Here is a 70,283-nt window from a genome sequence, read left to right as displayed (position 1 = left end):
CGCCAGGGCATTGACCCCGGATCAGTAAACACGGCACAGTGAGGTGAAGGAAGCGACTACCACCGGAGCACATCTGAAGCGATGGCGGGGATCTATCTGCCTGGGCTTCAGCTGAAAAACGAATAGGCACGGAGGCATGAAGACTTCATCTTGCCGGCGCTCGCGTGCTTCCAAGACCGCAGTAAAGTGTGCTTTAATTGTAAGATACATGCAAGATCCAAAAATCTTAATACGGAAATGTTAATTATAATTTTACATTAAATGATACTTTATATATATTGGGTTCTGTAGAATATATTGTTATGTTTACTTTCACTTTTTGCTGAGTAGCGTAGCTACTTGAAATTACTTACGTGATTGGTGTAAAATTTCTATGATCTTAGACTCAAGGGTGAGAGGCTGGCATCTCAGGCCGGAGCTTTAGTGGAACACTGGTAATACCAACTTGTGGCCTTTACTACTGAGAAACATATTCACGACAGCTGTCTCGTGCACTTTTTCTGCTTTTGATATGGTCTTCCTGTTTAACCCAGGCCCTGACTATATTCTCAAGACCCAGACTTCTAGACATATTGAAAGTGGTGTTGGGTTAGCACATGGTGGTTGCAAGAAATTACACTAAGGGACCTTATATGGCTTAGCCCAGTTGTATGCCAGACTTACCCTCAGTACTCAGAGCAGGGTCAATGGCCTAGAGCCCTGTATCTCAACTTTGTTCCCATTCTTTAAGAGTAAAGCCTTCTGCAGCTCCTTTTAGACTGCAGCAGCTACCTGACTCCGCTTTGACTCTGCAGAAAGGGGTGGCACCTGTTCCTCTTTGTTTCCTGCACAGCCGTAGCCTTAGGAACTGAAATAGTCCTTCGTAAATGTTTGCTGCGTGGATGACAATACTGGGCTCTCTAGGAATCCCTTTTGACACAAGCATAGAAACTTCAGGAAATAGCAGGGACAATGTCAACAGGTCCTGGGTGACCCCTTCAGGCACAACTTATGGAACATAGCCTTGGCTTCTCCTTGGAATCCTATTTCTAATAATCCTTAGAATCTGAGAGTCCTGGCAAAACTAAGATTAATAACCATGTCCTAGCACTGCCTCGAGAGCTCTTTGAAATAAAACTTTAGTGGTACATAGCTATGACCCAGCTTCTCAAGAGGCTGAGGCAGGAGAATGGAAATTAAAAATTGGGTGTGCTCACTTCAGTGGTATACCTACTAAAATTGGAATAATACAGAGATTAGCATGGTCCTTACAAAAGGGTGACATACAAACCAGTAATATGTTCGTGTGTGTGTGTGTGTGTGTGTGTGTGTGTGTGTGTGTGTGTGTTAGGCAGCAGCCAGTAGTCAACCCTAGATCTCTATGTAGACATAGTGGGAAATGGCCCTCACAGACAGCACAATCTGCTGACATCTTGGTTTCAGGACCCAAAAAGGGGAAACATTTCCACCTCTTTAGACTACTACAGATGTCACAGGAAACTGACACAATCCTAGTTTCTTCGGTGTGACCCCACATTACCAAAGCCAGCCTTCTTTCCTCTCGGCTTTCTTGCTGGGTTGCATATCAGGCACCTTTGAGAGCAGCTCCCATGTTACAGAGCTGATGAGGAGTCCTGTGACCTGCTGGAGGATGCTGCTGAGGACTGCACAGAGGAGAGGCAGGGCGCTGAAGAGAGCCTGTGCAGCCTCTGTGCTGCGTGCAAGTCCTGTAGCCCTCCCCCAGGGTAGTGTTTCTGGTTTTAGTGACAGTCTGGAAGTCTCCCTGAAGGAGACTGTGCAGAGGTGTGCCCCACTCCTTCCTGAGCTGTTCAGTGTAGGTTTGTCTCACCTACAGCCCCAGATACTTGAGAGGCGGGATGGGAGGATCAGACCAGCCAGGAACACAGCCAGGCTCTGTCTTCCTTTCCACTCAGATGAGAAGTTAGACACAGCAGTCGGGCCACAGCCTCCCGTCTTTGATTCCTGTGGCCTACCAACTTACCTCTTACTCTACCTGCTCTCATCAATTGCCTAGGCTTCTAGGGACTCTCCCTTTCTCTGTCCACCCAGCACAGACGTTCTAGGGCACACCAGGATTCTACATGATGCTAGGGATGCACACCCAGGTCCATATGCTTATGCCACAGACAGACACTTTCTATGAGCCATCTCACCACCCCAGTGCATCATGTTTTTTAAATAAAACCTGAGCATCTTGGCATGGGTGTATAATCCCAGCCATCAGAGGCTGGAGATAAAAGATCCTCAAGTTTAAGATCAGCTTGGGGTTTATAAGAAGACCTCTGAAAAGAATTAAAATATACATATTAAAGGCTGGGGACTTAGTGGTAACAATGCTTACCTAGCATATGTATGTGGTGCCTTGGGGTGAGGAAGTCTTAAAATCCTCCCCTAGTGGAGTTCTAGAAGGCCATAGGGGCCAGGCCTGGTGGCATAAGCCTTTAATACCAGCACTTGGGAGGCAGAGACAGGAGGATCTCAGTAAGTTTAAAACCAACCTGGTCTACATAGACCCTGACTCAAAAAAAAACAAAAAACAAAAACAAAAAGTAGGCTCCAGAGATCACTTCCTAATCTCAGCCATAAGACCTCACCAAGGATAGGGTCCCGTAGCCTCAGGAATCTCCTTCAGGCAATATCAAAGCCAGTCTTCTCCAGCTTAGACTGGTCTATGCAAAGATTGAAAAAGCAAGGAGCCCACAGGAGTAGGAGGAAGAGTAGAGCAGAAAGAAAGAAAATGTTGTGTAAGAGCACAGAGAGAATCCACTGCAGAGACAGGCTAGGTGTGACAATGGTACCCTAAATTCAGCCGTCCGCAGCCGATGTGGGCTTTCCTGCATACTGACTTGGGGGCAAGGAGTGAAGCCAAGATTACGTGTCTGCATCCCAAGGTTATGTCCGGTCTGTGTCATCTCACTCAGACACCATACTAAAGAATGAGACAGACTGGTTGAGAGGCCCGGGGGAAACAACCCCCTAGTGATCGGGGCCAGCACTATCATGACTGACAGTCACCAAGACAAAGCCAAGGTAGGGAGTATTTAGAAATGGCTGTAGGAAGGGCAGAAATGGGATTCAAAAGGAGAATGTCGGAAGATAGGTTTAAAAGTTACAGCAGTGTGGGGTTGGGATTGGGACCTGTGCAAGAACCAGACTGGACAGAGTCCCAAATGGCTAAGGTAAGAAATCTGTTCAGATGGAACTGTTTGGGGAGGAAGACAGAGCCTGGCTGTGTTCCTCAGGCTACTCTGATCCTCCCACTCCGCCTCTCAAGTATCTCGGACTCTAGGTGAGGCAAACAGTTGTTGCTCAGTAGTTGTAAGAGGTGTAGACAAGCAGATGAAAAGCAGGAGTACACTGCTCGACAAGGAAAAGACTGAAGACAACTGCGAAGGCCAAGACGGATGAAAATGTGGGTTTGTAAACAGACAAGCTTCCATGACCTGCAGGAGGGTCGTTCAAGTGCATTCGATAACTTCCGGCCATTTAAAATTCTCTAGTAGATAAGATGCTGTGCAACTCAGCAATTTCCCTCAGGTTATACGCCCTGGAGCAGAGTACCCAGCTCTGCAAGGAAAAGAGTGTTCATTTTCCCTCCAAGTGGAGGTGGGGGTGGGAAGAAAAGCAATCAAAATGTCATCTGCAGAAGAATTGACAAACGAGTTTCCCCACTAGAAAACTCTGGTAATAAAAAATAAATTCACTTTTACAGACATCAACATTAATTTCACACGGTTGAGAGAAAAGGCTATAATGGATGCATGTGGCACAATACCATTTAGTAGTGCTCTGTTTTATTAATACCATTTTTTTAAAAGCATGAGAATGCTAAAAGCCAAATCCAGAGGAGTGTTTGCCCTCTGGGTGTTGGAACAATAATCAGAAAATTGATAGGTTTCCTTGTGCTGTCATGATAGTATCTTAAAGCAGACTACAGTCAGGTGCTTGTGACAGTCTGTGTGGTTTTTCCACATCTATGGTCTTTGCATGTACATTAGCGTGTGTCTGAGCTCCTGCTCTGCTCTGCACTGAGCTGCTGTGAACTTAGGGGTGAGGCAGATTCAAACAATGCAGTCAAGAAACGGCAGGGTTCACTGGGAGGCTGGAGGGACGAGGAGAGAGGTCACACTGGGTCTCTGGTGACCAGGACTTGAGGCTGCATAGGTGAGACAAGACAAAATGCAAGGAACATCATTGGTTAAGGAAAGAGATGAATGAGAACCAGTGGGTAACACAGGTCTCAGTGTAACGGCGGGGAGTCTGAGCTGAATGGTCATCCCAGAGCTCCTTCCCACTCCCCAGCTTTGACGCTGACTCCTTCTTCTCTCTCTCTTTCTTCCCTCTCCTGTGAAGTTCCTTGAGCCTTGAGGACAATAGACTAACTCAGATGTTTCCTTTAGGCCTGAGTACTCAATAGTCTGAGTTGTTCTGAGTCTGAATTGACTGTTGCCTATTGCAAAGAGAAGCTTCTCCTAACAGGGAGATAAACATCTATGTTTAAAAGGCAGTTTGATAACAGGCCCTTTTAGCAAAACAGCCGCAGTAGGTTTTTCCCTTAGGGCCTATGACCTCCCAGGCTATGGACTTTTGACCAGGCATGAATTCCCTCCTGTGTAACAGGCTTCGGATCTCATTTTTAAAGTGGCTGATTAGCCCACACCACTCTTGCACGACTTGCCTGGCAGATGGGTACCATAGCATTCAGGGTCCACCTGTGGCAGAGCCTGGGATGTTCAGCACCGTTCCTCCTTAGCACTGACTGTCGTGTTCTCTGCCCAAGAACTGCAAGCAAGAGCAGAAGCTCTGGTTCACCCAAGGTCCCTCAGAGACGTAGCCACCTACATCTGCTCCACAGGAGCTGGGAAACTTCTGTGGCAGCCACCCAGTAAGAAGATGGTTCTGTTTGGAAGTGAGATGTCCCTCACAGGCTCCTGTATGTAAATCCTTCGTCCCCAGCTGCTGTTGGCTTTAGGGAAATGGGAAACCTTTAGCAAGTGGGGCCTCAGTCGGAGAAGCATATCACTGGGGGTACACTTTAAGGAATGAGCTTGGCCCAAGCTCTCTCTGCTTCCTAGCTGCCTATAAAATGTAATCAGACTGGGACCACTCCTACTGTACCCTCTCAAATCACCAGTCAAGATAAATCCTTCCTCCCTGAAATTACGTGTTCTTCTCACTACAAGAGCAAAGCAGGAAGCATGTGGTGAAGACTGGGTGTGTTAAATGTTTGTCAAAAATTCAGTTGAATGTCTGGCAGTGGTGGCACACGCCTTTAATCCGAGCACTCCCAGCACTCGGGAGGCAGAGGCAGGTGGATTTCTGAGTTCGAGGCCAGCCTGGTCTACAAAGTTATTTCCAGGACAGCCAGGGCTACAGAGAAACCCTGTCTCGAAAAGCAAAAAAAAAAAGAAAAAAAGAAAAGCAAAATTAATCAAGACATTTTAAAAGGAAATACAAATTGTAAACAAATAAAAACAGGACACATGGCACAAACCTGTAATGTCAACACCCAAGAAGCAAAAACAGGAGGATCTGGAGTTCAGGGCCTGCCTGAGCTGCACAAAAGGAGACTTAAAAAATTAATAGAAGGGCCTGGAGAGATGGCTCAGCAGTTAAGAGCACTGACTGTTCTTCCAAAGGTCCTGAGTTCAATTCCCAGCAACCACATGGTGGCTCACAACCATCTGTAATAGGATCTGATGCCCTCTTATGGTGTGTCTAAAGACAGTGACAGTGTGCTTATAATAAATAAATCTTTAAAAAGAATTAATAGAAAATACATGAAATAGCATTCATCTCTAGATTGACAAAGATGAAAAGGAATGAACTATAGCCAGGTACCCCAGAGACTGAGACAAAAGGATTGCAGGATCAAAGCCAGCATGTAAAACTTAGCAAGACCCTGTCTCAAAATTTTAAAGTTTAAACATTAAAAGGACTATGGATATAATTCTAGATAGGCTGATTACCTACCAGGCTTGAGAGCCCAGGTTCAACACCCCCCCCCCAGTAACAGAATAGGTGTGGACATATAATCACAGCACTTGGGGAGGCAGGTGGATTTCTGTGAGTTCAAGGCCAGCCTGCTCTACATAAAGAGTTCCAGGACAGCCAGGGCTACATAACAAGACCCATTCTCCAAACAATCTTCAGTGAAACACATACCCATGCACGCATGTGCTTGCACACACATACACACACACATACACACAACGTGACTGAGAAGCATCAGAGTCAGTGAGAGCGTAAACCAGGTCCACATTTCTACAGTGCCATTTGACAAACCAGATGAGGGCAGAACTCTACAAATGTACAAACTTTTCTCACTTCAGCATCTAGGCATTTACCCTACAGAACTGGGCAAAGAGACACACATCTTTAGTGCCATCTCTACCACTATTGAAAACTGAAAAATGACAGTCATACATCTGACTGTAAAAGCAGTGGGTTAAATGAACTGTGACACAGCTGCCGGTGCAGGGCAGAGTAACCCTCAAAACAAAAACCCTGTCTCAAAAAGTAAAAAGAAGGCTGGGATACAGTTCAGTGGCTGAGCAGGATATCAGTATTCATGAGGGCCTAGGTCACTAGAAGAATAGAAATAATTTATGGGCTACTATTCATTGGAAAGACGCATTTCCATCTTTTGTTAGATTGCATTATACATGTAGGCTGAGAAGATTCTAGAATTCCACTGTATGAGTTAAAATGTTTCCAGATGAACAAAACATACACTGACTTAAACAATTACAGGAAGTTACTGGTTGAGCGATGGGAAAAAAAAAAAAAAAAGTAGGAATAAGTCACACTTTGGATATAGCCAGCCCAGGCTGCAGGTCCACTTAGGAACCAGGCTCTTGCCTCTGGCCTCCTTCTGGTGGTAATAAAAGTCGGAAACTGGATTCCCTCGTTATCATAGGATGGCTGCCAGTACCCAGTGAAGTGGCAGGCATTCTAGTTCAGAGCCACTAGGAGCTTGCCATGTAGTAATGAATCCAGTCCTAAGCCAGGCGTGGTCACACCCAGGTGGATACCTGCACTGCCTGGCTTCAGTTTAGATACCAGTTGTCTCTGTATCTACAGGTTCCAAGTCTGACTTTTGTTATTATCTTTCCCTAAGTAGAACAGTATGACAACTACCTCATAGATTTGCATGGTATTGGGTGTTACGTAAGCTATGACTAAAGTCCATGGGAAGGTAAGTGTAGGCTCTGTGCAAATACTGTACTCTATGTGTGTGTGTGTGTGTGTGTGTGTGCGTGCACACACATACATATGTGTGCTCACACCACATGTAGAGCCCAAGCCAAATATCTTGTCCAGTCCCTCTCCACCTTTTTTTTTTTTTGAAACAGAATCTCTCACTGAACTTAGGCCACACTGATTTGGCTTGGTTTGAGTAACCAGCAAACACTAGGAACCCCGGTCACTACCTCCCCAGCCCTCGAGATACAGACATGGACCACTGTGCCCAGTTTTTTTACTTGTGCAGCAAACACGTTGCTAAGTAAGCCATTTCTCTAGCCACGTTCTTTTATATAACAGATGGACTGACCTGACACATCTGATAATTGAGGGGGGAGGGAATCTATAGTCTCCAAGATTAGCTGAGCTTGCCATCCCTAAGGCAATCACTCTGGCTTATACCACTCACCTCTGGACAAGGCAGAGGGGCAGACCTTTTCTATCCCCCTAGTCCACTAAAATGCAGGGCTTTCTGGGAGATGGATGACCATTCAAATCAACTTCTAAAAGCACCTTAGTGTTAATAGTCCTGCCTGGGCGGAAGGTTAGCTAAGGGCAAGTTATTTATCAGGATACATGTACTATATTGCCAGTATATCTTACAAAGCCTGCCTTGCGTGATCACTCATCAGTTTTACTACGGTGAAGCTTTCCCATAGCAGAAGCTAGCCATGCCTCTATTTATTTATTTTTTTATGTGTACGGGTGCTTTGCCTACATGCATGACTGTGCACCATGAGCATGCAGTTCCTGTGGAGGCCAGAAGAGGGCATTGGATTCCCAGGAAGTGGAGTTACAGACTCTGAGCCACTATGAGGGTGCAGGAAATCCAACAGAAGAACAGCCAGTGCTTTTAACTGCTAGGCTGTCTCTCCAGCTGTCTTAGTTAGGGTTCTATTGCTGTGAAAAAAACACCATGACCAAAACAACTCTTACAAAGGACAACATTTAACTGGGGCTGACTTGCAGTTTCAGAGGTTCAGTCCAGTCTGGCAGGAAGCATGGCAGCATCCAGGCAAACATGGTGCTGGTGAAGCCCAGTTCTACATCTTGATCTGAAGGCAGCCAGGAGGAGACTATCTTACCCACTGAGAGAAGCCTGAACATAGAAACCTCAAAGCCCACCCCAACAATGACACACCTCCTCCAACAAGGCCATGCCTACTGTAACATGGCCACACCTCCTACTAGTGCTGCTCCCCATGGGCCAAGCATTCAAACACTTGAGTCTGGGGGCGGTGGGGGGGGGACCTATTCAAACCACTACACCAGCCCATTGTAATCTCCTCATGTCAGCATCCCCTGTTCCCAGTGAGGTTGGTTCACTGCAATTTCTGCAAGTGGGGTTTGAAGAGTTCCATCCTTTGAGGTGTCTGATGGTTTGTCTATTTTCAACTCGTAAGATATTTAAATTGTCTTATTGCAAAACAAAGCGGGTCCAGGGCAGAGATGCTGGAGGGATGTATCTGATACATTGAACAAGCTGGGACAACCAGGGGACTTTCAGGATGAATGTATCACACAAGTGGACAGGTACGTCAGAAAGAGTTCCCTGGCAGCAGAGAGAGCACTGCGAGAGCGTCTGCCCAGGCGCTGCACACCCTGGCTCTGGTGAGCAAGCCCCTCCGACCCCATGCACATGGCTCCTTAGTGTTATCTCGTTCTCATTGGCCCCAGGGTTTTCCGGAGTGACACCTGGAGAAGCAGTGAGTGTCTGACACTGTGAGTTGTCCCCAAAGGCAGCAACTGTCAAATGGGAGGCTCAGAGTGCAGGAGGGGGTGGGGACTAGGTTCCTCATTTTTGCGCAGAAGGATGTCTACACAGAGGGAGCACACATGCGCGGCAGGAGAAAGGAAAGAAAATGTCAGTGGAGGTTTTGCCACCTGGATCCAATTCTTCCTGAGCCCCTCTCACCTTGCTCTTAATTACAGGAAAATGTTACAATGACCTTGATGACACACAGTGCAGCTGGGAAGAGGACCTGAAGGCCAACCCTGGGCAGGCTCCACCCTCAGCTCTCTCCGGCTTCCTGCTTCCTGCCCCCCCCCCTTCATACTTGAGCTGCTGTGGTCTTCACATCTCTGGGTACTGAAGAAGAGAACAGACTCCTAGCGGGGAAGCACCCAGCCTCCACAGCTTCTGCAACCCCAGGGCTGTCAAGGTGGTGACAGAGGCCATGACCCTGTGACTCGGGCCAGGGTCAGTCCTGCAGCTGTCCCTCTCTTGCTGCTAGATGAAGGATTGGGCTCAGGGCAGCCTACCACCAGGGAAGAACACTATCCAGAAAAAAATGAGTGTCTTAGGCTGCCTGGGGTGGAGCTGCTCAATAAGAAAACGTGTTGGAGAGGAGGAGCCTGGGCAGTGTTAAGGAGCCCCATGGAAGCAGGGCCTCTTATGCCTGCATGGAACCCAAGGTCCTCCCTTAACCAGTTTTCTGGTTCTTAGAGACAGGGTTTCGCTGTAGACCAGGCTGGCCCCGAACTCACAGAGCTCCGCCTGCCTCTGCCTCCTTAAATATATGTGCCACCACCGCCAGGCTCCTAACCATCTTTGCTGCCCTCTCCTGACCCTCACAAGGCAGCGGGAGGGTGGGAGGTTGGGGAAGTTACTGCTAAGCATATCCACTTTGGATGCCAAGCCCTGTGTGGAAGGGATTGGCCAGCAGATAGCCCACTATGGCAGGCAAAGAACTCATCTCCAGCAGGGGACTGGACCCCTTGAGTAGAGGCTGCCGTCCGGTCTGTTATCCTCACTGCTCGTTCTGCATCTAGCAAGTCCTCAGACAGGCTGTGTCTGAAACCCAGCTCCTCGTTCTAGCCTCACCGTTCTGGCTTAGCCGATAGCCCAGCAGGCGACAACCTTCCTCACAGTGTCTCTGGTCAGCAGAAGGCTGGATGTTCAGAACATGCTCATCAGATAAACTAGACCCAGAAGGCTATAGAGCCACAGAAGCCTTGTCCCAAAGCACAGGACACTCTTGGCCCTTCCTCATCCTACCACCCAGTTTACAGTGGAGGGGTGAAAGGGTCAGAGTCAAATCTTCAGGTTCTTCTGGGGTGAGAAGAATGGGCTTAGCTTCAGGGCTGTGTCTTGTCCTTTCTGGTGCAGACTTGATAGTGTTGCGAGAGGGTGGGGAAGTGGCCTGGGCTTCACCTTTCCAGCCTATAAAGTGGGGATTATGGTTTCTGCCCCGCCCATCCCACAGAGCTTCTGTTGAGATCTGGGGGAGGCAGATGAGAGGGGGGAGAACTGGAGTAGAGAGGGGAGAGGTTAAAGGGAACAGAGAGCTGAGTCAGAGCCTCCTCTTTTTTTAAAGCCGAAATTGAGCAACTAGATAGATCCTCAACCCTAGGCTACCCACTGTGGGTTCTCAGCTCAGGGCTCCTTCCTAAGGGCTGTCAGAGCTGGAATGTGGTTTTCGACGCCAGGCAGATGCCAGGGAGGGCGTGGCAGACAGAGCAGGAGCCGGGCTTGAGAGCACGCCCTGCCCACTTCCTTATTTTTCTCTCTGACTCCTGTCAGTCACTGGCCCCAGATGCTGCTATTGCCTGTCCCAGCCACAGCTGGTTTTCCAACGTGCCAAGGGTCCTGCCCATGGCACAGCAGGGACTATGCAAGCCAAGGGAGAGGACCCTGACTCCCACCAGCTTCCCCCAGGAATCTCTCCCCACCATGACGGCCCATTCTTCTCCGGAGACGTGTGGCCCATCACACAATGGTTAGCTCAAGAACCATCAGTAGCTCCGGATGTCTATGGGACACCAGGACTCTGCTGTTAGGTTCAGACTTCTCAGAGTTCCTTCTTTTTCTCCCTCTCCCAGTCCTCTCTGTATTGACTCCAGGATCCTTTCAACCTGTTGCTGAGACCCCTGGAGCCCCACAGCCCCAGGGTTTCCAACCCCCATTTCCAAGGCTCGTTTCTCCAGTTTGTGCTTTCCACCGGACGCTTTCCTGTCCCGAGTGCCATTTGACTTGATGATGTCTTTCAGGGGCATGTGTAAGATCCCAGAGCTGTCTCTTAGGTGGCCCAAGCTTCATGGGACTCAAGCATATCCTAGTCAGCCTCTCTCTGACCCTAACCACGCCCATCTGTAAAAGAGGGAACCTGCTCCATCTTGCATACCTCATCAGTAAAAATCAAAGAAGCAATAACTGGGGAATTGCCCTGGTGAGATGCAGTCTCCTGCCAAGTCCTGGGACTGGAGTTTACTTAGTACAAAGACAACTCAGCAAACATCTCTTCCAAGAAGGATTCTGAGACTCGGTAGGACTGAGGGTCCCCAGTACCAGACAGATCATCCTCAAGTCCGTGAGGGATCCGATGGCACCATGCCAGGCTCAGTCCCACTTCCTTAAGGCGCAATGCACGGGTGAGTGGTCACAGAGGATTCCTGCCCTGGCTGTCAGCTGCTCCTGCTGTCCTAATTCGGAGACTGTTGGCCCCCCGTGGGATGGTGGCAGCCTGGCAAAGGGGTCTCTTTATTTCTCCTTTTTTATTTGACCTTTTTATTGATTCTTTGTGAATGGCACATCATGCGCTCCAATTCCACCCATCTCCCCATCCCTTCGTATCCACCCTCCGCCCCTGCAACCTCCCTCACAAAAGAAACTAAATTAAAATAGAAAACAAAAACAAAGCAAAAAGAACCCCCACACACAAACAAAAGTCTCATCGTGGAAGCTATAGTGTGTCACGGCGTGTCACACAGCATATTCTTTTTTGTCCACACATCTTTACTTGCAAATGTCCATTACAATGAGTCACTGGTTTGGTTAGAGGCCTCTCGCTTCGACTAAGCTATCTACACTGGATCCTCTCCTCTCGGGACTCCTCTCGGATATCCTGTGGTTGCTCTGTGTCATGTAGATCCTGCAGCTTTGGATCTGCCTGACCTGCAGCGGGTCTCTTTCTAATGTCTCCCTATGGCTAGATAGTCACAGTGACACACTCGTGTTTACTTCAGGCTATTTCCTTTTCTAAAGAGGAAGGAGGTGGATTTCTTTCTGTACAAGTTTAGGCAGGAAGCCAAGCAAGCTCTGTGCACCTAACACTTGTCCCTGTGACACAGGCTTGTTGCTCCCAGGACGGTCACAGAATGTACACAACAAACAGTCACAGACGGTGGGGGAATTCCATTGCTCCACCCTGAACTATCCCCTTGCAAGTGGGCAAGCTGGGTACTGGAGGCCAGCGAATCATTCAAGGATGTCACAAACTAGCCCTATGTTGCTAGCCGAGGCTATGGCTGGAGCCCCTCTACTCTGTGTGTGTGTGTGTGTGTGTGTGTGTGTGTGTGTGCATTTACACGTGTGTGCACATGTGGCAGAGGGTATGTATAGAAGGCACAGGTTGATGTCAGGTGTTTGGTGGGTGTGCAGTCAGGTGTGGGGAAAGCGGGTGCCTCTGCAGGCCCATGCTTCCCCCTGAGAGACCAGCCACACCATGGTATAATAGAGAATAGAGTTTATTCAGAGCATAGGGAGGGGAGTCAAGAGGGTAGAAGAGACAGAGAGAGAGAGAGAGAGAGAGAGAGAGAGAGAGAGAGAGAGAGAGAAAGGAGGAGAGGCCGGCCATGAGAGAGAGGGGGAGGGGAATGGGGAGAAAGAGGGTAAGGGACAAGAGGACAGAGCAGGAACAAAAAGGCAAGAGAGAGGAGGGGGCAAGCAGACCCTTTTTATAGAGAGTCAGGCACACCTGGCTGTTGCCAGGTAACCGTGGGGCGGAGCCTAGACAAAATGCCAACATCAGATACCTACCTCCGTTTCTTTTCACCTTGCTTTTTCTTTTCTTTTCTCTTCTTTTCTTTTCTTTTCTTTTCTTTTCCTTTCTTTTCTTTTCGTCTTTTCTTTCTTTCACTGAACCTGGAACCCGAACCTGATCAAACACCAGGGATGTCCCTGTCACCGCCTCCCCAACTCTGGAATTACAAGCTCACGCCAGCTCACCCTACCTCTTTTGAGTGGGTTCTGGGAGTTGAACTTGAACCCTCATGCTTCTGTGACTGGCACTTCATCAACTGGCGCTGCCTCCCCAGCGCGACGCTTTGTTTTTATTTTAAACAATTCGTTAATCATTCATTTGTTCATTTATTTTTCACAGTGGTGGAGATGAAACCCAGAGCTTTGTGACTGCTTTAATCCTGAGCCATGCCCTCCACTCTGCCATCTCTGCCTCTCCACTCCAGCCAGAGTGAGCACCCTCCTCCCTCCAAGGGAGGCAGGACAGAGCAGAAAGGGAGGAGGAGGAGAAGATAATGTGAAGGAACAGATGGGTTAGGGGCTTTCTGAGACTCCCATTCAGTCCAGGGATGGTTTCTGGGGCTGTGACTGGCCACAGGTCGGAAAGGTACTCCTAAAAGAGACTGATCTCCATTCTGACACCACCAGGAACAGTTAGCTACAGGGTGGCCCTGCTCACTGAGAGCCAAGCTTCTGTTTGAGTGTGGGAGCACAGTCCAGGCCCCACAATCAGCACATAGGACCCAGAGAGACCCCCCTGGATTCCTGGATTCCCTTGTTGTCTGCTTTCAGGGGAAACAGAGCCAAACAAGAGAAAGGAAAGGCCAACATCATCTAGCTGGACTACAGAGATCCGATGGCTTCCAGCCAGGGACCTCTTGCACCCACCAGCCCTCCTGTGACAGAGGCCACTGTTTTGAGTAGGTCTGGCTGCTGTGACAACCCTGTAGCCAACTCTAGGTCAAGTCCTACCCAGGCACTGTCCCCCTCAGCTGTCTTTTGAGGAAAGGGCTATAAACAAGTCCATTAGGTCCCTGCCCTTGGGTGGAACAGAATAAGGCCCCCACTGTGTTGTACTGCCCAGTGGGAGGACCAGCTGGGAATGGTCGTGTCACTGAGGATTGTGTGAAATATGCAGGTTCCCTCCTGATCCAGCCCCCAAACCTATGGAATCAGCATCGGTGTATGGGGGAGGGGGCAGGGGGGTGTTATGCCACCTCACCTTAATGCTCTCATGAGTAAGCGGCACAGTTTGATGTGGTCCCCAGGGTGAAGGGACCTCACACTCCTGCCCATCCCCGGAGAAAGAGTGGATGGAATTTTCCACATCCCAGATGCTGAGATGGCTGTGGCCCATTTGCAAGCCCTGCTGATGAGCTAATTAGAGCTGCTGGTCTATTTCTGCTCAATACCTAAATGAGGTCACTAGCCTGGTGTGCCTGTGAGGAGCCTGGTGAGGAGACTAAGGGTGGCTGGGCCAGCAGGCAGGCTTCATCTCTGAGGAGGCTATGGGACCTGGGATTTTGGATTTAGGACTGAATATTCGATATAGGATTTGAAGTGATGAAGCCAGGGTTATCCCAGCAGGATAAGAGGAGTGGTCACCCCAGCCAGCCCAAATTGTCTTCATGTAGCTATCCCTGGTCTTCTCTCTCTCTCTCTCTCTCTCTCTCTCTCTCTCTCTCTCTCTCTCTCTCTCTCTCTCTCTCATTTGTTCATTTTAAGACATAGTTTCTATATGTAGCTCTGGCTGTCCTAGAACTCACACCATAGGCCAGGCTGGCCTCGAACTCAGAGATCCACCTGCCTCTGCCTCCTGAGTGCTGAGATCAAATGCATGCACCACCACCATGTCTTAGGAACTCACCCTTCATGACCCTCAAAAGGCCAGCATCTGGATCCTTGGATTGTTCCTCCTCTCAGTGTCAATAAGCCCTGCTCTCTCCCAGGTGGGACAGGAACCTGCACGTATCCACAAACTGCCATCTCAACCTGGCAGTCACCCCAGAGTCCTTTCTGCTACCCCAACACCAGGCTCAGGGAATCATGATTTTCACGACTCCCAGATGTCTCCACTGTGCCCCAAACTGTGGGCTCTCATTTTGTGAATTCCTTTAGTGAGCTCTACACTGTATCAAGTGCTGTGTAGATACTGACTACCCTGGGCAGCAGCATGGCATCTCATATGGTGGGTTTTAGGGTCTATGTTTACAGAGTATGGAAGCAATGTATGGACACAGTGTTTCTTCAGGGGTGTGTTTGGCAATGTCCGGAGGTGGTTTATTCTTATCATACTGGGAGCCATTACGGGCGTCTAGTGAGTGGAAGCATCCCACAGTTCTAGGGACAGCCCTGCCACAAGGAAGGTAATATTTGCCTGAGAGACCATGGTGAAGGCACTCGGCTACTGACAGGCAGAGCCTGGATTCGAATTCTAGTCTTTGCCCGCTTGGATCTGTGATTTGACTATTAGTTCTCATGCAGAGAAGCTGAGGCTTCAAGGGCTCAGGGCAGACTCTCATCACTAAATACACAAAACTGGGTCCTCAAAGCCACCCCTCCCTCCCCAGACCCCTGCTCTCCTCCTTGCTGTCTTGCCCAGGCCATAGTGTCCTTTGGAGATCCTCGTCTCTGTCAGCTGTCCTTCCATGTTGTGGGTAGCAAGGCCACACTAGTCACCCACAGAGCTGCTTTGGAAAAGAGAGCCTGGAGGAACAGCTGTAATGATGTCGGCACAGTAGGTGCACATCAGGGTTGTCCTGGTAAACTGAGGCATGGGGCTCCCTAGGCAGATTGACTGTCATGTGTTCATTGAACAGCAGTCTCAGATGTGACCTCCAGTCCAGTCATACAACCCCATTAGCTTCTTGGAACACTTTTCTCACCCACCTACCAAGACATGATGCTAGGCAGATGTGGGACTCAGACCCTTATTGCCCACACCCTGTCAATCACTATAGACATCAGTTCTGCTTTGGGACCACCCCCAATCCAGTCTACTCTGACTGGCCTAGAATACCCCAATCTGACACAGAAACTACTTTGTTTTCCTATTTTATTTCTAGTGCTGGGAATCAAACCCAAGGAAGGCAGAGAGGCAGACAGAGTTGGAGCTGGAGAGGAGGCTAAACAAACAGCAGCCCTGTCAATGAAAAGCCAAGTGGGGGGCGGGGGGAAGGTATATAAGTGATACCATTTCTCACAGATAAGCTAAGCCAAACCTAGTGAGGCAATTTACACCAACTATGATATTTCAATGCAAAAGCACCTCTCACCTCAGTGGGGATAGTAGATAAATTTATCCCAAACCTAAATTTAAGTGACCATAGCCCAGGAACACAGGTCTAGGTTACTCCGTGTTTCAACATGAAATCGCTTTTCATAATCTTTTTATAGTCAAAAACGATGAAAGTCACAAATCAAGGTGCCTTCCAAGTATATTGATGAGGAGGTCAGAGAGATAGCTGCAGCCAAGAAATCTCAGCTACAGGCCTCAGATGTTGTCTGATAAATCTTCACTGTGAGGTTGGTAGAAGCTAGTGGTCTGCCAAGTCAACACATTCCAAGAGGGTTTTATCTGTTAGTCTTAGAACGTTAGGTCCGACCCAGAGGTGAGCAAAGAATGGCTATCAGGGGCCTGAAGATAGCCCAAGATAACTGGAATTAGGCTCTGGACCTGCAACATTCCAGGCTGTCCACAGTCGAAGTTCTGATCAGTTCATCTGCTTTGCAGAAGGTTCGGTGGAAGGCACAGCTTTTTTATGTGAACTTTTGTTTCCAGATGGCTACAGCCAACAGGGAGCCATGACCAACAGAGCAGACATGCGAAGAATGGGAGCTTCTGCGCCCTTCTGGGCTTGTCAGGCAGTGAGGCTGAATGGGAATCAAGAGTTAAACAGAGAGGGGCAGAAGACACGACAATCCCAGTCCTCTGTATACCCTCAAACACTCATCCCTGAATGTCCAGAGCCCATTATTCCTACAGCCAAAGAGTGCAAGCAACCAAACGCCCATCAACCCATGAATGAACAAATCAATGCCGCACACCATGACGTAGTACAAGTCAGCCACACTGGAATAGGTGTGATCTTGCTGGAGGAAGTGTGGCACTAAGTAGGCGGGCTTTGAGGTCTCCTATGTTTAGGCTCCGACCAGAGAGGTCTGAGAGAGAGACCCTCCTCCTGGCTGCCCGCAGAAGATAGTCTCTTCCTGGTTACCTTAAGATCAAGATGCGGGCTGGAGAGATGGCTCAGTGGTTAAGAGCACTGCTTTTCCGAAGGTCCTGAGTTCAATCCCCAGCAACAACATGGTGGCTCACAAACCATCCGTAATGGGATCTGATGCCCTCTTCTGGTATGTCCGAAGACAGCTATGGTGTACTTACATATAATAATAAATAAATCTTTAAAAAAAAAATGCTGGGCAGTAGTGGCGCACGCCTTTAATCCCAGCATTTGGGAGGCAGAGGCAGGTGGATTTCTAAGTTTGAGGCCAGCCTGGTCTACAGTGTGAGTTCCAGGACAGCCAGGGCTGCACAGAGAAACCCTGTCTCGATTCCCGCCCCCCCCAAAAAATCAAGATGCACAGGCTGAAGAGATGGCTCAGTGGACTGACTGCTCTTCCAGAGGTTCGGAGTTCAATTCCCAGAAACCACATGGTGGCTTGCAACCACAATGCCCTCTTCTGGTATGTCTGAGGACAGCAACAGTATACTCATATACATAAAATTAATTAATTAATTAACTAATTAAATTTAAAAAGATCGGGCTGGAGAGATGGCTCAGCGGCTAAGAGCACTGATTGCTCTTCCAGAGGTTCTGAGTTCAATTCCCAGCAACCACATGGTGGCTCACAACCATCTATAATGGGATCCGATGCCCCCTTCTGGTGTGTCTGAAGATAGCTACAGTGTGAACATATATAATAAATAAATAAATAAATCTTTTTTTAAAAAAAAAAAAAAGATCAAGATGCAGAACTCTCAGCTCCTTCTCCAGCACTATGTCTGCCTAGATACTGCCATGCTTCCCACCATGATGATAATGGATTGAACCTCCAAACCTGTAAGCCAGCCCCAATTAAATTTTGTCCTTTATAAGAGTTGTCTTGGAAGCCAGGCATGGTGGCGCACTCCCAGCACTCGGGAGGCAGAGGCAGGCAGATTTCTGAGTTTGAGGCCAGCCTGGTCTACAAAGTGAGTTCCAGGACAGCCAAGGCTATAAAGAGAAACCCTGTCTCGAAAAAAAAAAAAAAAAAAGAGTTGTCTTGGTCATGGTGTCTCTTCACAGTAATAAAACCCTAAGACAGATCTTGAAAGTGTCATACTTGATGCTGAAACAGAGTCCCCTGTACATGGGCCTTTGAGGAAGAAGTTGTGACCATTTGAGGTGGACGTCCCTTGTGGATGGATGAGTGGCCCTTCGAGCTTGAGGGAGCTGGTGCAGGGCCTCTCTGCTCCCCTATTTCTCCACCACATGAGAACAGTGTTCATGCCCTTGACCCTTCTGTCCTCTCTGCCCTGACTGAGGACTTCACTGGATGCTGGACCTGCCAGCACTTTGATATTCTACTGCCCAGCCTCCAGACTATGAGCATGATGAATTCCAGTTGTTCATAACTCACTAGGTCCCAGCCAGGCATGGTGGCATGTGCCTGTAATGCCAGCACTTGGGAGGCTGAAGCGAGAAGTTTGCTGCAAGTTTGAGGCTAGCCTGGGCTGCATAATGAGTTTCAGATCAGTCTGGGTTACAACATGAGATGCTGAGTGAATGAACGGAATTATTCAGTCTCCAGTTTTGTGGCAGCAGAAAAGCGCACCGAGATACCAGGTCAGTGGCTCTCAGCCTTCCTGGTGCCTCCATCCTTTAATACTGTACCTCACGGGGTGACCCGACCATAAAGTTCTTATAGCTACTTTGTAACTGTAATTTTGCTACTGTTATGAATCATAATGTAAATATCTGTGTTTTCCTATGGCCTTAGGCCACCCCTATGAAAGGGCCATTTGACCCCGATGGGTTGAGGACCACTGCACTAAGTGGAAGTAACACAGAGAGGCCACTTAGTGGGACTGGAAGTGTAACCTCATGGTAAGGCATTTCTCTCATATGGGCAGGCTCGTTCTGTCCCCAGCAGGGAGAGGTAGCATATGATTCTACTTTAGGACAAATCTAGAACGGGCAAAGCCAGACAGAGACGAGGTTAGTGGTTCCCAGGGCAGGTGCGGGGCAGGGTGCAGAGCCGTGTCTCTGGGATACAGGAATCCTTTACAGGAAATGAAGCTTTTCCTTCCATTGTGAAGGTATTGATAAGTCTTAACTGAGTGTGTAAGACCCCCGAAACTGGGGAAACCTCCGCTCAAGTCCCGGGATGAGCTGGCCGGCACCTCAATAACTCAAGAGAAAACCACACCTGATGCAAACTGCAAGAGGCTTTATTGAGGACAGACGAAGCTGGGCAGGGGAGTTCGACCCCGAGCGGTAACAGTAGGGGGCTTTTAAAGGAAAAGTGAGGAATTGGGAGGAGTTGGGAGGAGTTGTAGCTTTTCTTTGTGGAATTTATATCTCCGAGTCCTTGGCACAGGGAGCCAAGCAAGCGCCTGGCTAGGTCTTTTTGCAATTATCGCATCTCTGGTTGTAAGGTATAGAAACAAAAAGGCTTTTTGCTGGCTANAGAGAACAAAGAGCTTCTTTCTGGCTGTATTTTTAGAGATCAGGGAAAACAAGCTTGGGGGAATGTTTTAGGGGCTTTACTTTTCAGGGAGAAGGGCTTTAAGTCGGGGTCTCACAAGTGAACTATGGGAACATGAGTCATATTGTTCATTGAATCAGAAGTAGGCTGCAGGATGGGACTCTTCTGTTTGTTCCTCCAACCCTGGTACTTTTGCTAATCCCTGACTATCCCCACCCCCTTCCCCCATCAGCACCAGGCTGCAGCTCCCCTGTGGGGTCTGGGTCTCTAGGGTAAACTGGTACCCTGGATTTGAGGGCTGCCTTAAGAGGTTTCCCCTGCTGGCTCCCAGGGATGGGAGGATCCCAGCGCAATCTGTTTGTCCCATCTCACCCAGCCTGTCCACACCCAGCATGTCTTCCACATGCTTCCAGGAGGAGCATCGCTCTGGCTTCTGTATCCTTCCTGTCTGAGCATGTATATACAATACTGTCATGTGCTCATGCATCTCTGCCACCAACCGAATGACCAAATAGTGACCTTTTAAGTCTATCTTAACTCTCTGCTGCTAATCCAGCCATCACAGACTGGCCTCTGGATGCCCCAGCCTATGCTGGGACTTTATCATGCCGCAAAACACTTTCCACTTTAAAACCAAATCCATTACTATTTTAGAGTCACTTATAAGAGTGTCATTTCCTGTCTTCTCTTGAAAACTCTGCCAAGCTAGCCACCAGAGTCCTTGTCCCTAACTGGCAGCAAATGATTGGAGTTGTGCCTCCCGGTCACCTTTTGACAGGCAGATCTCTGCAGAGGAAAGAGTATGGCCCTGCTCCCTATAGAAGCCACAATGGCTGGCCTACGTAGAACTGAGTATCAAGGGCTGATGGGGAACGTCAGAAGTGACAGCCCTGGGAGGAGGATGGTATAGGGAAGTGGGTTTTGTGGGGGAGGGGGAGTGGAGTTACTGGGCCAGCAAAACAGTTCAGCAAGCAAAAAACTCCAAGCCTAATGACCTGAGTTTGATCCCCATGATCCACATGATAGAAGAGAACTGACTCCTGCATGTTGTCCTCTGACCCCCCTGACACATACATGTATGCATGCACTCAAGCAAGCACACACGCACATGCACACACACACAAGCACATGTAGACACTACAGCTTCAGTTTCCCGGTCTGTAGATGAAGGTGGGGTGAGCAGCGTGAGGCTTCCTAATCTCACATGGTCAGCGTTATTCTTAGGGTGCAACACCCCCTTTCAGTTCAGGTTTCCTCACTCCCCACCCCAGGCTTCTGGCAGACTGTTGAGGGTGGTAGAGTTGGTCACCCATCGTCCTGGGTATCCTTGTGACCGCCCATCCTTCTGTGTTGGCACTCCCCAGCAGTTCCTTTAGTGTGGCGTTTTTGGGGGTCACAGTATCATCTTTGCCGCTCCCCCCCCCCCGTGAGTGCTGAGTTTAGTGGTATTCAGTTTCTATTGATCTTTTTCTTTTCTTTTTAGACTTTTAAAATCTCTTCTGGATTTGATTTTGGGTTGGGTCTAGTACTTTAGTCCCTGTGTTACAAAGCCTGTTGCCTGATACAACTTGTATATTCTCTCTGTAATGGTCTTCTTCAGGGGGTGTTGCTTCCAAGACCCTGGGTTTGTCTGAAAGTGAGTTTCTCCTTATATACAAAAAGACACGTAAAACATGCACAGGCTAAAGAAGGTCTCCTGCTCCTTCAAGTACCAATGAAGGGATAGCAATGGCCTCCCGTTCTCGCATCTCTTCCTCCAGATCCCGGTACCCAATGGTTTGAGGCCACCCAAGCAATTACCAATGTGCAAAGGCCACCCGGCTGAGTCTTGGAAGGTCACAGGTACCACGAATGGACACTTTTGGTGGTGACTTTCACCCAACTCCTAAAACTGAACACTGTGGCAGCTTCTATTCGCTGGAATGAGTCAAGGCTACATTGTATCATTTATGGAAGCCTGGGAGAGCCAGGCACACATTCTGTTCTCTCCCTGAGTGTTCTCTGCCAGCACATTGTCAGTCACCTCCCCCTGACATGCTCAAGAACTGTGGGTCCACAAGGCTGTCCATCTCTCCTCCAGCTGCAGGGCAAAGCAGGCAGGAAATTCTCTGTAGCCCTGGCTGTCCTATAACTCACTCTGTAGACTAAACTGGTCTCAGACTCACAGAGACCCAGGCTCTGCCTCCAGAGGGCTGGGATTAAAGGCCTGCGCCACTATATCCAGCTTAAGTTCACTTCCTAAGACGTGGTGCTTTTCCCAAGAGAGGCTGCCACAGAGCAAACGCCCTTCCTTATGGGTTGACATTGTGGGCAACTCACGGGATGCTCCACATCTGGAAAGGAATGCAGACAGTGGCCAACAGGGGAGGCCAGGCTCTGAATCTTGTAGTTGCTTTCCTTCACGGTTCTCTTTTTTTGCTTCATAACCCTGGGCTCGACCCCTAAGCCCACAAAGCTGCTGCCGCCTTGCCCTTTGGGCACAACACCCTGGAACCACATAAGCTTCAGCTGAGCAGAGTACCCACCTCCTGTCCCTGCTCAGGATAGGTCACCCCTGCAGGTCTGATGGACTTGCAGACTCAAAGCAAACCAAAGTCTGATCTCTGCCCCACCCCCATCCTAGGCAGGGTACTCCTCCAGCTCTCCAGGGGAATAAGCACCCCAATCTCTGTCTCCAATACAGAATTATTCTGGCCTGATCTACCCGGAAGCCTTTCCAGGCTCTGGCACACTAAGGGTCACCTGCTCTTCAGCCCAAACCTAGATTTCTTAGATGAGAGAGGACACTTCTGCCAGAATATTCTTCTCCTACCTGCCCTCTTGAAGGAGGACTGGCTGTCCCAGGGAAGTGCCTGAGAGGCTGGCATGGCCACTGACAATGCAGCATTGAGCTTAGCTTATGCTACTTTCTAACTTCTCATCTCTGAGGTGTCGGGGTGGGGACAGGAGAACCTGACTACCCTTCCCCTAACTGCTTTCGTCTGTCACTTGAGAGCCTTAGTTTGGTTTCTAGAGTCTCCGTTTGCCTTCTGTTAAATGGAATAGATAAATGGGTGTTTCCGGTCATAGTCAGGGTCCTGAGGGCAGGTTAGATTGTGCATTTTGTGAATCGTGAGTCTGACTATCGAACACCAACCAGGCTTCTGAGCCTAGGGCATTTCTTCCAGGCAGTCAACTCTGACAGCTAGTGTTTGGAAGGCTCTTCCTCGAGGGTGGAGGGCAGAGGGCAGCATTCCTGGCAGCCTGTGGGTATGGCCTGCCAGATCCCCTGGCCCCGCCCAGCAGTGTTCCAGTTTCTGATGTCAATTAGTCCTGCTGACTTCATCAGGGAGGAAGCTTGGGAAGATAAGCAGGCAGGCCTAGTGTAAACAAGAGTCCAGCCTCCCGGTGGGAGAGGAGCTCAGAAATGACTAAGGTGGAAGGTGCTACCTCCCCAGTGGGTGACCCAATAGGTGGGATGTGCATGTTTAGTGGCAATATGTGGGACTGGACAGAATCTCAGGAGCCAGGCAGCCCGTGTGTGTGAGAGAACCTGGCTCCTAGGAGGGAGGGTGCTGGCTGCACACAGCTAGTCACTGGTCGGAATCCCAGATTTGTATGACCTAGAGCATCAGGTCAGAAACTGAATGGCCTAGCTTGACCTATGACAGGAGGGAAGGGACAGGACAGTGTGTAGCTCATGAGAGCTTCAGGCTGCTGGGGCTGAGCCTACACCCTGGTCTTCCTGTTCATATGGCCCCTCTAAACGGGAGGGGGGGGCAGCTGTGCATACACCAGGCCAACAACAGGCTGGGACATCATTGGCTGTAAGGGAGTCAGGTACTGCTTGAAGTTCTACGACAGCCAGGGGACCTCAACAGCACAAAGAAGTGGCTGTGGATAAGGAGAGTGGGTAGACACTTTCCAGACAGACATGTAAGAAGGTGTTTGGATCAGGGCCTAGCAAGGGAAGGGTATACCAGTCAGGTAAGAGGTGGTCCAGGGAGCTTGGGAAGTCATCAGGGGGATGGATCTGGGTCTGAGTCCCAGCGCAGAGACCCACACAGCCCAGGACTGATTGATCCAGGCTGTGCGGATGTTTCCAAGGCTCTGTCGGCTATTCTGCCATCTGCTTTCACACCCAACAATGGATGAGCCCCAGGGGACTCAGAGGCAGCAAGGGCCTGGCAGCTGCACTGGAGAGAGAGCATCCTCCTTTCCTCCCACCCCCAGTGCTGTGTTCATTATGGTCCCCAGCCTGGAGGGCCCAAGCCTTTGCGTCCTGTCTACCTCAGCTTCTCAGAACACATCCCTCATTAGGCTGCCCTCCCCCTGGCAGAGGTTCCCCAGCCAGTCCTGGCACTGTGGCCTCCCAGGCTGGCAGGCTAATACACCAGCTGGCCAGGGTCACCACAGCACTCTAACACCCAGGAAGCCCAACACCACAGGTCCAATCAGGCTGGTGTCTCCTGAGGCCTGTAGATGGCCATTCCTCGGGTGCTTCTCATAGTTTGTGTCCTATGTACACATCCCTGGATCTGTGTTCAAATCCCCCCTATAATTAAGTACACGGTTGACCTGAATTGAGACTACCTTAATGGTCTAATTTGTTTGTACACATATGTTCATATGTGTGCAGGTGCACATATGTGGATGAGTGTGTTTGGAGAAGTGGCAACCTCTGTCCAGGAACCAAGCTATTGCCCCCCGTACTCCCAAAAGCTCTCATTGAGTCACCTCTTTAAAGGCTCTGTCTCCAAATAAGCAACTATCTATGGCATCAAGCTTGGGGCTTCAGAATTCGAATGGGGGAGGGGGGTACACTTCAGTCTGCGGGTAGCCACTGCGGGATCCTGGTTCTCGCTAGTGAGCTATAATTCACACAGGGGCCCCTCCTCAGGTTCTTTAGTATTTTGTGGACAGTGTGGCTGAGTCTTCCTGGATGGAACTCCTCTAGGACTAAAGTGGAGTCAAGTCCTCTTGGTATTAAACACTTACATATAAACACTGCATTAATTTCCAGGCATGGTGGCTCATATCTTTAGTCTCAGCTCTTGGGAAGCAGAGGGAGGTGGATCTTTTAAGTTTGAGAGTCTACAGAGTGAGCTCCAGGACAATCAGGGCTACCCAGAGAAACCCTGTCAATAATAATAATAATAATAGCCCCTGCTGCCCTTGCCTGACACAACCCCTCACCAGTAACAGAGGCAGCATCATCAGCAATGGCAAGAGGTTTCTGAAGAAGTTTCATGTCCACATCCCCCAAGCCTCATCCCGACAGCCGTGAAAGGAAAGAGCTGGGGCAGCCCTTGCTTCAACTAACTACTGAGCTAGATCAGGTCCAGCTTGCTCCAGGGTGGGGCTAGGATTCTGCCTGGACCTAACGTCAGGGAGCCGGACCATTGGGCTGGCCTTCCAGGAAGCAAGTGATTCACGGCTGTCCCTGCCCTGCAGACGGACACAGGGCACCGACAGGATCAGACCTGTACCTTAGCCCTCTGGTACCAGGCACAGGCAAGGTAGACTTGGCCAGCTCCACCCCAGTCTGCAACAGCAGGAGAGCTGAGGGGGGTGGGGGGCAGGAGGCTCTCCTGTCTTCTTGAAAGCTGACCCTGCTGTGAGGCTTAGCTCCGTCACACCAGAGCCCTGCACTCTTGGACCAGTTAGCATCTCTGAGGAGACTCTTCCTTGGTTAGATGTGAACAGATGCCATCACGAAACCAGTATCTGAGTAACACATTATGCACAGGGACCATTTTAGACACTGGAGACCCAGTAAGGGACAAGCCCACGTGCCCATGGAATTTTCACAAAGATGGGTAGATATGCTTTGAGTGCAGCGCTGAATTTTGCCCTGCTGTGCCTTGGGATGCTTTAGCTGGGGGGAGACGGAGTCCAGGAAGACCTCCCTGAGGTGGACATGTTGAGCTTGTCCCATGTTAAGCTGCATCAAGAACAGCAACTCCGGTTCCCTAGGCCTGTTTGGGAGGGTACAGTCAGGTGACTGACAAGATGACGGCTTCTCCTGTCTCTCTGGTGGCTGTAGACCCACAACCATCCACACATCCAGTTTCCACTCCCCTGGAAGGTAACCCCTGTCCTCTCCCTCCTAGCCTTTCTTTGCCTACTGGGACTAACCTGCAGGACTCTTGCTAGCCGCCAGGAGACCAAGACCTAAAAAGAGACGGATGCCCAAGGTCAAATCGCGCGTGGGCGCACACCAGCAGTTCCACGGCCTCCCATCGCCTGCCCAGGACCGCCCGGGCAACATTTCTGCGCTGCTGGGACTCCGCCCGTCCCTTTGCAGCCCTCCCTACCCCGTCGCTCGTGCAGACCCAGCAGAACCCAGGGGCAGCCAGAGCGACAGACTAGTGTCTTTCAGGGCACCCGGCCGCTCCGACCGCCCTCCCCACAGCCAGGTCCCTCAGTCCCCTCCTCTGACCCCTCCCTCCCGTTCCTTCCTAGGCCTTTTCTGCTCCTCATCCTAGGCTCCCTCGACCTCTCTGTTTCTGATTCTTCTCTGGTCCCAAGTCTAGCTTCTCCTGTCCTCACCCTGGTCGCCTCCTCCCGGGTCCCCGCCACCCTCTCTGCGTACCCGGTGACGCAGCGCCGCCTCCCGCTCCCGCCTCCCCGCGCCACCGCCGGGCAGACTGCAGGGGCCGCTAACGGTCCCGCGCCCCCCCGGCGTCCGCGCGCCCCGCGCCCGGCGGACGAGGCCGCGCCGGCGGCGATGGGGGCGATGGGGGCGGCGGAGCCGCTGCACTCCGTGCTGTGGGTGAAACGGCGACGCTGTGCCGTCAGCCTGGAGCCCGCGCGGGCTCTGCTACGCTGGTGGCGGAGCCCGGAGTCCGGGCCCTCCGCGCCGGGTGCCGGTAAGTGTGGCCATCCCGGGCTGGTGGGGCGGGAGCTGCATCCACCCCGGCCTGCGTAGCCCGAGCGCTCCGGGCAGGCTGGGATGGGGCGGAACTCGGAGGGAGGAGACCCGGGGCACGGGGAGAGGCGCCCGGGATACGGAGGCGCGGGGAATCCGAGACGCAGAGCCCGGGTGCCGGGCGGTCTAAGTACTCCGCGGCCTCTGGCGGGGGAACCGTCTGGGTGCTGAGAGCCCAGATACTCCTGGAACTGGGATGACAAAGCCTCTGGAGGTGCTGGAGGGGGAGGGGAAGAGCGGACGTCCACAGCCTCCCACCCCCCCACCCCCCCACCCCGGAGCATCCGCGGGACCCCGGGGGAGGTGCTGCTGTCGGGATGGCGCTGGCACACCTGGACAGGACTGGTTTCTGGTCATATACTTCCTCCAATACAGTAAACTCAAGTACATACACATGTTTCTCTATGGGAGAAGCCCAGAGGGGCCCTGGCAGGGACTTCCTGCGATTAGGCAGTTGAGCAAGGGCCTTTGACTTTCCGATGGAGTGTACATTCTGCTCAGACGCCCTCAGGGTTGAAAGAGGAGTAGCTTAGGCCGGCACGGGGAAAGACGCAACCCACCCGCAGTGACTGGGATAGTGCAAGGACGCTAGAGCCACTCTCCCGGTGCTTTGCAGCAGGTTGTCTGGTGGCCGACGGATTGGCGGAGATTTTAAAGATGTCATTCAGTCCTCCTTAAAAGGAGGATTACAGAAGATTGTGTGTGGACATCTGGGCTGGGGGGCCTTGTAGACGACCTTGTAGACTAATTCAGTTTCATAAATTCCTTGCTCCTTTTGGTTGTGTTTGTTTGTTTGTTTGCTTTGAGACTGTTTTCCTATGTGGGGCCTTGTAGACGACCTTGTAGACGAATTCAGTTTCATAAATTCCTTGCTCCTTTTGTTTGTTTGTTTGCTTTGAGACTGTTTTCCTATGTGGCTCAGCCTCAAACTAGTATTACAAATGTGTGCCACCAAGCCCAACTTGTTTCTCTCTCTCTCTCTCTCTCTCTCTCTCTCTCTCTCTCTCTCTCTCTCTCTCTCTGCTGGGAATGATAGAATCCAGGGCTTGTGGCTTGCTAAGCACAGTCTTTACCACCAAACAGCAAACATCCCCTGCAAATTTCCCTTGAGAGCCTGGTAGGGATGGACCTGGGGGATTCTAGCCTAGTGGCTGATGGAGTGGGGCCTTTTCCACTTATGGAGGCACAGAGGGATGCGTGGGGATAAGTGCATCTAATGGGCTTGGATCCCAATTAGAACCTCCGAGGGTAGGGCAAGATCTCACTTTATAAGGGTGGCGCTTGCCCAGGGAAGCCTGGAAGGTCTGAGTGTTGATGGCGAACTGATAAAGAACCCGAAGAACCTCGAGACACGGGTACGGTTGGTGGAGAAGAGCTGGAGAATAGGGTCCAGGACTCCCTCAGTCTGGCAGGTTGAAGTGGGCATTGGTCTTTATAGTGGGTATCTCAAAGGGGGCCCCTGGATGGTTGTTTCCAGCTGAATTTTATTTATTTATTTATTTATCTATTTATTACAAAGACCTGGTGATCTCTTCAGGGAGGATAGAGAGGAGAGACAGTGCAGAGTCGAAGGAAGGCAGTTGGCCCAGTCTAGGTGGGGACGATGGAGGTAGGCAAGGTTGGGTGAAGTGGGGCTGACTGTCACCCTGAGAAGGCACCTGTGGGAATGGCGGGAGTCGGGACTCCCTGGAGGACACCCTGAATTTCTGTTGCCATTCATTCGCTCATTCATTCCCTCGCTCATTCTACCCAGAATGGCTGTGTGGGTAGTTAGGGTTGTTCGTACTCTGGCATTGTGCATTGTGCTGAGGCTCTGCAGACTGAGCTGAAGGGAGGCAGGGCTGAGGTAGCCTCAGTCTCACTGGAGACCAACCCGGTTCCTAGCCTTGGAGTCGAAGCAGCCTTGTATTCAGAGTGCCTTTCTGTGGCTCAGTGCCTGGGACTTGATTACCCTGAAGTTCTTCCCATGTGCCCCTGGCACCACCTCCCAGGGCATGTCTCTCTTGTTCTCGGACTTTATTACCACTGTTCTGCCTAGGCATGAGTGGGTTGAATTTCTTTTTTGTTGTTGGTTTTTTGAGACAGGGTTTCTCTGTATAGCCCTGGCTGTCCTGGAACTCACTCTGTAGACCAAGCTGGCCTTGAACTCAGAAATCCGCCTGCCTCTGCCTCCCGAGTGCTGGGAGTGCTCGGATTAAAGGCGTGTGCCACCACGCCGGGCTCTAGTGGGTTGAATTTCAGGTAAGCCTCTAGGGCCTAGAATCCTGGTTTAGGATAAGAATACTGTTGCATGGGGGGTGCTCAGTATGTGTGAGCTGCAGTCCTTTGCTTTGGCTCATACAGACACGGGCCCAGAAAATGTGGAGCTCTACCGACTCAGCTGAGGCTGAGCAAACCTGACTTCATGGGAGAGCACTGCCTCTTCTGGGTCAAGGAGGCCATGAAGACACTGGACAAGACCCACTCTCCTTTTGTGAGATGTGGGGTGGGACATCATCCATCGCCCGTGGTCAGCATTGGCACAGTTAATTAGTCAGCTGCTCCCACGGTTTCCAGCGCCCACACTCTAGGCCAGGTTTGCTGGCAGCGTCTGCTTTTCAACATTGGCGGCGGCTTGTTTTTGCTGGCAGGTGGCTTCCACAGCTGGCCGGCTCTGTTGAGTATTACGTCACCCCTGTGAAGTGTGCAGCCACTTTTGTGTAGACTCACCTATAGCCCCTTGGGGAGCAGCCCCAACAGACCGGGTCTTCTCTAGGACTGGCTGCGAGGGACCAGTTGGTAGGCTGTCTCAGAAAGCACCCTGCTCACTTCCCTTTTCCTGATGCTCTCCCTTGCGGGGGTGGGGTGGGGGTTAGGGGGAGTCATCTTGGTCCCCCTCCCCCGTGTTTTCACCTCCCCCCACCAGAAGTAGACCTATTTTAGAATAAGGTGAGATTTGAGTATGTGGAGTCAGAGAGCATGCTCTAAGCAGTTCATGGCACATTTAATTCAGTTAGCCAGGGCCACTTCCAATCTGCCACTCCCCAGGTGTGTCCGGACACACCTGAATTGCCTGGGTTGGGAATCATGGGCAGAAGATTGTGCAAAACCAGACTGGGAGACCTGTGAGAGGCCGGCTGGCCGGCAGCCCTGGAGCTCGCAGACAGTCCTGAGGGACACTGTGCAAGCAGCTGGGTATTTCATCTCCCCTCCATCCTCTCCTGCTGTAGGCATGAGAACGGGAAGGTGCGGATTACTTACTTGTTCCCTAGGTGCCTAGCGCGCAGCAGAAGGAGGCTCTGAACCCAGACACATATTCTTTCTGGGGCGGTTGCCACGTTTGCTGCCAAGTGCCCAGCAACAGAGATAAGGACTCAATCTTGGTGGGGTGGGGTCAGCACCGGAAGAAGCTGAACCAGCAAGTGCTTCTCCAGGCCACGGGCTGGAGCGGAAGTGGGGCAGACTGAAAACAGGAAATGGTGTGTGTGTGGGGGGGCTTCTCTAAGTGGGTCACTAGTTGAACTTGAGATAGTCTGGAATGATGTCTGGGATTCTCTCCTCTTACCCCCCCACCCCCCCGGGGCAGCAGGGCACACTATCAATTCTGTATTTGTTGCTGTGTTTCAGAGTGTGCTGAAGATTCACGAATGGCATCGGGGCCACTGCCTTTGTGGGGAAAACCTCCTTTGTCTGCTTTTTTGTAATATTCATTTATTTATTTATTTATTTATTTATTTAATGCATATGAGTACACTGTAGCTGTCTTCAGACACACCAGAAGAGGGCATCAGATGCCCATTACAGATGGTTGTGAGCCACCATATGGTTGCTGGGGATTGAACTCAGTACCTCTGGAAGAGCAGTCAGTGCTCTCCTTTGTCTTCTACCAGCCCCCATGTGGGTGCCCCAAAGCTGACAGTGAGCTTACAGGCAAGCCACTGCTGTCTTTTGCCTATACCTTCATCATTTACCACCCTGGGCCATGAATAAACAAGCTCACAAAAAGAAACCATGGGACTGAGGGCATAGCTCAGCTGTAGAGTACATAACACACACACACACAGACACACACACACACACACACACACCATACCCTAGGATGGAGCACCAGCATCCTCTTGCAATATAATAATAATAATAATTTAATAAAATCCTGAAAGCAGGGCTGGAGACATGGCTAAGTGGTTAAGAGCATGCACCGCTCTTGCAGAGGACCCGAGCCAGCCCCCACATTGGGCTGCTCACAACCATCTGTAACTCTAGCTTCATTGGGCTCCTGTACACAGTCTCACAGACAGAGACATTTTATTTAAAATAAAAATAAATCTTAGGGCTGGAGGGATGGCTCAGCGGTTAAAGAGCACTGACTGCTCTTCCAAAGGTCCTGAGTTCAATTCCCAGCAACCACATGGTGGCTCACAACCATCTGTAATGAGATCTGATGCCCTCTTCTGATGTGTCTGAAGACAGCTATTATTGTACTCATACATAAAAATAAATAAATCTTAAAAAAAATATATATATATATCTTTTAAAAATCTAGAAAGCAGAAAAAATATTTTAATATCATACATACAGAGTGCTAAATGTATTTATGTAAATGTGTTTCCGTGTATGTAAAATGCACGGGTGGGGGGGGGAGCTAGGAAATAAACAGTGATTTCCCATATAACTTGCTGCTGTGAAACATGTTTTGTTTTGTTTAAAGAGCAGCTTCGCTGAGATCTGATTCTCCTGCAATAAAATGCTCATATTTTAAGGGCACAGTTCGATGTGTTTTGATAAGTGCACCTGTGTAAGCATTGCCAAGATAGGGCACAGGAGCCATAGCCCAGAACCTCCCCGACCTGCAGTTCTGGGGAAGTTCTCTGCCCAGCTGTCTACAAGGATGGGTTTCATTCTCCGGGTGGTTCACAGAGACACAGCCAAAACTCCTGACATCTCGGTCTCTCTTTACTGGTTTTAAAAAACTATATATCTGTGGATCTGTGGTTAATTCTTTTGGCTTAAAGAGAGTGTGTGCATGTGTGCACAGCTTTTGTTTGCCCCAGTATACACACACACACACACACACACACACAGAGTTTATACATTGTTGTATTCTTGGACATGTTTCCATCTTTGAGTGTGTGTGTAAGAATTCTGGGATCTTTTGCTTTCCTTTCCCTTGGGTGTAACTTTAAAGAAGAAAGCTGGGCCAACCTAGATAAAGGAAAAGGATTGTTTCAAGATAAGCCTTTATTGCATTTTATTATGTGAAAAATCACTACTATCCTTTTGTTGTTGAGGTTTTGAGATTGAGTCTTGCCCTACAGCCCAGCCTGCTCTATGTAGCCCTGGTTGTCCTCACACTTGACAAGGTCCACCTACTTGAGCCTCCCAAATGCTAGAATTAGAGGCATGAACCATACTGGGCTCTCCAATACCTTTGTGAATGATTCGTGAGAGGAAGTTTCTTAAAGTCAGAGCCAGGGGGATTATAGATGTTTATACCAAGCAAATCCTTACAAGAAACCCAAGAAGCTGTGAACGGGGGACCGGCCTTCTTAGCCAAGGAGGAAACAGGAAAGGCTAAACCATATGACTACAAGAGAATGGTAAAACAGCCACAAGATGCCCAGCAGTGGTGGCACACACCATTAGTCTTTTAGTCCCAGCACTCAGGAGACAGGTGGAGCTCTGAGTTCAAGACCAACCTGGTCTACAGAGTGAATATCAGGACAGCCAGGACTACACAGAAGAAACTCTAAAAAACAAAAGAAAAACAAAAAACAAAAAGCCTCCTGTAAGATTACAAAACAAAACAAAACAAACTAACAAAAAAAGGTGTGTGTGGGTGACAGATATAACAATGCTTTAAAAGTTAAAACAGAACAAACAAAAACATCTTAAGCATCTATGAAAATTAAAGGCAGGTCTCATAGCACATATCTATAATCCTGGCATTTGGAAGGTAGGGGGAATCACCCATAGGGCCAGCTTGGACTCTGCAGTGGGTCCCTGTTTCCAAACAAAACAATATTGGTAGGAAAGTGGAACCAGGCATGGACTGCATACCTATAATCCCAGCGCTTGAAAGAAGATGGAGGCAGGGGGACATGAGATCAAAGCCATCCTGGGTTACATAGTAAGACCTTGACTCCGTCACAGCAATGACAGAAAGTGTAAGAGTAGACAATAATAGACAGCTTGATGATCAATAGATTAATTATTGATAGATAAGTAGATGGTAGAAAGATAGATGAGGTAGATGAATGATAGACATATCAATAAAAAGATGGTTGTTAGATACTGATAGACAGGTGAAGATAGATTACTGATAGGTAGGTAGACGATAAATAAGTAGACAATATGTAGATAGAATGATGATTGACAAGAGATGCCATTCACAGAAACAGATCCTGAAGCGGAGGCCACAGAGATGTTGTCCTCTGCCTGTGACTGGGAGGTTAAACCAAAGAGCATCCTTGATAGAGATGCTTCAGGTGCCTCGGGAACGTGAGGAAGGCAGTCATGGTGGAAGGAGGTGCCTCGGGAACGTGAGGAAGGCAGTCATGTTGGAAGGAGGTGCCTCGGGAACGTGAGGAAGGCAGTCATGGTGGAAGGGCCAGAGCAGTAACTACTTTGGTGCTTTGGGGAAAAAAAAAAACAATCTCAATATCTTGAAATTTTGAAACTAGTTTTCTTTGATTCAGCATTTAATTTTTTTTCTTTCTTGGTGCTGAAGATGGAGGGAGGGCCTCACACACGCTACGCGTCGGCTCTGTAAAAGAACTCCACCACGCTCGGCTCTCTAGCACTTTATTAACACAGATTCCTCTGTCTTGGTGTCTTCGTTGGTAGCTGCCACCTGTCCGGATCTGTCCCGGTTCCGTTCTTTTGGCCGCAGACCAGTTCAGATAACCAACCGCTGCCTACCCGTTCATGGTCCTCCTCCCTCTGACTTTGGCCTTGGATCCTTTATGCTCACTGTTTCCTCCCATCAGAACACTCCTGTGTCGGATGAACCCCGGACATCAGGATGGGGAATTAGAAAAACAAACAAACAAACAAACAAACAAAATTACCCAGTTCAGTCCTATCGGTTTGTCAGTGCTGTGGGTGTCTGAGGTGCCTCTGTGCAAACGCAGCTGCCCATCTTCCAAGGTGTGTGTCCTGCACCTTCCCCCGTGACACAGCCCTGACCTTGGCTCACATCCCCACCAACACGTGCTCCCCAGCACAGCTAGGCCATTGGCAGTGCCCTATATCCCTGGCACTTCTCACCGTCGCCCTCTCTAACCTAGGTGTTTTCCTTTTACTTTCCTATGTAAGCCTTAGTCTCTCTTTCCTGACCTTCAGGATTCAAAATGCGCTTTGCCCTCCACAGGGCTTCCCCTCTGTCAGCCATTTCTTTTTGCATCTTGTAACGTGTCCTTCTTATCTCCCTCCTTCTCTGAGGCAGGATCCTTGCCAGAATCCTCTTCTATGTGCCTCCTGACTCTTCCAGGACTCCCCCATCCCCTGAGTAGATGCTTATAGGACAGGGCGTGACAAGGACAAGGACAGCTTGTTGTCCTTGCTCAGCAGTGGGGCCAGATTTCAGGCCGTGTTCAGGACCCCCCTCTCGCCCCCCCCCGGCCCCCGTACTCTCCCATCAGGATCAGAAGTTGCTGTTGGTTGTTAGGTCTCCCAAGGTCATGGAGTATGACACACAGGAGGGAGGAGGGGGCTTTCTTGCTGGGTGACATCACTCACCATTTCTTGCCTCTGAAGGAGTGTAGGTTGGAAGCCATCGGGGTGTGAGTCAGGAGGCTGAAGAGTTTGTGCAAACCCCCTGTACCACCCTGGCATGCAGGGTGCCAGTGTGAAGTGCTGCCCGTGAGGTATCGACCCAACAGGGCTGTGGCAGACATCCATCACCCATTCTCCTTTTGTGAGGTCAGAAGCAACGGAAACAATCAATTCACAGAATGCCGACGGCAGGCAATTTCCTCCTAGTGCCTGTGTAGGAAATAAATGGCGATCAGGTCAACCTACGTTGGGAACAGTCTCCTTCCAGACCAGTCCAGTGGTCATGAGAGCCCTTTGGATTGCAGGCTTCCAAGCTTCCCAGACAGAGGCTGGAAGACGGCACTCAGGCAGCAGCCTCTCTCTCTCTCTGCTGGTGTTTCAGTGGCTCTTGAGAGATGCCAGGGTCTCAGAGGTCCCTGCAGTAGTCATAAACTCGTAATCACTCTGACTGGATTTCCTGGTTAACTTTTGGTAATCTACAAACAGATCAGTAAGTGGATGTGGCTGTCCCAGCTCTGAGACTAAGAGGTTCGAAAGTGGTGGGCCACCTGGGCCAGCTGTGACATAAAAATAGTGTGGCCCTTAAGGCAAGCCTTGTCTAAAAGGGACTAACAGAGGCTTCTTTGGCTCTGTGGGCCATCCAGTTACTGAGCCCTGCCTTTTGAGTGTATAAGCCACCTCAGACACTATGTCATGGCTTGTGTGCCAATAAAGCTTTATTTACAAAGGCAGCTGGCAGCCTGAATTGGGACAGTGGTTGTGGACTGCCAATCCCTGCTCTAAAGTCAGTTATTAGCACAGAGGGACTAACAGGGTATTGTCTTGTAAAAGTAGTGAATCCAGGTAGCTCAAAACAACTTAACTAGAAAAGCCCACCTGATGGAAAATTGCTGCTTCTATTTGGGGAACAGGCTCTCTTGGCAGCTGTGGCAGGTATCTAGGAGGCGAGGAGGGGAACCCATAGGTTCAAGGTAAACTCAGCCCCTCTAAGAAACAGCAGCTGCAGGTGTGGAGCCTCAGGCCCTCTGAGACTTGGATTCTCACCTCTCTGATCAGTTCTGTTCATAGATCAAGGCTTAAGTGCACACAGAACAAGAGTCTGCCCTGGTATGCCTGCCAGGGTGTTGCAAGAATTTTCATCCCAAATCGGCACTAAGCAACATCACCCCCCTCTTCACAAGGTCCTAAGTCCACACTACCAGAGAACCAATGAGTTTAGTAGATTTACTTAGAAAGCATAGGTGAGAGGTTACAGGCAGGAATGTGGGTGACACCCCACCCCCACCCCCGCCAAAGAAGCCATCCTGGAAGTTTTGTACCCAGCATGGATGATGGCCCACTCCTCCTTCCCCTGGCCTTCCCCAACCTATATACACTCTAGCCCTTCCCCAGGACCACCCCACCCACACAATAGCTCCATGAGTTGCAATTAGGGCAGAATTGTATACAGCTGGCTGGAACCTCCAGTGGGGCTCCAGGGACCCTGCCCTCTCCCTCCTTCTCTGAGGAAATTCGGAGGTCCACAGGCCTTCAAGGATAGATCCTTGCCAGCAGGCACAGCTGATCTCACCATGGTGCCCGTTTTGCTCCGAGTATAGCACTGTACAACGCAGGGGCTCCTGGACAGGTAGATGGTTGAGATATATTTGGGGGCAGGAGAGTCTCCTGGTGAGACAGATGGTTTGGGGAGACTAGGAGTCAGACTCCCTGTTGGACCGGCAGCTAGTAGGGAGAGGGTGCCATAGCTAGGTGATAAAGGTGTTGAGTTCCCAAGCTTCTTTCCTCCTGGCCCTCTTGACTCCAAACCAAAGTCTGGCAGCTTAAAACAAAACAAGTCGAAACACTTTGTAGGTCTTTGTCTCTCACCAGAAGGCCTCCTGCTTATGCTCGAGTTCAGGGCCTGCTTAGGGTATGTCACTTGGTAGTTCTGAGCTGATCAACCAACCTAGCTTTCTCCAATCTGACCAAAGTAGGGGAGGCAAACTCTCCTGTGGCTGTAAAACCTACAGGCTTCCAGAAGAGACTGGATTTTGGCTTTCTGAGTCACCCTCTGCAAACAAAGGGTGTTCTCTCTCTCTCTCTCTCTCTCTCTCTTTGTCTGCTTGTGTGTGTATCTGTCCTCACTTCCAATAAACGCTGTTCTTCAATTGCTGATCCTGTTCATGATGCTTGAGGTGACTCTGCCACTGCCCCTCATGCTTCAGATTCCATCCGCTCCCCACCTTTTAATTCTCTGCGTGGCGGAGAAAATGAAACCGATAAATGCCCCTCGACTGTATCTGTTTTGAGGCCTCCCAGGAAGGATGTATCCACCCTTGGAGGCAGTGATGAGTTGTGCACGCTGTCTGCTTTCCAGACCTGTGTGCTGTCTGTTCTTGGGGTGTCCTCGCTGTTCTTGAGATGTTTGGGTACAGTTGGGATTCAGGTTCTATCCGTCTCCACCTTAGTTCTGCAGCTGTTTTTGATGCACATCAGGAGGCTTTGCCACACCTCCTCCCTCTTTATACAACGGGCCCTCCATCTCTGGAGACTTCCTTTGGTTTGGATATCAGCACGGCCACCTCTGCTTTCTTCCCATGAGTGGTTATAATTCTGGAGCTTCTAGCCCCAGTCCTAAAGTAATTACGCCTTGAAGTCTGCAGTGAGTTCCTCAGTGCGGGTAGCTTGGTTGGAAAAGGAGGACTGGCCTTTTCAGTGGGGGCGTGGTCGTTCTTGTTCAAGACTCTCTGTCCACTCCTGCCCTGGCCTGAGGCTGCAGGGAGCTGGCTTGTGTTGACATTCTGTGTCTGTGCGCACTGGCGTTTCCGATAGTGGTTTCTTCCATTCCAGATCAGAGAGCTCTGTGGTGTAAAAAGAAACCCGTGGGTCCCTTGCCCTCCCTCAACCCCCAGGCAGCTGCCTTGTGCCTCTGCCTCTGAAGTCCAAGAAGGAAGAGCGGAGAGGCTCACTCAGGCTATCCCAGGGTGGAAGGTGTCTGTGCTTTCAGACTAAACAGTTCCTACTGACTCATTTCCCAGGCACCTCCTCTCCTCGGTGCTCCATATTCTGCCACTGAACACTGAGAGCAGCTTGCAGTTTTCAGCCTCAGACACAAAGCTTTTCAGCTCCACGGTTGACTCTCTCCTGAGAGCCTCCCTCCCTCTGTGGCTACAGGCGTGCCTCAGCAGGTGTAGAGCCCACAGTCACCTCAGAACTCCCATTTGGTGGTGACTCCTGTGTCTGGTTCACTTTGTTATCTGAACCCTTGAAGATGCACGGGGGCAGAATTTGCATCAGGGTGGAAGAGCCCAGCAGGGAGGGAACAGAAAGGTTAACCATTCTCAAAAGAGAATCATTGCCCAGAGAATCCCGACCTATGTAGTTATTTCTGCACTCCCAGAGGCCTACATACAGTGTTTTAACGGAGGCCAGGTGTTCACATGGCAAATGATACTGAGTGGCTTGTTGCCAGAGAAGCATGTCTGACTCCTTTTTAATTTCAGGGCATGTCCCCCATCCAGCTCTCTTGGGTGCCTCTGTTGCTCAGGTTCCTGTAGGAACGACTTCCTAGTCAACGTTCCCTTGTACGACTGGGTGCGTACAAGCCAAGGTGCTTGGCGCCACTTCATACCTATTTTCCATGGGGGTGTAGCCTCAGCTTTTGCATGACCTGTAAACCTTGCTGGTGGGCACTGGAGGAGTGGCTATCCTGTCCCAACCCCTCTTTTCCTGTCACATCAGACTTCAAGATCTTGGAGCGCCAGATGCAGCAGTTCTTGATAAGAAACCTCTCCTCATCTTGCATGCACTTCCCCAGGCTGGGGTTGTAACTGGGTGCCACTCTGCTCAGTTTGTTGTCTTGATCTTTAATCCCTGGGCTTTTCCAGGTGGCCATCCGAGGCCCAACTGAGTGGCATGTCCCCATCATCTTGGCCCTTGTCCAATGTGCGTGGGCTTACATGTGTATGCACCTGGGTCACTGGTGAACCTTTCCGCCCCGGAGGTATGTGGGAAACTGACAGGCATCCCAGAGCCTCTGACATCACAGTTGAGCAATGGCAGCCACTGGTTTCCTGTCAGTGAGCTGTGGTCACCACACACACACACACACACACACACACAGAGAGAGAGAGAGAGAGAGAGAGAGAGAGAGAGAGAGAGAGAGAGAGAGAACAAAACCAGCAAGTGCTGGAAGCTGTCTGTCTATCCCACGAGGCTATGTGATGACAGCAAGTACCACAACAGGCTGTGGAGAAGGGGCTGGCAATCAACCCGATGACAGGGACCAGCAGGCCAGCCTCACCTGCCAAGGGCAGCTGATTTTTCTGGAATGTGTTGACCTTTTGTTGCAGGGTGAGCTGCAAACTCACACAAGTGGCCCTGGCATGACCAGAAGGGCAGGAGAATTTGTCTGTTGTCAGCAAAAGTGTTTGGAGTTTTAACCAAGATTCACTTCCAGATTTCCAGTCCCAGCTTGGGAAGCCTTATGGAACAGGAGCAGTGTTGAGTTTATAACATTTTGTTTAAACTGTTTTGTTTTGTTTTTAAAACATGGATTGGTTTTCGTTGTTTGTTTGTTTGTGGGGTTTCCCTGTGTAGTCCTGGCTTCCCGGGTACTAACTATGCAGACCAGACTGGACTCGAACTCAGACCTGTCTGCCTCTGCTGCCCCCATCACGGCACCTCCACCCCCCACACCCTGTCCCCAACCCCGAGTGCCGGGATCAAAGCTGGATTTAATGTCAGGAAATGAATGGTGAAGGGGCAGGGGCATTTAGGTTTAGTTCTGCTGGCTGGAAATGAGTTAAGGCCCCCAGCCCATGTCACAGGCAGTGGCTCCATCACAGTGAAGAACATGGCAGGAAAGAGACAGAAGAGCTCTGTGATTGGGGCAGATGCTTCTAACACCTCTGAGCTGAACTCCAAAAATGTGAAAACCATTTAAAATACAGTCTTGTAAGATGTGCCAGGGCAGGTAAGATGAACCTGCCCTGAGGTGTTATCTAAAAGATAGAGGTAGACAGAGACCAGATCTCGTAGCCGTTTGCTATTCTTTGTAACTGGAGTAGTGTTTTTGAAAACAAAGGCTCTGAGCAAGTGTGCGTGGAAGTGCAGGTGCGAGTGTATGCCTGTGTGCATGCGAGCAATGCATGTGTGCGAAAGCACATGTGCATGTGTAGAGGTCAGAGGTTAACATCGAGCATCTTCCTTGTTCACTCTCTGCCTTTATTTTCATTAAAATTTTTTAATATTTATTTTATCCTATGCTCCTGAGTGTTTTGACTGCATGTATGGATGTGTGCCATGTGTTCCTGGTGCCTGCACAGGCCAGGAAAGGGAGTCAGATCTCCTGGAACTGGAGTTACAGATAGCCATGAGCTGCCATGTGGTTGCTGGAAATTAGACCCAGAGCTCTTAATCATTGAGCCATCTCTCCAGCCCCTTCTCCCACACTTAACTCCCCCCCACCACCACCACCACCTCAATTTGTTTTTTGAGGCAGGCTCTCTTTCTCAGACCTGGGACTAGAATGTCTGGCCAGTGAACCTCTGGGGTGTCCTGTCTCTACCCACTCACCCCCAAACCCCTGGGTCACAAACATGCCCCACACGAACTGTAACTAGCTTTCCAAGTAGGTGCTGGGGATCGAACCTGAGCCCCTATGCTTGTTCAGCAAGCATTTTACCTACTAGTCATCTCCTCAGGTCCCGAGAAGACAGTCTTCCTCACTCGGCTTGTGATTTGTTTTGCAATCCATGCCATTGCTTTGCTGGGCTGACGAGAAGCTGGAATGATGGGGGTGGAGGTGGGGTGACTCATGAGGCAAGGGTGTCTGGAAGGGGTCCCTGGGAGGCACTACCAAAGCTCACTTGGCCTGTGCCGGGAAGGTAGGAGGGGGCAGAGGTTACTCTAACCTCTCGATTCTGAAGGAAAAGGGTAAATTTCTCGGGGGGGGGGGGGCAGAAACTCGCTCTGGCTTGAAGGAGAGAGTGACTTCTCAGTGCTCGTGCCACCGGCAAGGAGGTGACACTCCGAGGTGGACCTCACTCCTCCGACTAGGCCCTCTGGACAAGTATGTAGAATGATTTGGAAAACGATGCTGGTAGTAAGGAGTCCAGGGTTGGACCCACGATTGGCTAGGTCCTCATGCAACAGGCTGATGGGGACGCATCCAGAGTCCCAAATGGAGTGGGCAAGGACACCTGTGAGTGCTTACCTCATACTACACAGTGTCGGGGCACCGGGGGTTAGAGTGAACTGGCCCTGTACCCACAACAGGTTGGGGCCCCACTTTGATGGACTCAGGACAGCAACACCATAAACAGGGCCACCTCTCAGAATGGTGGGGGCACCAGGAGCAGCACTCTGTGTCCCCACATCAGGTGTGTGACTGGCACAGTGAGTGGCACTGTAGTCCCTGTGAGGGGACAGGTAGAGACTGCACAATGCGGGTGTGGGCTTGGTCCTTTTGGGCTGTGGGCCCACAGCATCTGTCATCTTTTGTGTCTTGGACACTCACTGCTCCTGCTCTAAGGCTGACCCGCAGTCTGACTGTGAGGTCCTGGAAAAGGAAGTTAAAATCCTTTGTAGCGATCCAGGACATTTGACTCTGAGTCATAGCCAGCCATTATTTTATTAAAGGGAAGGGGACATGCCTAATGACTGTCAGCCACTGCTTTTCTGTGATCAGGAACAGGATCTACAAGAGCCTAGGGTAACATCCACCACTCATAGCAGAGGCTGCCTGGCAAGCTGAGTGTAGAAGCATGAGAAAGTTGGCTGCTCTGGGCACATCCCAGCTGCAGCCTAGACAGCACAGGGCACAGCAAGACAGCATACCATTCTTGGACCAGATGAGCTATGCCTAGCCCTGGCTTTCTTATTCCTTTCCCTTCAAAGCAGAAAGTTCCCTGCAGGGCAGCCCTTTGCCAGTGTCCTCATCACACAAGCTTGGGGCCTGCCTGGTCTGGGAAAAACTGCACTTCTCATCTCTGGTTTCTGTGAACCTTCTAACCTTGCTGGTAGTGTATGAGGATGTGTACCAGAGAAATATAGCATTCTATAGGAAAAGAAAGGGCCCAGAATTCCTGCCTGGCCAGCTGTTTGCCAGGGTCCCCCTCCTATTCTCAGTGGCTGTGGTTGATGTCATCAAGTGTCTATGTGGCCATCCTAGTGTGTGGGCATCTCCCCGTAGGGTCTAGACTACATTATCAGAGAACTTGTTTGAGGGGCATTCCACCCCAAGAGGACCAGATGCCGGCTCCTTCAATACCTCTGAGTCACACAGTTCTCGACACTGACCCCTGTGACTGACAGTCTCAGTTTCCTGGCACAAGGCATTGGATGTAGAGGTGGCCTTGCCTGCTGTGCAGGGATGGGGGCCTGTTGGAAGCACAGCGCCACCTATGATAGCTCAGGTTTCTGATAGGTCATTTTTATCGAGCCCATTCTTCTGTGTCGACAGATCCTCACTTCTTACCTTCCCTTAGCCCCACCCAGTCCCTAGCAGGGAGATGCTACAATCTCCTACACCCTACATGACATTCCCATCATAGAGCCCCTCTCTCCCTGACTCCTTGTCCCTCACCCTCTTCCTACTGTAGTTCTCTCCTGAACTACTAGCTCAATCACAAGATCTCCCCAGCCCCTCCCCCCGACAGGCCTGAGTCCCTCCTGACAGCTCATGTGACTTACCCTAGTTCGATGTTTTTCCGCCTCCCAATTCACCCATCCGGTTATGCTTGTGGGGATCTAAACAGTGCTGGTTTTAGAGCTTTTGTTCCCACCAAGGGACAATGCCAGTATCACATGAGCCATGGTGTGGCTTGTGTGCCACAGCAGCTGTGGAATGTACGTGGGCTGCGTGGCTTTGTGGGGTCCCTGGTGCAGCATGGCCTTTGGGGTCTGGCCAGCAGAGCATGTGACATCAGGGACATTAGGACACTGTTCTCTCATTTCTTGGTCTGAGACTCCCTCTGAATATGTAAGATGAAGCATGATTCATGGGCACAATTTTAAGAGAGTTGTCCAACCGTCACTAGCACACTTTAGTTATTTTGTGATGTAACATGGTTGCCTCTTAGTCTTCTGAATATCAGAAACTTATCTCACTCCACGACTGTGCTTAGCAGCTGTGACTTCTGTCACCTGATTCTTAGGGACAGTCACAGTTATGAATAAGAGACACTGGGAAATGCTTGAAGTCTGCCCTCAGTGGTCCTAGACTCAAAGCACAGGTGGCTTTATCAGAGGGTCACTGCCTCAGGTTTGTTCTGAGTACCTGATGTGAGCCTGGCAGGTGAGCCATAACAGCACAGAGATGTGCCTCTGTCACCTCCTGGTGTTGCAGGAAGGAGGCAGTCAGAGGTCAGGTCGGTACAGGGAGTGGGTGCAGGGTCACAAGCAGGGCAGAATTTGGAGGAGGCTCCATGAGAGCCAGGTCAACATCCCCAGAAATGGGGAAGATGGGTAAGTTGCAGGAGAAGGGAGGAGCCATGTCGGAGAACTGGCTGCTGGTGGCAAGCTACTTGCCATGTAGAAGGTGTTCAGATGTCTGCAACAGGGCCTGTCCAGAGTAGCATCCTTGCAGGAGTAACGAACAAGGAGCTGTGTGGGGTGCGGGGAGGGGAAGACTAGGGAAGGGAGAATTAGAAGCAGCTAAAAACTGAATTTCGGAGGCACAATGGTGTAAAAATGGGAATCCCAGGAAGCAGCCACCCGTGGAATGCTGAGGGTGGCCCCAGACCCAGGGTGGGCACAGGGTCCCACAAGGCAATGGGCTTGATCCTGCTCAGTTCAGCCCCTCCCCAGTGTGTGTGCCTCTGGGGATTCTGGGGGCATGACTACAATCCTTTCATGGCTCAGCTCGTACCTTCCCAGGTTCTGATGACCCAATTTCAATTGCACCAACTCGGGGAAAAATACTACCACAAAGGAATCACAGGTGCCACCACAGCATGGCCTGCTAATTTGGCTGCTGGAAGAGGCGCGGGATTTTTTTTTAGCTAGACTGCAGGGTTGAGAGCCAACCTAGGAAGCCAGCAGGTAGCAATGTTCATCTATACAAAAATACAAGGTGATTCATAAAGAAGCATTCGGAGTCCAGCCTGTGTTCAAAGAGGATGCTGCTGTCTGTAATTGTCTCTGCTCCCCCTGACCGGCACAGCCTCAGCCCACAGCTTCTGTCAGAACCTGTTAATTCCCAAGGCTGCGTGCCCAGCCTAGAACTTCCTTTTGATCCAAGTTAAGTAATTACAGCATGCGTCAAGCAAGTTTAGATCAGTCTGCCTCTCTCTGGGCTACTGGGTTAGAGATTGTTAGTCACCAGGCATGACGGGGTACACCCATAATCCTAGCACTCAAGAGGCTGAGGCGGGAGGATTGAGAGTCCATGGCTAATCTGGGATATCTAGAAAGACTGTACTTCACTCAAAGCAACAGAATCAAACCAAAAGATTGCCTGGAGCTGTGATTCTCTAGGCCAGTGGTTCTCAACCTTCCTAATGCTACAGCCCTTTAATGCAGTTCCTCACGTTGTGGTGACCCCCCACCCCCCCAATCATAGAATTCTTCCATTGCTATTTCATAACTGTAATGTTGCTACTGTTAAGAATTGTAATGTAAGCCGGGCAGTGGTGGTGCATGCCTTTAGTCCCAGCACTCGGAAGGCAGAGGCAGGCGGATTTCTGAGTTTGAGGCCAGCCTGGTCTACACAGTGAGTTCCAGGACAGCCAGGGCTCCACAGAGAAACCCTGTCTTGAAAAACCAAAAATAAATAAATAAATAAATATATATATAAAGAAATGTAATGTAAATATCCAATATCTGAGACATGACCCAAAGAAGTATTGATCCACAGATTGGGAAAACACGCTATTCTGGGCCCAAGTCTTCCCATCTTCTTGCATCCAATCAGAGCCCAGGCTCCCTGGAACACTTCTCCACAGACTGGACCCCGACTCTCACATACTTTGGTGGCCCTGGCATCCTGTATTATGTGTCTTCTATCCCTCTTGGATTTCTGAGCCACTTTAGGCCTCAGAACAGAGAACACGTCCAGAACACGCCTCACATCGTAAAATAGCTGACTCAGCAATCAGCACTTGTGGCTTAAATGGCTGGACAGACCATGTAAGGGTCACAGCTCGAGTCTGCCCTCTGATGACACCAAGCTGCCTCTTGTTCTGAGTGGCATGACCTTCAACCTTCCTGCCTGCTTTCCTCCCTTCTTTAAAAAAAAAAAAAAAAAAAAAAAAAAAGATTGCAGTTTTTTTATTGGGAAAAGGGTGCGTGCCAGGGTGTGCTCGGGGAAGTTAGAGGACAACCAGGAGAAGCTGGTTTCCCCCTTCCACCCTGCAGATCCCAGGATTTCACGCCGGACATCAAGCTTGGTGGCAGGCAGGTTTACCCACGGAGCCATCTTGTCAACCCTTCCTTTGTGTTTGGGGCTATGGAATGAGTGTAGGAACGAGTATGCGCAGCCTTCGGAGTTGGGGGTGGGGGTGGGGGCGGGCAGGGCTTCTGTCTGTCTGTGTAGCTCTGATGGGTCCTCGGATCTAAGTGTGGTGTCTTTGTAGATGCCCGCTCCGTACTGGTGTCGGAGATCATCGCTGTTGAGGAAAAAGACGACTGCGAGAAACATGCCTCCAGTGGCCGATGGCATAAAATGGAAAATCCGTTCGCATTCACAGGTGAGGGGGCCTCAGTGTTTGCCAACTCCCCAGGCCCTCCCCTGTCCCTCCACCCCACCCCCGACCCCAGTTAGCTCCATGAAGACCCTCGGAGAAGGTCTTATCAAAGCCAGTGACTGGCTCATCTTCATAGACTCTGATAGCAATTATTCAAAAATCTACTTTTGGGGCTAGGGAAACGTGAGTGTAAAGGGCTCTCTGTCTCTCCCTGTGTTGCTAAAATTCTACCTCCTCCCAGCGTCTCACGGACAAACCCAGGCAATTTAGCACCGAAGTTCGCTCTTGGGGAAACTGATGAATTTATTGGGCTTCTTTACAGAGCCTAGATGAGGACTTACTTACAAAGGTGTGGTGTCCCTCACCCAACAGGGATCTGGGTTTCTCTTATAACCATATAGCTTGAGCCACAGCTTTAGTTCCCCCCCCCCCTATATACTCTGGCCCCGCCCCCTGACCATGCGCCGCACTGCCCAATGGTACAGGGCAACGGGATATTCAAGTGAGGATCTCTTGCCGTCCTCTGAGCCTCTACAAAGGGGGTGTAAACTGTCAACCAGTCTTGCTGGGGTGATCTTTTGCAAGGGAGCACAGCTGAACTCCTCAAGGTGGTGTGGTTTGGCCATCCGGGCAGTCCTGCAGTGAGATGAGGGGTGGAGAAGAGACTACTATGGGGCTAGCCCAGCCCTGAGGTTTCCCTTCTGTAGCGGTAGACGCTGCTAACCAGTGTTGGTTTTCACACAGTCCACCGTGTGAAGCGAGTACGACATCACCGCTGGAAGTGGGCACGGGTGACCTTCTGGAGCGCCGACGAGCAGCTGTGTCACCTGTGGCTGCAGACCCTCCGTGGGCTGCTGGAGAGCCTGAGTACGTGGGCGAGCTTTCGGATTTGTTGCCAGGCAGCACAGCTGTGGTGGCACGCGGGACTCAGTGACCTGACCCAGGTGGACGTGATGGATCCCTTTGCTTTGTTTTTATGTTTCCAGCTTAGAGAGTCACAGTGGGGGGAGCAGACGCGTGTAGACTCTGCAGCTGCAGTCCTGGCCCAGCCTCTGCTGATGAGTAGCGAAACTGAAGCAAATCCCTTAGGCCCCAGAGCCTCATTATCTTTCTCTTTTCTCTGTAAGTGGGGTGGGTGCCAATATTTTCCAGGTGTAAATGAGGACTGGACAGAATGTGGGAGAACGACTTCTTACTTTCTGGGAGTGTAGCCTCTCAAGTGCCGCAGAGCCCAGTGCCTTGTTTAATATGTGCCAAGGGACCAGTTCTTGTCACTTTAAACATGGTGGCTTGTTCTTTTTGCACCCGTAACGCTGGGTCATGTTATAATTTTACGTACAAAGGCAACAGCTATTCTTTAGACTTGGATAATAGCTTTTTACCTTTTGGGGAATTAAACTAGTATATGATTTTTTTTTAAAAATTTAAATTTTTTTTGAAACAGGGTTTTTCTGTGTATCTCTGGCTATCCTAGAACTCACTTTATAGACCAAGCTGGCCTCGAACTCATAGAGATCTGCCTGCTCCTGCCTCCCAAGTGCTGAGATTAAAGGTTTGTGCCACCACCACCCAGATGATATATGAATTTTAAAAAGTAAATTGTAGGGCCATTGAGATGGCTCCGTGGGTAAAAAACACTTGCCACCCACACAGAGGACATTAGTTCAAGCCCCAAGACCCCTATGTGGTGGAGAGAGAGGGCCAAGACCTTCAAGCTGTGTTCTGAGTCTCACACATCCTGCATGTGCCCTGGAGTGTGTGAACTAGGAATACATGTGCAATCACATGCTGTACACACACACACTAAATATAGGAATAAAAAGGAAACAAAAACAAATTAAAGTGAGTTATAAAAAAAATCAGCATAATGGCACATACCTGAGATCCTAGCACTTGGGAGGGAGGCAGGGCATTTCAATTCCAGGCTGGCCCGTGCTGCATAGTGAGACTATCTCTAAGCACGGGAGGTGGGGGGAAGGTTGCAGAGGGGGAGGGAGCGTGGACAAGAGAAAAGGGGGGCAGCCACTGACAAGTTCACTTCCATCTCCAGAACCCATGCCAGAAAGAGACCACCAGTTCCTTTAAATTGTCTCCTCACTTCCACACATAATATAATATAATGTGACGGGGGAAGGGAAGGGGAGACAGAGGGAGCAGGAGGGAGGGAGGGAGAGAGAGAGAAAGAGAGAAACTGGATTATAAGGTATTTGAAACAACTGAACTCCAGGGCCTCTTCATGAAACACTCCCTCTTTTTTTTTTGTTTTTTTTTTTTTTTTTCCTTCGAGACAGGGTTTCTCTGTGTAACCCTGGCTGTCCTGGAACTCACTGTGTAGACCAGGCTGGCCTCGAATTCAGAAATCCGCCTGCCTCTGCCTCCCAAGTGCTGGGATTAAAGGCGTGCACCATCACGCCCGGCTGAAACACTCCATTATCACCCTAGGGTGGTTAGAACTGGTTTTCTAAAATCTGTTTGTCCTGGGACTGGCTTCCCCACTGCTACCCTCTAAGATCACCCTGAGTTTCTAGACCTTCTGTTGCTAGCTCTGTCCTCTGGCTACTACTCTCTGTGCTGCCCCAGTTTCTCCTGCTTTCTGGTCTCCAGACTCTTCCTCCCTCCTCCCCCCCTTCCCCCCCTGCCCACCACCACCACTGCTTGCCCCTCCACCCAGTCTTGTTTCCACAAGCTTCAGTCAGGCTTGAGTCTGTAGGCTCAGACTTCCTTAGAATCCTGGGGTTCTGGTTGGTTTTGTTGTTGTTGTTGTTTTGTTTGTTTGTTTGTTTGTTTGAGACAGGGTTTTTCTGTGTATCTCTATCCTGGAACTTGCTCTGTAGACCAGGCTGGCCTCAAACTCATAAGAGATCCCGCCTGCCTCTGCCTCCCAAGTGCTGGGATCAAAGACGTGTGACACCACCACCTGGCCCACTGGAAGTTTTATTTCTTTCTCTGTAGCTCACAGAAGACTCCCACAGGGTGGTCACAGGTGTTGGATTTGAGGACTTCCCACTCTGCCTCTGCTTGTTAATGCTCTTCTCAGAGCGGCCATCCTGCCGGTGACCTCTGCCCTTCTCTGTATCACTGCATCTGACCTCCTGAAACTTCACTTAGGAGTGTCTTATCTAGGTTTAGGGAGAAGTACGCCTGTGACTTCCTTTCCGTGACGTCCCTGTCTGGTTGTGCCTCAGAGGTCACAGTGACTTCTTATGAATCACTCAGAAATGCCCCCCCCCCTGTGTCCTTTGGAAAAAGGTCACATACAATGGAGACTGGTTTTCCTTCCTTTCTTTCTTTTTCTTTTCTTTTCTTTTCTTTTCTTTTCTTTTCTTTTCTTTTCTTTTCTTTTCATTGTCATTGTTGTTCTTTTGAGACAGGGTTTCTCTGTGCAGCCCTGGCTGTCCTGGAACTCACTATGTTAGACCAGTCTAGCCTGGAACTCACAGAGATCCGACAGCCTCTGCCTCCCAAGTTCTGGGATTAAAGGCGTGTGCCACGATTGGCCAGCATCCCCCTGGCTTTTCTGTAGGTATGGAGAATCTGAACTCAGATTCTCTTGTGTGCACAGCAAACACTTTACCAAGCCATCTCCTTGGCCCTGCACCTGGGTTTTCTGTACAACCAGAAATGATAAAATGTGAGACAGACATAGTATAAGTCTCTTCATTTTGTATTGCATTTACTTCTTTATTTTGAGAGTAGGTCTAATATACCCCAGGCTGGCCTCAGATTTTCTATGTAGCCAAGGCTGGCCTTGAACTCTTGATCTTCCTACCTCTAGTTCCCAAGTATTGAAATTACAGGTGCATACCACCATGCCTGTCAGATTTTGAAACCTTTATATCCCCTGATTTTCCCTTAAGGTTTGATCTTCCTTCCTTCCTTCCTTCCTTCCTTCCTTCCTTCCTTCCTCCTTTTCTTCCCTCCCTTTCCTTTTTTCTTTCTCATTCCCCTCCCCACCCATCTCTCTCTTTTTATCTTTTTTTTTGTAAGGCCCAATTCATGCTCCACAACCCCCCCCCACACCCTAATGCTCAACTCCCAAAACACACTGTATTTCCATTTTCTCTAGTCATAAGAGCACCCTCCCAGCTGGCTTTGCCTTTTTCACCACTAGAGCCTAGTGCAAATGGAGTCACGAGGATGAGCTGTCTTGTATACACCCATGGTATACATCCATGGTGCTTTTGACACCTGTCCATTGGTAATGCCCTACCTCTGGGTGTGCACCCACAGTTAGCCACTAGCCCACCCTCTGAGTGTGTGCCTGGCTACTAGAGGTTAGCCACTCATTCTGTCCATGGGTAAGTGCTCCATACTTAGCTGTGAGCCACTCACCCAACCCCACTGGTGTGGAGTAGCCCCTTGCTGGCTAACCTAAGCGATGAACACCATGTCCAAGTTTGGGTGTAGACTTTCATCTTAGGGTTTCCTTGGGCATCTTCCTTCATGTTACTGTGATTCGATACACCTATGTGGCTATGTACTTACATCAGCCAAAATAGATGTATGTGAGTTTCATAGGAAAACAGGGGTGTCTCAGGAGACCCAGCCACTGGTGGGGACTGAGGGAAAGCCTGAAGCCAGGGCTGTGGTGCTGTGGGAACCTCTCTTCCCGCTGTGCATCCAGTCAACTCCTTCTGTCTCTGCCTGTGTCTGTCTTCCTCTCTTTGCGCTCCTTTCTCTATTCCCATCTTGTTCTTGTCTTCAAAAGCCTCGTCCTTCCCATGGGAAGAAGGAGCCTCAGCCACCCACACCCACATCTCATGAGATTCAGTCAGGATAAGGACCTTCCAGATGCCCAACGCGTGTGCAGAACCCTGCCCTCAACTCAACTGATGGTCCCCTTCCTCCTTTGATAACCAAGCATGCTTTGTCAGAACTTAGCAGCTTTTTACCGGCAGCGGCGGCAGCACACTAACCGAGTTGGAATTTATTGCACGCATCGTGACTGACCCCGTGTGCGCGGATGTTGTTTTGCAGCTTCAAGACCGAAGCACTTGCTGGTATTCATCAACCCTTTCGGAGGGAAAGGTCAGGGCAAGCGAATCTATGAAAAAACAGTGGCGCCTCTGTTTACCTTGGCTTCCATCACCACGGAGATCATCAGTAAGTGTGTCGGGCACCGGGGCACGTATGCAGGAGCCAGCTCGTGAGGGACTCACATGCCACCCCTGGAGGAGGCTTTATCCTAGAGCAGTGGTTCTCAGCCTTCCTAACGCTGCGACCCTTTAATACAGTTCCTCATATTGTGGTAACCCCCCCCCCCAACCATAGAAGAACTTTTGTTGCTATTTCATAACTGTAATTTTGTTACTGTTATGAATCATATAATGTAAATCTCAGATAGATGACACCAGTGGGGGTCGTGGCCCCCAGGTTGAGAGCCACTGCCCTAGATGGTCATTTCAAGCCCAGTCGGGGGTGTTTTATACACTCGGTTGGAAGAAGGCAAAGGAAATAATGTACTGGGGGGAGGAGTTTGGGAGGGTGGTACTGGGAGCAGGGCTGGGATAGGGATGTTAAGTGAATAAATAAAATAATGGGAAAAAAAAAACCCTAATGTACTCAATGTACTTTGCCTATAAAGTACTCACAGGAACAATGAGGAGATTTAAAAAACAAACAAACAAACAAACAAACAAACAAACAAAAGAAACAGAGTTCTTAGACAGGAAGTCCTTTCAGGAAAAGATACAAGTAGTGGATGTCTCAGAATGTCACAGCATAAGTCATTTTTGTAACCCCACATCATAGCACTCTTATCATCAGAGGGATGCTGGTTTCAGAGGGGGAGACAGACACGGTCCACTGCTCCTGCAGGCCTTCTGGGGCTTGGTATGACCCTGTTAGTAAGACAGTGCAGCTGGGCAGGGCTGTCACTTCAGCATTCAGGAGGTTGACGCAGGAGGACTGGGGTTGGAGGGTTGGAGGCCAGCCTGGTTACACAGAAAGATGCTGCATCCAAAATAATAATAATAGTAATAATAATAATAATAGCAATACAAGTCAAAAGTCTAAAAATAAAGAGGTTATCCCCTTATCCCCTGCTTCCAAATCTGAGAACAGTCAGGTACACCAAGATGGGCACTCAGGTATCCCTGGCACACTTCATGATAACAGCACACTGGTAAGATCGCAGATGCTCCCACCAGGAGATGTGGGGCCCCACAGGAACAGTAGACAGCAGCTTTATTAAAGCGGCCTTTCCCAAGGATTCTCCAGCATGAGGGGTTGTGATGTGGGGACCCACAGACTCAGAGCCAACCGTGTGAGCACTAAACTTCACTCGCAATTTTGCCTTTTCACGTTGGGCCCAAAGACTGTGGGCTAACCTTATCTCCTCCTTACATGTAAACGTATTTTAAAAACAAACAAACAAATAAAATGACCTGTATAGTAAGTAATAAGTGCAACAAGCTACTCTTTATTGCTGTCAGTGAAATCCTCTGTTGGGGCTGGAGAAATGGCTCAGTGGCTGAGAGCATTTGCTGCTCTTGCAGAGGTCCGGGGTCCCATCCCCAGCACCCACACTGCAACTGTACTGTGTGTAGCACTTGTCTCGAGGGGATCCACTGACCCTCTCTCTCTGTGGGCACTGCATGCACAATGGTACTCATACATCCGGGCAGGCAGACACTCATGCGCATAAACTAAAAAGAAAAGAAATTAGTTTCCGACATGTGCCAAGTGTTGTGGAGAGAGAGAGAGAGAGAGAGAGGGAGAAGGAGAGAGAGAGAGAAGAGGAGAGGAGAGGAGAGGAGAGGAGAGGAGAGGAGAGGAGAGGAGAGGAGAGGAGAGGAGAGGAGAGGAGAGGGCACACAGGAGCAGAGGCCGGGCCAGAAACACGTGAAAAGAGAGGGCGGGAGGGGGAAGGGGAGAGGGAAAAGGGTCAGAGAGAAGAGTAAGTAGAAAGTAAGTATGAAGAAGAGAGAGTAAGAGAGGGAGGAGGGGGCAAATAGCCCCCTTTATACTACCTGGCTGTTGCCAGGTAACTACTGGGCGGAGCCTAGGAGGAATGCTAATACCAAGAATGTAGGGTCTTGGTAGAATGGATCCTGAGATGGCCGTTTCTCACAGAGGCCACCTTACTCTTTTGTAAAAAGGCAGTGAGGCAAGTCTGGGGTGGGACTTCTTGCGAGAAATCTTCCTGGGAGCTTTCTGGGACCTCTTATAAAATAGCATCAGGTGGCAGTTAGCCTACACATGGGTTCCAAGATGTGAAGATAAACGGTCCCATTGCAACATTTCCGCCCCCCCCTCCCCCACAGTTACTGAGCATGCCAACCAAGCCAAGGAGACTTTATACGAGATCAACACAGACAGCTATGATGGGTGAGTTGCGCTTGCTTTCCTCTTGGTCACAGACAGTGAACACTATCTGAGACCTATCCTGTGGGAGCTCTTGGGTTGCCCTGGACTGTGGGCATGTCTTCTGCCTTCCCTCCATGTCGTAGGACACGTTTGTCTGATGTACACATGTCTCCATGCCCCTCTCCAACCATCCCCGGCATGGGACAGCACACTGTAAACCCTGTCCTGACCACCCAATATCTCCCCTTAGTTTTCCTTACTCACTTGTTTGACCTGGCTCTCACCTGGTCACCTCTACTCCTGTTTCCTGAGCTCCCAAGACTGTGCCCGGGGCTAGGGGGAGGGGCAGTGTTTGACAATAGGAGCAGGCTTCCCCTCTTATCTGGGCACAGCAAGGCCACCCAACTCGCTAGTTCCTCCCACATCTATCAAGGTGACCTCTCGCAGACTTGGATGGCCGTAGGCCAATCTGATGGAGACAGTTCTTCAGTTGAGGTTCCTTCTTCTCAGGTGAGTCTAGGTTGTGACAAGTTGACAGCACTGGCTGCTCCTCTAGAGGTCCCGAGTTCAAGTCCTGCCAACCACATGGTGGCTCACAACCATCTGTAATGGGATCGAATGCCCTATGAGGGCCTCTCAGCAGCTACCACGTGGGGGTGCTGTTTCTTCCTGGAAAGCTTGCATCTCAATTCACAAATGTCTTTTAATTTTTAGTATCTATTTTTGCAGTATTGGGGATGAAACCCAGGGTGTTTGTATGCTAGGCAGGTGCTTTGCCACTAAGCCATCCCAGCCCAATGTTTGTTCGTTTATATTGTGTATGTGTTGGTTTGCTTGCGTGTATGTAAGTACATGTACCATATGCAAGCCTGGTAGGCAGAAGAGGGCATCATCTTCTCTGGAATCGGAGTTATAGAGAGTTGTAAGCTGCCACGTGGATGCTAGGAATAGAAGCCAGGTCCTCTGGAGGAGCAGTGTGTGCTCTTGACCACTGAGCCATCTGTGCAGCCCCCCAAACCATAGGCATTTGATGATGGCTGACCAGGCTCCGGCACATGTGTACTCTCTGCTTAGAAACCACCAGAATGCCTGATCCCTGGCAGGAGAAGCCAGGGTTTGTGAAGAATCCCATTTGGAAAAGTAAATTAGGCAGGATGGCTGGACCTCATCAGGAAGAGCAGGTGGGGGGGTGGTCAGAAACCGTTTCCAAATGTCTGGCAGGCCAATCTTGCAAGCTACCTCCAACACCCCCACCCTCCACTCCCATCCCCAGCTACTGCAAGTAGAGGACTAACAGGCTCAACAAACCTATGCTTCTCCTGCAGCATCGTGTGCGTAGGTGGGGATGGCATGTTCAGCGAGGTGCTGCATGGGGTGATTGGGAGGACGCAGCGGAGCGCTGGTATCGACCCCAATCACCCCCGAGCCGTGCTGGTGCCCAGTACCCTCAGGATCGGCATCATACCCGCAGGTATGGTACACAGCTGGCTTCCTCTCCCTCCGCAGTTGAAGTTAGGAGGAGGTCTGTGTGCACAGCCACGGGGCATGTGAAGTCAGATGGTCACACCTCTGCTGCTCCCCCCACCCCCACCCCTGCTCCCTTCTTTAGTAAAGCTTCCATGCAGGATTCGAGTCAGGGGATAATCATTCCTGGTTCACACTTCTTTTAAACTGTGATTCTGCAATCGGGAGGCAGAAGCAAGTTCCAGGTCATTCTCAGTTACATAGTGAGTTCAGCCTAGGCCAGATCAAACCCCCTTTTTGTTGTTGTTCTTGTTGTTGCTCTTGTTGTTGTTGTTTTGTTTAAGTGATTTCTCAGGGGACTAGAGAGATGGCTCACAGTTAACAGCACTGGCTGCTCTTCCAAGGGACCTGGGTTTAATTCCCAGCATCCCCAAGGCAACTCATAAGTGTCTGTAACTCCAGGATCGTGCACCCTCACCCAGACATACATGCAGGCGGAAAATCACTGCACAGAAAGTAAAAAATAAACGCATTATTTTGAAAAGCAATTTCCATAACTACACTCCTTTCTGCAAGATAATGCATGGAGAGCAGAAGGAACGCGACTGTGTGTCCGGGAAGATGCTGATCCCAGTGTGACCCTGATTATACAGACGGGCTGTGTAAAGACACCAGATAAGCAATCTCCGCATGCAGGAGGCAGAGGCAGGCCGATCTCTGAGTTTAATGCCAGCCTGGTCTACAGAGTGAGTTCCAGGACAGCCAGGGCTACACAGAGAAACCCTGTCTCGAAAAACCAAACCAAAAAAATCAGAGGGTGGGGGGTGGGAGAGAAATCTCCTAGTTCTTAGAAAATCCAGTGTGATGATCTTGGTTTTTGCCTCCACCCGGTTACTCAGGAGATTGTGAAAGCACACTCCTGGGTGTGTCTGCGAGGGTGCTTTGGGGGAAAGGTTTGGTGGGACATTCGCTGTGTCTGAGGTAGGAGCTTCGTCTACAGGCTTGGTGAGCATGCTCACTAGAGACCCAGTCCTCCTTGATGAAAGCAGGCTGGCTGGGAGACCCCGAGGGAAGGCGAGTTGGTTTCCCAGCTAAAGATGTAGCACCCTAGCCTTGTGATAACGTTAGTGGTACCAGTTCTTCTAGACTCTACTGAGCACTTCCTGCTATTCATAGCGCCTCGGGGAACTGACCTCTGCTCAGTAGGTGCTGTGTCCAAAGCCTGGTCTTTCCTGTGCCACCAGGACCGTGTTCCAGTTGGCTGCTGGCCTGTGGGTTAGGCAGGCTCATCACTCCCAACATCCTGTGTGTAGGGAGTGCCAAGTGTCAACCGTGAACACAGATCACGCTTTTGAACTTGACCCTCATTGCTAAGGTCACGCTCGGCCATGGCGGTAGGGTGGCAAAAGAAAGCCCATGGAGGCACATCAGCCTCATCACAGAGGGACAGCAAGTGGCTTTTCATGGCCGCCACTACTTCATTAAAGCATAAAATGAGTCTGGCTGGTAGAACAAGGGACCGGTGCTGACTCAGCTCTGACTTCCGCCCAAGCTCCGTTTCAGTCAGGTGACAGCTCCCATGCTGAACAGCACATAGGCAGTAGATTCTTGCTTGGTGCCACCATGGGGACTGCAAGATGGGGCAATATGGATGAGGGGCCGGGTGGGGTCTGGGCTGCTGAAGATTCTCCCTCGTGCATCCAGCAAAAAGGATGGTGATGATGCGCCAACAAAGCTGGGTCATCCCAACCTCTAGTTCTACTTACTTCTCTGTTACTGCAGTAAACCATTCTGACCATAAAGCAAGTTAGGTTGGAAAGGGTTTGTTTCGGCTATACTTCCAGGTCACAATCCATCATTAAGGAAAGCCATAGCAGGGACTCAGGCAGGAACCAAAGCAGAAACCATGGAGGAAGGCGGCTAACTAGCTTGCCCACTGGCTCGTGCTCAGTTAGCTTTTGCCTAGGGATAGTACCGCCCCCTAGGGATAGTACCGCCCCCTAGGGATAGTACCGCCCTCTAGGGATAGTACCGCCCGCAGTGGGCTGGGTCCTCCCACATCAATCAAGGTAACCTCTCGCAGACATGGCCATAGGTCAATCTGATCGAGTCGGTTCTTCCGTTGAGGTTTCTTCTTCCCAGGTGAGTCTAGGTTGTGACAAGTTGACAATTAAAACGAAGACACAGGGGTGGGGGGAGGCTGGAGAGGAGAGATGGCTCAGAGGTTAAGAGCACTGGCTGCTCTTCCAGAGGTCCTGAGTTCAAGTCCTGGCAACCACATGGTAGCTCCCCAACCTTCTGTTATGGGATCCGACGCCCTCTTCTGGTGTGTCTGAATAAATAAATACTACTACTTAAAAAATAAAAACCGAAGGCACTTTACAGTTAACTTTGTTTTGTCTGCTTCCCCATGATGATGCTCTGTGCAGGCCCCCCTTTGTCCTTAAGGTCTAGGCTGGGCTGTGAGGAAGTACTTCCAGCTATATAAAGATGGGCAGGGGCCACATACCTTCCAGAGCCTTAGAAGGGAGGGAAGTGGCTGCTGGCATTACGGACATCTCTTAGAAGCTCCAAGGGGGTTCAGGGTAGACTCCGTATCTGGGTTTGCTGCAGGTCACGCTTTAGAGTTCTGAAACATTACCATAAGACCTTTCTGAGACAGGGTTTCTTTGTGTAGCCTTGGCTGTCCGGAAGCTTGCTCTATAGACCAGGCTGGCCTCANACCCACAACGATCCACCTGCCTCTGCCTCTCAAGTGCTGGTATTAAAGACATGCGCCACCGCCACCTGGCTGGTCATAGGGCATTTTAAATATTTTTTTTTTAACATTCATCTTGTGGATAAACTCTTATTCTCCAGCTGTTTCAGGGCCCCAGAGGCACAGGTTAAGGTGCCACTCACCTGACTGGAAGTCAGTCACATCAACGCTAAGGGCTTTCTTGTCCTCTCTGCAGGGTCCACAGATTGTGTGTGTTACTCAACAGTGGGCACAAACGACGCAGAGACATCGGCTTTGCACATCATTATTGGTGAGTCCCGTCTTTTCCTTTTTTCCTGAGTTTTTATTTCTTTTAATTTTATGTGTATGAGCGTTTTGCCTGTGTGTACATCTGTGTGCCCAGTGTATGCAGGGTGCCCGAGGAGGTGGTGAGCCTCCATGTGGGTGCTGGGAATCGAACCCAGGTCCTTCTCAGCAGCAACAAGTGCTCTGAACTACTGAGCCAACCCTCCCGCCCCAAGCCCTGTCACTGCCTCTTAACTTTTTATTGATTCTTTATGAATTTCGCATCGTTCACCACAATACCACTCACCTGCCCTTTGCAATGCCCCCTGCAAAAGAAAAAAACAGACAAACAAACAAACAAACTGAACAAACAAAACCATCTTGCTGTGGAGGCTGTGGTTTGTCACGGTGTATCACACAGTTTACTCTTTTACCCAGATAGCTTTACTTGCAAGTGTCCCTTGCAGTTAGTCATTGGTCTGGCTCTGAGGCCTCTTGCTTCTGCTACACAATCAACACTGGGTCCTCCCTGGGGCTCCTCAGAGCTCTCCCGCTGTTGCCCTGTATCTCAGAGATACCTCAACTACAGATCTGCAGGCCAAGTCCTGGTTTATACTTGAATGCCCTATAGCCAGCCCCAGGCCCCTGCCAGCTCCTTTGTGGCCCTGTTTTCTCAGCTCTTCCTTGCTCTCTTCCAAAACCAGCTACCAATGCTAATCCCCATTGTGAAACACCTGCAAGGCCCCAGGGTGAGTTACTCATCGGAGTACACACCCAGCCCCTCTTCCAGTCCCACATGAGGTGTAGCTCTGGGGCTTATGAGAAATGCCTGGTGTCCCCGCCCACCCCATCTCTCTCTTTACTGTGTCCCGTCTTACCTGCAGTCATGGAAGTATGGAAATGCTCTATTATAAGATGAACAATTGGGATTTTATTGTTTTGTCTTTTTTCTTTTTCCTTTTTTTTTTTTTTAAGACAGGGTCTCATGTAGTCCCAGCTAGCCTAGAACTTACTAAATAGACCAAACTGGTCTCGAACTCACAGCATTCTGCCTACCTGTTTTCTAAGTGTAATTTTTATTTTGTGAGACGAGCCTTTTCTAAATAGCCTCAGGGTCATGGGTGCAGGTGAGTGCCTCCACAGCTAGCAGATTTTGTGTTTTAAGTGCTGTGTGATGTGTTTATAAAAAGATAAAGCGAGGTAGAATATGTCCTATGGCTGTGTGGTGAGGTGTGGGGGAAGAGGGTGCCTTGGCAGGCCCATGCTGAGGCATCCCTTCCCTGTGAAGGACCAGCCACACAATGATATAGAATAGAGTTTACTCAGGGCATGGGGAGGGGAGCTAAGAGGGTAGTAGAGGTAGGGAAAGGCAGAGAGAGGGAGAGAGTAGAGAAGTAGAGGCCGGCCATGAATGCGAGGAGAGAGGGGGAAGGGAAGAGCCCAAGAAGGCAAGAGAGAAGCAAGAGAGGGAGGAGGGGGCAAGCAGCCCCTTTTAGAGTGGGTCAGGCCTACCTAGCTGTTGCCAGGTAACTGTGGGCTGGAGTTTAGACAGAATGCTAACACTGTATACCTGTTTTCAACCTCAACTCTACTTTTCTTCCATTCAGTAACATGGACACCCCTCCCCCTCCCCCTCTCCCCGGGCACATTCTATTCTGTCTGTTCAGAACGATTCTTGAAACTTGCTTGGAAATATGATACACATTTTGTCATTGGAGAGCTCTTTTTTTTTTTTTTTTTTGAGGTTCCATCGCATCCATACCCTGGGCCCAAGAACAATCCTTCTTTATCCAGGACTGTGGTTCTCTTGGACAGAGTGAACAGCTTGGGGGGGGGGGAGCATAGATTAAGAAATGAAGGAGGAAGGGGACCCCCACCTAACCAGCCAGATCAGGTGAATCAACCCTGGTGTGCACAATGGTGTGACAGATGTCACAGCCAGAGAGCTGTCACATCCGAGTTTTGTCACTCCAATTGCCACACTGAGCGTGCTCTGTTTCTGCTGTTTGCAGCAAGCAGACACCTCTGGCACCTTCAGGGTGCTGTCTGGGGCAGGGCAGAGGAGGTCAGAATGGGGACGGGGATCCCTTATAGCTCTCTTCTCCCACAGGGGACTCGCTGGCAATAGATGTGTCCTCTGTGCACTACCATAACACGCTGCTGCGGTACTCGGTTTCTCTGCTGGGCTATGGTTTCTACGGGGACTTAATCAAGGACAGCGAAAAGAAACGGTGGATGGGCCTCGTCCGGTATGATTTCTCAGGTACACCGCCGTGTCCCCAGACATCGAGCCAATCCACAAAGACAGCGTCCCCAGATGCTGACAGGGCGCTCAGGGTCTTGCTTTCCAGAGTGGGGGTGTGACCTTGAATCTGGCTAGTGTGACCCAGATGATGTCCCCTTGAGAGTCACAACACAGTGTCAGAACCACACTGAGGGAGGCCGTACAGGATTGAACGATTTGTTTTTATCGGTCAGCCGCGTAATCGGTACTAACCCAAGGTACCAAGGTAGATGGTTTCAGAGAAAAAGATTTTTTTTGTGTGTGATCCCCCTGAGACTACAGCAGATGAAGTAGGAGGACGCTTCCCGGTGAAGAAGTTCAGCCCTGGGCATCTGCGCTTCAGGCTCAGGTTCATTTCTTCCCCTTCCACAAATGCACTGTCTCCCTGAGCTTCTACAGTGGCTACGTCGGTGAGCATGCGCAACTGTGAACATGTGTAACTGACCAGGACAGGAGAGTTCAGAGGTCTACATCTGCTTGGGTGGGACTCAGCAGAGCAGGGGAGGACAAGCCAGGTGTTCTCCTTCCTCCTTGCCCTCCTATTGTGCTCAGTCCCCATTTCACAGTGGAGACAAGAAGCAGTATGCTTAAATGACTTGCCCAGGCCTGGTGTCACCCTTCAGTGGCTCTCAGAGGAGGCAGACATCGGTGTCCCTGGGAGGCTTGTTAGAACCCAGACCTTGGGGCCTTCCCAAAGTGCTGCTGCTGTGCCGTGGACCTGCAAACAGTGTGTCCACCCACACCCTACGGATGCAGATAGAGCTCTCAATGACAGCTATATCCCCTTACCTAGTCACCAAGCTAGGAGGAACAAGAAAGGCAGGTCAGCTTCGGTCTACACAAAGTTACCACCAGCTGGCTTCAGGTCACCTGTGGGTACTCCTCCCTCCCCCATCAGATTTAAAATGCCAAGGAGAGGAGCTTAGACGAATATTCAAAATGCAGTGTATGGCGTTCTGGTGGTCCAGATGAATGGCTTTCCTGCGTTTACTGCATTCCCTTGTCTGAGCCCTATTCTCTGTAGTTCACTATTGGCAACACTGTGTAAAGTTTAATGACTCCAAGTATCAGAAGCTACCCTTTTCCTTGTGAGAGGAGGGAAGGCCACCCAGAGTGTGCTAGGCAGCTTAGACACTGTTGTATGGCAAAGGTATAACATATACACAGCCATCCTGAAAAGAAGGGCTCTGGGTGCTGGGCAAACTGTGACCCTTTCCATATTGAGGTACTATGCCTGCCCCATCTGCCAGGATGCCACCTGGCAGGCCTGAAGAACCCCCGCTGTCCACAGCCTCTGGCCAGTGCCTTCCTTCCCGGTCCCCTCAGAACACATCTGAGAAGCCCCGTCTTTCCTCTCAGACAGAGCAGCTCTCCCGGTCTCTGTCACCACTGCATGACAGTTCTGACATATCCACTCGAGCATGTTAGCACACACTGGTCGGTGTTGGTGTTTGGCTGCAATGGGTGAGGGGTGGGTGGGCGGGGGAGAACTGACCACTGTGGTGAGCAGCTGTTTTATGAAGGAGAGATGAAGCCTTCTGTCCTGGATACTCGGACAGTCTAGGGTCAGCTGACTGAAGCCAGAGGTGGGAACCTAAGGGCTGGAAAGAGAATATAATGCCAACGTGCAAGCAGAGACAACAGAAACCCCATGGTCCACACCCATTCTCCACAAAGCTCCCCCCGACATACTATCTACACTTAGTACCCGGCATAGGGGAGTAGCACTGGAGGGGCACCCAGAACATGGTGGGAGGAGCTGGGACTCTCCCCAGGGGTCAGGTGCTTGTGGCTCTGTAGGTGAGGGTGTGATGAAGCTGGGCCTGGTCCCTGGGTGGAATGGAAAGGCTCAGTGTACTAGGTGGTGTGGACTCCTCAAGGCCAGCCTTTCTCCACAGTGGACATAAACTAGACAAAGAGGTCGTGCAGGACCAGGGCAAGCCTAGCTAGTCCCAGGGCAGGTGGTCACCCTAAGACTTGCAGGGCACACCTGGGCTCTCCCGCACCTCCTGCCCACTCCCTATCCCCACGTGCTATCAGAGGTCCAGCAGCCCCGTCTGCTGGCCTTGCCCATCCTGGCCTGCACCATGCAACATGGATAGCACGGTTCAGGAGGCACCTTGGGAGGCAGTGCCACCCTGACCTTTGTCCTAAGTTCACCCAGGGGGACACCAATGTTGTGGATGATAATGACTCTGATGGGAGTTAAGCACACAGGAGACAGGGGGCATTGCTGACCATGTCAAAGAGGGGTGGTGGAGACTCTGAGCCGTCAGGACACAGGACAGCCCTCCCCTACCCCCAACCCCCAATCGAGTTCACTCAAGGTCACTGCTGCCAAATACATGGCAGCCTTAATATGTGGCCAAAGCCCTGACCACACCTCTCATGGTGCTTTTATTTTTGGTGGTATGGCACTTGGGGCCATTGTGAGGAGAGCAGAATTTGCACCTCCTTCTGGTATGGTAACAGTGTCACCTGCAAGGGTCCCCTGCAGACTGGTTAGCTCCCAGTTTTCTTTAAATTGCTTTTTTTTTTTAATTTAAATTTTGTGCCCAGTGTCTGTGAAGGGCAGAAGAGGGCATCAGAGCCCCTGGAACTAAAGTTACAGATGGTTGTGAGTCACTGTGTAGGTGCTGGGAATTGAACCAGGGTCCTATGGAAGGGCAGCCAGAGCTCATAAGTGCTGAGCCAGCTCTCCAGGCCCCTGCTTTCTGGATAATGGTGGTGGTGGTAATCTAAGGACATGCAGAACCAGGTAGTGACAAATGGGTGCTCTTTCTCTTCTGCTCTTTTCCCAGGGTTGAAGACCTTTCTCTCTCATCAGTACTATGAAGGGACACTGTCCTTCCTGCCAGCACAGCACACGGTGGGATCCCCACGGGACAATAAACCCTGCCGGGCTGGGTAAGCAGGTGCAGGTCTGGTTAGGTTTCCATTGTAAATCACTTGACCTGTGCAGGGCTGGCGAGGAGCCTGTTCCTGTTAGAGGACAGTGGATGCAGGAGGACTTTGCAAATGTAGAGGGGAAGACTCCCGAGTTTTCATAGGTTTGTGTAGAGCTTCCCAGTTCATAGATGCTTCCGGAAGAGCTGGCCTGATGACTCCATCCTGGTGACGTGCACAGCAGCTCCGTCCTCCGCAAGGTGCAGACTCAAGGGGCAGGTCCAATACTAGGCTACTCTCACCCACACCCACATGAGAAATCTGCTCCAAGTTACTGACTGGAGCATCGGCTCATCGCGTCTGTTCCGTGAAATAAAGGCACTCTCATCCCCATTGGTGCATCCTGAGCTAGGCAGCCAAGCCTATCTAGAGATGTTTGCAAGCCCCGGAGAAGGAAGCCGCTGATTAATAGGCATGGATTTAGGTCTAATCTCGAGAGTTTGAAAGTAGTACCCTAAAGAACGATTTCTGGTGGAGCCTTTGAAACTCGAGCCTCTTATTGTTTGAAAAGGAGTTTAAATTTGTATGTGTGTGAGTGTGTGTGTGTGTGTGTGTGTGTGTGCATGCATGTGTGCGTGTATGTGTTTACATGTGTGCATGTGTGTGTCGAGATGGGGCTTGGTTGTTTAAAGGCACTCGGTGCATGCACTAGAGGCAAGGAGAGCATGCTGTCTTTCAGGTGCTTCGTGTGCAGGCAGAGCAAGCAACAGCTGGAAGAAGAAGAGAAGAAAGCCCTGTATGGCCTGGAGAACGCTGGTAATCATTATGAGTGTGTTCTTGTGTGGGCCCCACGGCACATGACCACTCGTGGCTGTCCATGCCACCTCTCTCTCTTCCTGGTTGTACCGTGTCAATTTTTCTGGGTAGCCCCAGGCAGCATCGAGTCATTTCAGCTCAGGAGATGCTGGAGAGCCTTGATATTTGTAGGAAAGCCTTCCATCACTGTCACAAGGCTAGGCCAGAGCCACAGCTGCAATTCCAGCTGCTATGAAATATGGGTTGGCAAATGTCCTGCTTGGCCTTGGCTGAACGCGTGCCTTCTACTATACTCACCACAAGGTCTTCGTTACACCCCTTCCCTACAAGAATGACAGCTACAGTGTGTGGATAAGTGGGCGTGTCATGGGCCTAAAGCATTGCCTATGGACTCTTGAGACTGGAATTTTGTGTCATATTCTTTTACAAGCTATTGCTCTTTAAAAAAAAGTTTTTTTTAGCCTACCCAAAATCTGTGGCAACCACTCCTAGCCTATAGGCCATATAAAGAGAAATGGTAGGTCAGATTGACCCCTGCATAGGGTTGCTCACCCTTGTTAAACTCCTCTCCAAAAGAGACATAACCTGCTCCCCATAAGACCTTCTGGGGTCCCGAGGTGAGTGGGTGGTTCCATGGTATATACTCAGGCCAGAATGAAAGCATGTGGCAGGAGAGAGAGCAGCAGGCACCCCTTGCATGCTGTGCAGCTGCCTCTGTGCCATGTTGATCTTAGCGCCCACCTGCTGTCCTCCACAGAGGAAGTGGAAGAGTGGCAAGTGACATGTGGGAAGTTCCTGGCCATCAATGCCACCAACATGTCCTGTGCTTGTCCTCGGAGCCCTGGGGGCCTGTCCCCATTTGCCCATCTGGGAGATGGGTCTTCTGACCTCATCCTTATCCGGAAGTGCTCCAGGTTCAACTTCCTGAGATTCCTCATCCGGCACACGAACCAGGAGGACCAGGTGAGGCGCACTCTTGCCCCGAGGTCATTCACATTTGGGCAATTCCCCACGTACTGGTTCATAGGATCTGTTGTTAACTTCCCAAAACAGACATCTTTGGATGCATATTTCACACTCCTTAAGGTCCTTGGCAGTTCCTGCATGTGGATTTTCATTTAAAAATGTGGATCTGGGTCCCAGAGAGACAGCTCAGCAGTTAAGAGCATTGGTTGTCTTTGTAGAGGAACTACGTTCAATTTCCCAGCACCTACATAATGGCTCTCAACTCTCTATAACCCCAGTTCTAGGGGACCCAATGCCCTTTTCTGGCCTCCATGGGTACCAGGCATACACACGGTGTACAGATATACACATGCAGCCAAACCCCACCCCCCAATACACACACTTAAAAATAATTTTTAGAAACAGAGAATTCTACAAATTACCCCTAATGAAGTATTGGATTCTTTAAAGTATGTATGTATGTATGTATGTATGTATGTATTTTAAAGATTTATTTATTTATTTTATGTATATGAGTACACTGTCACTGTCTTCAGACACACCAGAAGAGGGCATCCGATTCCGGTTTACAGGTGGTTGTAAGCCACCCTGTGGTCGCTGGGAATTGAACTCAGAACCTCTGGAAGAGCAATTAGTGCTCTTTACTGCTGAGCCATCTCTCCAGCCCTCTTTAAAGTATTTATATCTATGGAGGATTTTTAAAAGTGTGTGTGTAAGGCGGAGCTAAGAGTTGCCGAGAGACAGCAGGGGAGAGAGGAAGGAAGATGGCCGCGGACTTGAACCTGCATGGTGTTTACCAGCCACAAGTAGCAATGATTTCACAAGGTTAGAAATATTGGAATAAAGCTTTTATCATTATCAATTGGCTCTGAAATTATTGTATTGGCATCTTGTAAAGTGTGATATGATTGAGATATAAATTTGATTGGTTAATTAAGCTTTAAGAGTTTTGATTCTACTGGGTAATTAGGTGTTGAGATGGCTGACCATGGGCTCTGTGGGGCATTGTGTGGTAGCAAGAGGAAGAGGGGCCACCCCTGGAGAGATTGCCCAGCGGGAGCCCTGTGGCCCCATGGTATGGCTAGAGAGTTGGTGGGCCTGAAGGAGTCCAAGAGCCTCGGTTCAGCCCTGTGGAGAGTTGGCGGGTTTTTTATATATATATAATTTCCCACAACATGTTAGTGCGATTGCTCACAGGGAACAGACGTGTTGGATTCCCCGGGAAATGAAGTTACAAGTAGCTGTTGAGCTGCCTGCTGTGAGTTCTGGGACCCAAACTTTGAGTCCTTTGCAAAAGTGGTCTGAGCTCTCAACTCTGCACCATCTCGCTAGCCTCAGACCTGAGATTTCAAAGGTATCGGCAGTCGTGTGAAGCTCCCAAGAGGGCAGCGCACATCCCCTCTCAGGATGTCAGATGAGGAGGGCTGGCGGCCTGGAGACACTGTTTGTTGTCTCCGTCTTCACAGGACCGAGAGTCCTGGCTGGCTGAAGCAGCCCAGGTGAGAGGCTTGTCTCACCCACTCCACTCACTGCTGCCCCACCATGTTTGCCTTGACAGTTCAACTTCACTTTCGTTGAAGTTTATCGAGTCAAGAAATTCCACTTCACGTCGAAGCACGTGGAAGATGAGGACAATGACTTGAAGGAACAAGAGAAGCAGAAGTTTGGGAAGATCTGCAAGGACAGACCCTCTTGCGCCTGCTCAACCTCCAGAAGCTCCTGGAACTGCGACGGGGAGGTCATGCACAGCCCCGCCATTGAGGTCAGGTGAGTGGGCCGCACCCCCGCCACCCACCCAGACGGCTGTCCACAAACGCTGTCTCCGCCCAAGGGTGCTTCACAGACGTCACCGGAGCTCACTGGGGATTGCAGCGGAAAGCACGAGGCGTTGCTTCCCCCGTGTCCTTAGGCCAGGTGTGGAAGCTGTGTGATCCGACCTTTGCATGAGGCAGGTGCTGACTTTGTGGCGCTATGTGTTGCCGACAGGGGTTTTGAGGCTCTTCTGATCTATATTCTCTTTCTTTGCCATCCCTGTCATTCTGTCCTTGGTGTCTGTCAGTCATAGTCCCCCTCTCTAGTTAAAATAAGCAAAAGTGACTGGCTTCCTAGGTACTTTCTAAGTCCTGGACTCCCCACCCTCCCCGCCCCCACAAGTCCCACCCCCACTCCCCACTCTGAGCCCCAAGTGCCTGTGGTCAGTGACAAGTGCTTAAGGTTGGGACATGGAGCACCAGGCAGGAGTCAGAGGGATCAGGAAGGGCATGCTGATTCTGTCAGGCAAAGAGCGAGGGCATATGAGCTTCAGAGGAGCCCATAGAGGCCACACCACACAGCCTTAGGGGCCTTGGAAGCCTCTGGTAGCCCACAAGGACATGAGCAAGAACCTGGGGCCAGGTGGCTGGCTCTGAGTGACTTCACCCATTTAGTCACCGAGGTATGCAAAGGCAGCTCAGAGTCACTCTTAGCCAACAGGGTTGGTACTGAGCTTTAATGGGAGCTGCCCCTGGAACTTGCTAACTACGCCTCAAGTGCCCAGCATCCAAGCAGTGAGATGCCGGAGGAAGGCTCTCATGGCCTTCCTCGTTGGTGGAGGACACTTGTTCCCCAACATGTGGTGCTGGGATAGAAACCAACAGAACTGGCCAAGGAAAAGTCTCTCCCCACAAGAAGAATAAGGCATGCTGTCTTTTGAGAACAGACTGTCAGTGCGGTTGTAGAGCACATTCGGAGACCTCAGGAGAACTGGGAGATTCTGGGAGGCGCGGGGCTCGGGGTCCGCTGTGAGTGATGAGACACACGTGGAATCTGAACGCTGCTATTTGTGCCTGCAGGGTCCACTGCCAGCTGGTGCGCCTCTTTGCTCGGGGAATCGAGGAAGAGTCATAAGCAAGAACTCCAAAGCCCAGGAGCTGTCGGCCTTGAGCTCGGGGAGTGTGGAAATTACTTAAGAAAAATTCGACAGACCAGTTATGTTGATATATCCATTTGAATTTAGAAATTTATTTTTGATAGGTAAATCTTGGTTTTTTAGAAAAGACAGCTTTGTCAACAGTTCTGTGTCCATACCTGGTACCCTTGGCCCCGCTTCCGAGTCTCTTTTCACTTCTTCTCAGCAAATGGCACTTGCTGGTTCGGGGCATTGGCTTCCTAGATTTTAGCCATGCCGACTGTGCATATTTCAAGACGGCCCCTTAGTGGGCTACACTGCAATAATTTTTAGGGACATTATAATATGACTACATCCCAGGAATCAGGTTACACCATCTGGTCACATGGGTAATGACCCGGTCACCTTGACCCCTTTGGTGGGACTTCCTCTGGAATTGTCAGTGACCAGGTTTGGGAAGGTAAATAGTTGTCTTGGCCTTCGCTTTACACACACCTTCATTTACGATCAGGACGTCGCTACGTGACCCTTGCTGCACACCACAACTAACTCAGTGAGGTCCTCCGCACAGCCACACCTGCAGAGCAGGGCCATGTCACTGCGAGAAGACACCTGGGGTGACGTTTCATCCTCAGGATCCCCACATCTGCTGCCATCACAGCCGCATCCCGTGAGACAATTCAGCAAAGCGCCCACTTGGAAGCTTCATTCTGTCAGCCCTGGTAGCCTGCACACCCTGGCCAAGGCAGTCTGAAGCACTGACTAAGAGGAGGCTCCATTTGGAATCAAAGCACTTCCACAGCTGGGTTTTGAAGGAGGTAGGGGGTGGCGGGGACAGAGAGTAACTGACACACACAGAGGGTACTCGGTGAGTTCGATACCACCCTCAACCTGACTGTCACCAGCGAATGGTGGGTGATCTCAGGTCCCCCCCCAGGTACTCTGGTGCAAGCCTTATGTCTACTCCTGGGTCCACATCCATTCTTCCCGCACTGTGGATTCTGGTCTTATTCATAGCTTTCTCCCTGTTCATCACGTCTTGGCTATTTGCTCTGTCTCCACAAGGGGGCGCTAAGCTGCTCTGGCTGAAGCCCTGGGCGCATGACCAGTTTTCCTCTGAAGGCATTCCCGACCCAGGGGCTTCTCGGCCACATACTATGACCTGTGCTGTGTCTCCAGATGGATGCATCTGAAATGTGTATAAAAGGGTTTTATGCGAAATTCAGGCCTTCACAGCTTAAACTTGACTTGAAAACGGGGAAGGGCACTGACGGTTACAAGAGCTGGTTTTAGGTTCTGCACTGGGGAAAGTGTGCATCTCGTGCGGGTCCAGTTACTCGCTACAGAATTCTGCAGGCCACACGGCTTTCTAGGTCCTCTTGCACTGACTTCTGTTTCGAGGCATACACAAAATCCTCTGTTTAGTATTCAGTCCCATCCGGACAAAAGAGCAGCTGTAAAGGAGGCTATGTTTAGGGACCACTTTAAAGGCAAGTGCGGCGGTGCTATTTAATGATTGTCGAGTAGAAAGCTGGCTAGAAAGAGTAAATGAACTAGCAGTTTCTATCCAGATCTGTCCCTGGATGGGCAGAACCCAAAGGTGCCAGCCTAGCAGCTCTGTGAGTAGGTAGGCAGCCCTGGAGCAGCATGAGAGCAGATGCTCAGTTGTCCACCTCAATGTGGCCCCTCGCCCCCCGCCCCCTGGATCTCAGGAACTGCACTGTCCTCTAAGGATTCAGGTCTTCACTGACCTTGCTACATGATACCCACGCCCTGGTCCACCCTCTGCCACTGCCAGTGCTGGAGGAGAGATGCTGTCAGAGGATGCTTTGACGGTGCTTAGCAGTGCAAGCCACGCTCGGAATCTCCAACTCCGGCACAGTCATGGAGCATCATGAGTGTCAGACACTTAGGGCCCTTGACACGGGTGCGCAGGATTGGGGGAGCGGGGGGCGCGGAGTGCTGACATTCCCAAGCAGTAGACAGTCTTCATGATGCTTTTTAGATGCAATACCCCAAACTTCCCGGGTCTTAGGTATTTTAGGAGGAAAAAACAGGGGTAAAGGTTAGACAGTGGCAACTTAGGATCCTGTTAGGGTCTGGCCCATGTTTTAACTCCCACTGGTGCATACCAATTAGGCAACAGTCATAAGCTGTAACTTATTTTTGTTTATGGAAACTAAGTAGTGGGAACAGGGACCGGGAAGCGGCTGGTTTCCCAGAGGATGCTTCAGCCCTCAATGCAATCTCCTGGAGCTGGGAGCACTGACTGGGAACACTGACACGAGAATGGCCCAATTATGCCTCCTAGTCTTGCTGGCTTCAAGATTAGAAAGTGGCATATTTGATCTGGTATGTTTGAGAAGACAAAAAAAAATAAATAAAGTTACTTTGGGCAGAATATGGCCTCCCCTCATCCTCATTTACAAGTTCTTTTCAATGCAGATTTTTAAAAAAAAAAGAGAGATGAAAACACAGTTTAATGAATTTTTGCTAAGAAACTGAATGCCACCCTAAATCCTCATGGTGTTCTTCCTGATTTATCTGCTTCCCCACCCCCACCCCCCTCCTGGGTCACTCTGCTGACATTTTAACATTTGAGCAGTCCCTCCCTGTGTCACCTGGTGTGTGCCTCCCATTGCATTGTTATTTAGCTAGTAGGCTCTGCCGTTAGCCTGAAGGAAACGCACGGATACAGCTGTGCACGTATGGTACAGCTATGCTGGGTAGAGCATGAATGCTGTCCCTGTAGAGCCAGCCACAGCAGCATGTATCGGAGTCTGCATGCACTGCGCCTTCAGACACTCTGCCTGGCCTAAGGGAACCAGATGAGCACCTCAAACAGGACTAGGCACGGTGGCGTTATACAGCTGAGAGGTCGTGCCACAGGCTCAGGAAGGACAACTGCAGAGGCACAGAGAGGGCGAGAGAGGAGTGATTGGGATGTCATGGTGGGATGAGCTCTCGGGAGAGCTGAGAGTATTCTATTTGCCAAGTTCCTAGGGAACTCTGACTATGCTATGTCACAGCACCAAAGCCAGTGTGTGCTATGGATGGATGGATGGATGGATGGATGGATGGATGGATGGTTGGATGGATGGATGGATGGATGGATGGTAGGTGGATGAATGGATTGATGGGTGGGTGGATGGATGGTATATGTTATGGATAGAGAGAAGATGGATGGATGAAGTACACGTGTATGAAGTGTGGATAGATGTCAGGATGGGCCAGTAGTGGGATGATGTGTGGGTGAATGCACAGAACGTGCAGTGCCCATCCTATGACCCTATAGCCCCTTTCCAAAGATGTTTGGGCAGTTTTCTGGCCGCTCATTTGGGGCAGAGGTGGGGCCAGGCACCAACAGTGTGCCCATCTGGGTTTTGACTCCCAGGTTTTCTCGTATCTCCCCCGTGCCCAATGTCAGTATCTGAATCAATAAAGTCACAGCTTTGCCAGAGACCCTTCTGCTCAGAACCCCAGGGTGGCAGAGACCACAGCTCAATGGAGTCAAGGCCAACACTGCAAACCCCAAGGCACTGCCTGGTCCAGACTCCCCCTCACACACCCAGGGCCAGCTACTTTTCCGGGTCTGTCTTCTGGGATCCCCAGGATTACTTCCTGCTCCTAGCTTCCCTCACACCAGGGGGCGCAGTAGAGCAAT

The 70,283-nt window shown here is 50.3% G+C and overlaps 1 protein-coding gene, 1 long non-coding RNA gene and 1 other non-coding gene across 3 annotated transcripts; 2 read left to right on the top strand and 1 right to left on the bottom strand.

The window, feature by feature from the left end:
* The first annotated feature begins 1,188 nt into the window (after positions 1-1,188).
* On the top strand, positions 1,189-1,292 carry LOC115029429. Its single transcript, XR_003835010.1, has one exon. It is a non-coding gene; the product is annotated as a U6 spliceosomal RNA (small nuclear RNA).
* A 23,556-nt stretch (positions 1,293-24,848) lies between these two features.
* On the bottom strand, positions 24,849-26,306 carry LOC115029416. The gene is made up of 3 exons (XR_003834973.1): positions 26,250-26,306; positions 25,793-25,828; positions 24,849-25,381 (listed from the first exon to the last, which is right to left on the bottom strand). It is a non-coding gene; the product is annotated as an uncharacterized LOC115029416 (long non-coding RNA).
* On the top strand, positions 25,698-67,835 carry Cerk (ceramide kinase). Its single transcript, XM_021183816.2, has 13 exons — positions 25,698-26,526; positions 44,894-45,007; positions 45,749-45,871; positions 49,982-50,107; positions 52,270-52,333; positions 53,638-53,783; positions 56,731-56,805; positions 58,891-59,043; positions 61,866-61,971; positions 62,690-62,766; positions 63,524-63,729; positions 65,291-65,499; positions 66,564-67,835. The coding sequence occupies exons 1-13, from the start codon at positions 26,385-26,387 to the stop codon at positions 66,616-66,618; spliced, it is 1,596 nt and encodes a 531-aa protein (XP_021039475.1). The 5' UTR covers positions 25,698-26,384; the 3' UTR covers positions 66,619-67,835.
* Positions 67,836-70,283: the final 2,448 nt, after the last annotated feature.

Source organism: Mus caroli, chromosome 15, assembly GCF_900094665.2.
Source record: "Mus caroli chromosome 15, CAROLI_EIJ_v1.1, whole genome shotgun sequence".
Classification (NCBI taxonomy): Eukaryota; Metazoa; Chordata; class Mammalia; order Rodentia; family Muridae; genus Mus; species Mus caroli.
The sequence above is the reverse complement of the archived record's forward strand: the minus strand, read 5'-3'. Positions and strand labels throughout refer to the sequence as shown.

Bases quoted from the DNA above. Each gene is read 5' to 3' on its own strand.
- Cerk (XM_021183816.2), top strand. From the start codon at position 26,385: ATGGGGGCGATGGGGGCGGCGGAGCCGCTGCACTCCGTGCTGTGGGTG. The intron at 56,806-58,890 runs GTGAGTCCCGTC...CTTCTCCCACAG, and splicing joins GGCTTTGCACATCATTATTG to GGGACTCGCTGGCAATAGAT. The intron at 63,730-65,290 runs GTGAGGCGCACT...TTGCCTTGACAG, and splicing joins ACACGAACCAGGAGGACCAG to TTCAACTTCACTTTCGTTGA.